This window comes from Rana temporaria, chromosome 8, assembly GCF_905171775.1.
Source record: "Rana temporaria chromosome 8, aRanTem1.1, whole genome shotgun sequence".
NCBI classification, from domain to species: Eukaryota; Metazoa; Chordata; class Amphibia; order Anura; family Ranidae; genus Rana; species Rana temporaria.
The window spans coordinates 117,622,380-117,681,460 of NC_053496.1; the positions used below are offsets into that span (position 1 = coordinate 117,622,380).

The 59,081-nt window shown below is 40.8% G+C and overlaps 1 protein-coding gene across 2 annotated transcripts; it reads left to right on the forward strand.

Moving 5' to 3' along the window:
• Positions 1–2,794: 2,794 nt before the first annotated feature.
• Positions 2,795–28,395, forward strand: LOC120908992 (outer dense fiber protein 1-like). Of its 2 annotated transcripts, XM_040320565.1 has the most exons (4): positions 2,795–3,004; positions 25,178–25,231; positions 26,068–26,136; positions 28,153–28,395. In XM_040320565.1, exons 1-4 carry the CDS (start codon positions 2,797–2,799, stop codon positions 28,251–28,253), a joined length of 432 nt encoding a protein of 143 aa, XP_040176499.1. In that variant the 5' UTR covers positions 2,795–2,796; the 3' UTR covers positions 28,254–28,395. The 2 variants fall into 2 exon arrangements, with proteins under 2 accessions (XP_040176499.1, XP_040176500.1); XM_040320566.1 differs by lacking the exons at positions 25,178–25,231; positions 26,068–26,136; positions 28,153–28,395 and adding exons at positions 4,146–4,205; positions 11,897–12,144 and having other exon boundaries at positions 2,851–3,019.
• The last annotated feature ends 30,686 nt before the right edge of the window (positions 28,396–59,081 follow it).

The window sequence follows — 59,081 nt, forward strand, 5'->3', positions numbered from 1 at the left end:
GATCAGTGCTATAAAAATGTACTTATTACTGTATAAATGTCACTGGCAGGGAAGGGGTTAACACTAGGGGTGAGGAAGGGGTTAATGTATGCCCTGCTAGGTTATTCTTACTGTGGGGGGAGGGGACTGACTGGGGGAGGTGACCGATGGTTATCCCTATATACAAGGGACACACCACCGGTCTCCTCTCCCTGACAGGATGTGGATCTCTGGCGGACATCACGGCCACCAGGCACGCACATCGGCACCTGAGTGACGCGGCGGGCATGCGCGCGCGCCCCCCAGTGGCTGGAGGCTGTATATAGATGGACTCCCGGCAAATAAGAGCCACATTGTGGCCGTAAAAAGTCGTCGAGCGGGTGGGAGATGGTTAATGTATAAACACTGACAAAATAGTGATAATAAATAAAGCAATAAGTCCAACCCTAAAGCCCAAGTATCAGTAGATACGTAAAATTAATAAATTCAGTGTGAGTTGAACGTCCACCAAGACAAATTTCCGTGCCTTCACACAACTACTCAGTGCTCACAGAACTCTCATCTCAGTCAGGTGAATAGTCAGTCTTATGGGCATATATATGTGCTGTTGGAATCTGACCTCCAAGCTTGTTTTTTCCTTTAAATGCAGCAAGTTTTTCTACAGCTGAATTGAAATGGACATTGCCTGTCATTGATGTGTACTGAACCCTATTTTAGGTCAAAGAATATTTCACCTATTTATCCATTTGCACTTTGTTTGTATCACTATTTGGTTGTGCATCTTACCTAATTTTAAACATTTCTATTTTTAGTATTCCAGGTACACTGTATTTGCAGCATCGTTATTTTAGTATTTTCAGTTTCTTGGTTCGTTTTCTTTTTAGGAAAACAGGAATCTCTTCATTTATCCCTTTTTTGCATTATCACATTTTTTTTGCATTATTGCATTTTATTTGCAGCTATTAGCACCATTGCATTGTTGCACACATTAGCACTTTGTTGCACAAAATTTGCACCTTTGCACTTTTTGCACATTGGGGGTAGTGCGGATTGTCCATGCCATACATCAATGATATTGAGGTCAGGAGACGTAAGATGGCCACTCCAAAACCTTCACTTTATTCTGCTGAAGCCAATGACAGGTCGACTTGGCCTTGTGTTTAGGATCATTGTCATGTTGGAATGTCAGAGTACTTCTCATGCGCAGCTTCCTGGACGATGAATGCAAATGTCACTTCAGTATTTTTTAATAACATACTGCATTGATCTTGCCATCAATTTTGACCAAATTTACTGTGCCTTTTTAGCTCACACATCCCCAAAACATCAGCGATCTGCCTCTGTATTTCACAGTAGGAATAGTGGGCCAGATTCACAGAATAGATACGACGGCGTATCTCCTGATACACCGTCGTATCTCTTGTCGTATCTATGCGGCTGATTCATAGAATCAGTTCCGCATAGATAGCCCTAAGATCTGACAGGTGTAATTGACTTACACCGTCGGATCTTAGGATGCAGTACCTCGGCCGCCGCTGGGTGGAGTTTGCGTTGTTTTCCAGCGTCGGGTATGCAAATTAGCAGTTAAGGCGATCCACGAAGGTTTTCGCGTTCGTTACGTCAGCGCAAGTCTTTTTTTCCCGTCGCAAAGTTAGGTGTGCTATTAACATGGTGTAAAATTACTCCACCATGTTAAAGTATGGCCATCGTTCCCGCGTCGATTTTTTTTTATTTTTTCGGCGTAAGTACGTTACGCACGTCGCGATTCACAAACACGTCGCGCCAGCGTAATTTCGCGCAAAGCACGTCGGGAAAATTGCGAACGGAGCATGCGCAGAACGTCCGGCGCGGGAGCGCGCCTAATTTAAATGGTACATGCCACAGGTAAGTGCTTTGTGGATCAGGCACTTACACTGAAAACTTGCGGCGGTGTAACGTAAACAGGTTACGTTGCGCAGCCGCAATTGTACCAGAACCTGGCCCAGTGTACCTTTCATCATAGGCCTTGTTGACTCTCCAAGTGTAGCGTTTATGGTTGTGGCCAAAAAGCTAAATTTTGGTCTCATCACTCCAAATGATTTTGTGCCAGAAGGTTTGAGGCTTGTCTCTGTGCTGTTTGGCATATTGTAAGTGGGATACTTTGTGACTTTTGCATAGTAATGGCTTTCTTCTGGCGACTCGACCATGCCCCCATCATTCTTCAAGTGCCTCCTTATTGTGCGTCTTGAAACAGTCATACCACATGCTTTCAGAGAGTCCTGTATTCCACCTGAAGTTATTTGTGGGTTTTTCTTTGCATTCCAAACAATTTTTCTGGAAGTTGTGGCTGCAAACTGTGGTTTGGTTTTAACAGATATTTTCTACTTCTTGATTAGAGTTTAAACACTGCTGCCTGCTTCTGAAAATGTGAATTGTTAGACTGTGCCTTGATGTGTCAAACTGAATATGCAATAAATAGTGAATGTGAATAGAGTAAACAAAGGACAACTAATGATGTACTTCTGAATAATTAACACACCTATACACAAACATGTGTACCTTTTGAGTAATATTGCACATGTCTTAATTTGAGCAACATGCTGCAATATAAAAATGACTACAGTTTTTCAATCTGCACTCTAATACGTAATCCCAATTAAAACTGTTCATCAGTATATGAAACAATTAAAAAGGAATTAAAAAAAACGATTAAAAAGTTAAAATCATAGAGTGTAGGTAAATAATTAGCAAAGTGTTAAATAAAGATTTAAGAAATTAGTAAATGATAAGATAGAGTTTAAACACCTTGTAAATCTGTTATGACCAGCCAGTGGAGGAATGTGTTCTAATTCCACCTCCACTTACAGTATATATAAAAAGGTACCATCATTCATTATTCAAACAACCGAAAAATCTCCTCTGAATTTTCCAAGAAGGAAACTAAACTTTTTAGCAGATATGTCTGGAATCAAAGGAAAATGTGTTGCCCAGAAGATCCAATGCCAAGATCCATGCAACCCTTGCCAAAACGTAGTAGTCTGCAAAGATCCATGCCAAGACAGTAAGTGTTGTATTTATAAACTACATTGTTTTTATACTGTATATAAATAATTGTAGAAATGTTGTATGGACTCCTTCCACTGTTAAATTATTTCTTTCTTATAGTTTCCTGCTATAGATGTTTGGGTAGACATGTGTGTCAGTTTTAAGTTATCGTATCAATAAATATAATTTAAGCTGGACTTGTATTCTTTTTAAAACTTGAATGTAGGTTAACTTTTATATTAAATACACAAATTAGCTTGCCCAAACAAACGATTTCTATTTCTTATTGATGCGGCTCCGGTCAGCGCTGTATAAACTGAATTTCACATCAGCTGCATACAGTATACAGCGTTGTGTTCCTGCAGCAGTACTGGGAATTTCCGTCTGATCGCCCCAAACAAGCTATTTAAAGTGAAACTAAACCTGGTGTTAAGTTTTAGGAAAAAACAGCCTTAGATTATACTTTGTACGTTCGGTTACATGACTTACAATATAACATGTAAAAAATTAGTTGGAAGAAGACCTAGATTGAAGAGATCTGATATGAAATAAACATATGACCTGATGAGCAAAATATCTGACTGAAGAACTATAAGGTCAGGTTTTCTGATTTCACCTACTGTGTGCACCTTCCTGTTCCTAAGAGCAAAACAGTTAGGCCTCGTACACACGGCCGAGGAACTCGACGTGCCAAACACATCGAGTTCCTCGGCCAGTTCAGCACTGAAGCCGCCGAGGAGCTCGGCGGGATGAGAGCTCCCATAGAACAACGAGGAAATAGAGAACATGTTCTCTATTTCCTCGTCGAGCTCCTCGTCGGCTTCCTCGGCCGAAAGTGTACACACGACCAGTTTCCTCGGCAGAATTCAGCCAGAAACTCGGTCGGAAGCTGAATTCTGCCGAGGAAACTGGTCGTGTGTACGGGGCCTTAGTCGCACAAGACAATCCTGTCATGGTGATGGTAATACAACTTAGAGAAACATGATGAACTCCAGTTGCAGTAAATTATTAAATCCAGGGAAAACATAAATTATGCAGATTTAAATGGGGTTTCAATATTTGGCTGGTAGTATTAAATGTTATTTGATTCATTTTATCAGTTGTCTGGTATTCTTCTTTAATATATGTTTTCATTTCTTCAGCATGTAAGCCTCACCATCCTCACCATCATCACCATGGCGCCGTCCATGTTCACCAACAAGGTAAGAGGAGCAATAGATTATTGTTTTGAGCATTTAATATAATGGATGAAAAATGTATACTTTAAAATAAACCAATCTTCCCATCACTGAGAAAGCTGATTCTTCACAGATCACAAACATTGCACATTTGTTTTTTTCTTTTACAGGTGGCTTATAAATGTGGTATAGTGAGGTACGGCGCTGAAATATGATCAAGTCTCCATAATAGAAGGGGACTTGAAGAAATTGAATAAGGTTAATACTGAAATTTAAACAATTAACACTTTAAAATAAATAATACAATTTGTGAATGACAGTGTATCTGTATTTTTTTAATACACAGCTTCATTTCATGATTATTTTCCAGTTATTCACAATTGGGAATTTGAACCTACTCACTCGTGATAGGTTTTGGATTCTGTGACTCTGACATTATTATTTTTGATCAGCGTTTTACTTAATTAATTTTAATATTTTGTATTCGCCTATATCAATCTTCAAATTTTTCCTTGTCAAAAGATCTTTATTGTGTAGTTGACATTTGTACAAGCATGTTATCAAACAAAATCGACCTTAGGCGAAAAGAAAGTCCTGCTTTTACAAGTGAATTAACTAATAAAGAGTGGTGTCTTTACTTAGCTCATTACATTTCTCTAGCATCAATGGCTTAACTATTAACTAAACAGGGATCAAGAGGGAACAAACAGTACAGTTTATAGTCCAAAAACGTTCTGGTTATTGTTAGCAATTGTTGCTAGTCTTTGTGGTTCGGTTCTATGCGTCTCATGGAACTTCCATCTTGACCAAAGCCTCAGGTCGATCAAAGAGGTATGGCTTATTATTTAGGTACTTAGTGCTATGAGAAAGACTACACAATAAGGTGAAACACATTCGAAAGTAATATAAGTAACAGAAAACAAATAAGTAAATAAAATAAAAGGGAGAAGGAGAACTGAAAGGGGGAGGAAGGAGAGGGAAGGGTGGGGTCAGGGAGTCTGCAGGACTAGATCGGGGACATTTCAGTAGAGCAGAAGTTTCTGACAGGATACCTGTGTAATGGCTGGGCTACCATGGCATCAAAACATCACCATTAAACGTTTTTTTCGTGACATATTCCAACCAGGGCTTCCATGTATCCTCAAACCTGGCGATCGTGTCCATCTCTATCGCAGTTATCTTGGCGTATATCATAGCTGTGTTCATTCTGTTGATAGTTTCGTTTAGATTCACATTTGGGGACTTCCAAGCTTTCGCAATGGTTTGTTTTGCTGCTGTTAAAAGCTGCCTTGTCAAAGTGAATCGAGCATGTGAAATACCGTCTGGCTTAAAATTGAGCAGGGCAATTTTGGGGTCCATGGGGATTGTTTTATTCGTGAGGACTTTGATTAATTTGAAAATTTCCAGCCAAAACTCGTGCACTTTTGGACACGACCACCAGGTATGGAAGTAAGTTCCTTTGTCTGAGCATTCTCTAAAGCATAAATCAGAATATGTCTGCGAGAATTTTGCCACCCTGTTCGGGACTAAGTACCATCTGGAGAGTACTTTGTAGTTTGTTTCTGCTGCTATTATATTAGTGGATACCGTTTTGGTATTGTTCCATATTTGATCCCATTCCGTTTGTGCCAGTTCAATGCCTAAATCATCTTCCCATTTACTCATGTAAGACAACTTCCCTGACCTCGGGTGCGTGAGTAGCTGGGAGTATAAGATAGAAATTACTTTTCTGGCATGAGGATTACCGTTACAAATAGTTTCAAAGGCGGACAATTGGTTTGACACTATTGTCGTATCGGCTGAGGGTTGAAAGAAGTTTTTTATCTGGAGGTATCGAAAAATTTCCTTCGGGGGTATGCCATGAGTTTTGTTTAAGGTTGGGAAAGGGGTCACTACTGTTGAATCGAAGAATTGATATTTTCGTATGCAGCCTCGATCCGTCCATTCCTTAAAGGAGTTAGGATAGACCCAGGCTGGGTAAAAAGCAGGGTTTTTAATAAAAGACAGCAGGGGGGCTGAAGGAGACATCAAGCGGTGTTTATTTTTAATTTTGTCCCACAGGGAGAGTGAATGTTTCATGATGGGATTAGTTATGTGCTTTCTTTGTTTAGGGGTGATCCACAATAGGTTCGAAATTGAAATTGGGTCGCATTCCATCGCCTCGATAGACACCCATAATGGTGCCTCTTGCTTAGCATGGTATTTGACTATTGTGGCCATTTGTGCTGCTCGGTAATAATTTACGAAGCTAGGATATCCTAGCCCTCCTGCTGACTTTGGCCGATGTAATATTTGTGGTTTGATCCTTGGCCTGGAGGTACCCCATACGAAGGATGAAACTCTCCTTTGTATTATCCTGAAGTAGTGGGCCGGTATGGATATAGGGAGCACTCTATAAAGGTATAGGAGCTTGGGTAGTAAGGTCATTTTCACAGCCGCAATTCTTCCAAACCAGGAAAGAGGGAGTAGGGCCCAGGATTTTAATAAAGTCGTCAAATGTTTCAGGAGGACTGGATAGTTATGCGCATAGAGATCTGAAATGTCTGCAGTCAAATGTATTCCCAGGTATGAAATGCTTCTAGTTGGCCACTCAAAAGGGAGGCCCACTTTTGCTGCCAACAGTTCCGTACTAGAAAGAGAAATGTTCAATGCCGAGCATTTCCTGGGGTTTATTGCCAAGCCTGATATGGACGCAAATTGGTGTAAGATTGGGAGTAAGTTTGGACCCGTTACTTGTGGAGAGGAGAGGAACAACAGTATATCGTCAGCATAGAGGCAAAGTTTGTGAGTAACGCCGCCCAACTCGATACCGAGTACTTTAGGATCCACTCTAATCTTTTGGGCTAAGGGTTCTATCAGGAGGGCGAATAATAATGGGGAAAGTGGGCAGCCTTGTCTGGTTCCCCTCTGTATATTAAAGGTTTCAGATTTGTAGCCCGCATATTTCACGTACGCTCTAGGGTTCTGGTATAATTGCAGGACCCAATTTGTAAAGTTGGGGCCAAAGCCCCATTTCTTCAGCGTAAATTCCATATATGACCATGAGACTGAGTCGAAGGCCTGCCTGACGTCTAGGGAAAGAAAGCAGGCTGGAATTTTCCTCTTTTTAGCTATATTTGCCAGTAAGCATGCCCTTCTGATATTGTCCCCTGCCTGCCTATTGGGCATGAAGCCCACTTGGTCACGGTGTATCAGGGTTCCTATGATTTTGTTCAATCTATTGGCTAAGATCTTACCTAGTAATTTTACGTCTGTGTTTATCATGGATATAGGGCGGTAATTGTCGCAACAGGTGGAATCGGAGTGCGGTTTGGGAATCATGCAGATAGTGGCCGTGAGAGACTCTTGTCTAAAGGACCTCCGATTTAGTAGATCATTAAAGGCTTCCACCATCATGGGAGAAAGTAGGTCTTTGTATGATCTATAATAACGGGCAGTGAACCTGTCCGGGCCCGGTCTTTTATTTAATTTTAGTTCAGCGACAGCCTGTAGGACGTCTTCTTGCGTGATCGGTTCATCCATTAGAGCACTTTGAGACGTGTTTAGTTGGGGCAAATGTAAATCAGAAAAGAAGTCTTCCGTGTCCTGTTTGCTAAATGTGTTAGTTTCTGCGTACAGTTTTTTAAGGTGAGAGCTGAATTTTTGTACTATTTTGACTGGGTTACTAGAGATTATACTGTTTGCCGTTTTAAGTTGGATAGGCTTATATGCTTTGTTAATGGAGTTGAGCGACTTCGCAAGAAGAGTTCCTGATTTATTTGCGTTTTTGTAAAAAAAGTGCTTGGTCCGGAGTATCGCCCTGTCCGCCGAGTCCGAGAGGAATAGGTCATATTCCATACGAGCTTTATCTAGTCGGGCTTTTGCTTTAGGTGAGTGATCGAATTGGAAGGCCTCAAAGGCCAAATCGTGTTCTTTTTCTAATTTATAGGAAAGTTGCTTTCGTTCTCTTTTAAAAGTCCCAGCGTGCTTCTGTATTTTCCCTCTTAGCACTGGCCTGTGGGCTTCCCAAAGAGTTAACGGGGAGACGTCAGGGGTCTTATTTAATGTTATATATTCACTTAACTCTTGCTCAACTATAGTCCTGTACATGGGGTGTTTGAGAATTTTGTCTGGTAGATACCATGTTGGGTCCTGTTTTTTGGGGATTATGGAGGCTAATGTAGTGAGAACCGCGTTATGATCCGACCATGGAATAGGCACGATGTCGGAATCCAACACCTCCGGCAGTATGCCTATCGTCAGGAGTATGTGGTCTATGCGGCTGGACGACTTATGGGGGCTCGAATAGTACGTGTACTTGCGTTTAGTGGGGTTCGTTTCCCTCCAGGAGTCCACTAAATTATATTTAGCCAGCAAGGTGGATAGGGTTCTTTTGACTTGTTTCGCGGGGGAGAATGGTGTTTTATCCAAAAAAGGGAGAAGGACATGATTAGTGTCCCCACAAATAATAAGGGATCCGAATTTATGCGAGTTTATCACTTGCAGCAGATGCGACATGAATGGCAAGGGATTTAAATTTGGGGCATAATACGATACAATTGTTACCGCCTTATCCAAGATGTGGCCAGTCAGGATGTTGTAACGACCTTCAGGGTCTATGATTTCAGACTTAATTGTGAATGGCGTTGATCTATGAAAGGCTATGAGGGTGCCCCTTTTTTTGGAACTAGCTGATGCGGTAAAGACCTGTGGATAGGAGGCATGAAAGAATTTAGGGGTCGTACTGGGAGTGAAGTGCGTCTCCTGTAAACATATGATATGTGCTTTCTTAGCTTGGAAGTGTCTAAACGCCTTAACCCGTTTCTGTGGTATGTTGAGGCCCTGTACATTTAAGGTTAATACATTCAAAGGAGCCATGATAGCCAAACCATCTCAATGTTCTTACCTTGGTGTCCTGTACATCGATCTCCCGATCTAATCCATGCAGACTGAGGATAAGGGGGGGGAGGGGGGGAGACCTAAAAACGAAAATTTCCAAAGAAAAAGACAGCACATTAAAATAAAATAAACATATGTGCATCAATACGTAGAACAAACTTGTAAGTCTGGTCCGTGAACGGGGGGGAGGTGCCCGGTCAGGGAGAATTGGGCCCACGTCAGACCCTCGCAAATAACTGCGGGGGTCAGAGGGGAGCCGTGTGTGGCGCATGTGGGTTCCGATCGAGGGAGACCCGCGTCCTAAAAATTTCCGGTAAGCATCCCTAATGGAAACCGTGAGTGCAACGTTATAGGAGATTCCGTGGAAAAGTAGGGGCTACTAGTCTATCTATGGAGGGTAATTTGCAAGTCAAGGTGATAAGGTGATAAAGGGGAGCATCAAGAAGTGTCTGTGTTTGAATAAAGGGTACTGGAGGAATCCTACATCAGAAACATTATGGTTGGGGCGATGGACTGATGCTATCGAACAGATGGCCTATTGTGAAGAATGGCCTAAGTGCCGGCATTCCCATTTACTGTTGGTATGCAAAGTGTTGTGGAAAAAGGATGATTGAGAATTGCTTTAGGTACATCTAGGGTACCAGGGTGGCTTGGCCACCCAGTAGGTGGGGTAGTGTGCCAATCACGCGGCAAAGGGATTAGGAGTTGCTGAGTGAATATGAGGCAAGATATATAGCCCCTGAGCCTGGAAAGTCTGGGGAGATTGATAATAAAGAGAAAAGGGAAAGCACTAACTCAATTAAAAATGATAATAAGGAGCTTCTGCTCTAATAAATTTGCTAACTTAGAAACTCATGAACTTCTACTTAAACTTGTAAACTCATTGAGTCATACAACCAAGGTTTGGGTGAAAGACTAGAAGTCTAAAGGTAGGTAAGACTGACTTGCTTGCAGAGCTCAGTCCATCGTGTCTTCTTGCTCCTGTGCTTGTTCCACAAATCTGCCTCTCTTATGTAATTGCTGGATGCCATTGTTGTGGTTCTGAAGCGGCGAGTTGTCCCGTGGCGAAGTGGAAGCTGATCTTCTGCGGGCTGCAGTTGCCGACGGAGGTCTGTCAATTATTTTGAAGTCCAGCAGGGCCTGTTGAAGCTGAGCTGGTGTTCTACACACAATTTTTGTGCCTTGACAGGTGAATCGCAGGGAGAAAGGGAAGCCCCATTGATATTTGATTTGGCGTTGCTGCAATTCGTATAGGAGGGGTCTCATTTCTCTCCTTTTGTTGATTGTCATTTGCGAAATGTCCGCAAAGATTTGATATTCATTCCCCTGAAAAGTTAGCTTGCTCTTCTCTCTGGTGGTCTGCAGAATCAGCTCCTTTGTTCGATAGAAATGAAATTTAGCTATGATGTCCCTAGGGGAACCATCAGCCTTCCTGGACGTTAGTGCTCGGTGAACTCTGTCCATTTCCAGCCTGTCAGCTGGTATCCCAGGTAATATTTCCTGACACAGTGCCAACATTGTACCATTTAGGTCAATGATAGATTCCGGTAGTCCCCTGAACCTCAAATTTGATCTCCTGGCTCTGTTTTCGAATTCCTCCAATCTATTTTGCAATATCAAGTTTTCCTCTTTTAAGGTGTCAATTTCAGATACACAGTCCTGAGTGTAAGCTTCTAAATCATCCATTTTAGTCTCAAGTACTTCTGTGCGGCCCCCAAGCTCCCTAATTTCTTTAGTCAGGCTATTTGTTATCTGATCTGAAGTGTTCTGGAGCGCCTTGTGCAGCATCTTTTCAAATTGCCTCAGGAGACTTGTGGGTACCGCTGTGCTGTGACATATTGCTGTGGGGTTTGTCACATTGTCATCCTCCTCACTATCTGAGACAGTAGTATTGAGAGAAGCCATTTGTTTTGCGCTTTTAATGCTGGCCTTTTTCTGCTTCACTGAGGTAAATCCCTCAGAGGGGGCTGGTGCCTTTCTCTCTGAGGTGATTTTGAGATGCTGAGGAGACTGGGGATGCTGCGCGCTGCTGCTGTGAAGAAATTTCCCCTTTCCTCTCGTTCCTTTCAGCACCATAGCGTATAAAAATGTTCTCTCACCCTTCCTGAAGCTTTGCCCAGTATTCTGGGTGATTATGCCCACGGTGTTCCTCCGTTATTTGCGGGTCAATCTCTGTCACAGAGCGGAGCTCTAGCTCAGCATTGCCTACCCGCTAGGCTCCGCCCACCAGCCTGCATCTTCAAATTTTTCAAACTACCTTTTCACTGATGGTTACTGTTTCACACTGTTATATGAATACGTTTTTGACTTTCAGATACACTGTCATTCACTAATTTTATTATTGTTTTTTGAAGTGTTAATTGTTTAAATTACAGTATTACCTTCATCACTTTCTTCAAGTCCCCTTCTATTATGGAGACTTGGTCATATTTCAGCGCCGTACCTCACTATACCACCATTTTTGGAGTTTGTATCAAACTTTTCGGTACAGGCAGCTTTATTATTTTTCAAATATTCCCCTTTTGTATCAAGTATTATTATTTTCTAGCGCAGCGTTGACCTTCTGTTTTTTTTATACAATTGGCTTATAAATGTACTCATGATTTTCCATGATAATGGGACAAATCTGCAAAGAATTAAGCATTGCTGATTAATATCAGTTGTTTGTGTCCAACAGAACATCAAAAGTGAAAAATATAAATGTTGTATTATGGTCAAGAGAACCATTACATGCTAATGCTGCTAAACTCATTCTGAGCATTTAAGCTTCAGTGGCCTCTGGTCATGAAGGGATTAGGATGTAATATATGACTAATGAAGGTTTTTTTTCTTGGCAGATCCATGCAATCCATGCAATCCATGCAACCCTTGTGTTGTCCCCTGTTGTCCTGATCCTTGTGATCCTTGCCACGGCCAAGGACATATCTGCTGTGAAAAATGAAGACATCATGTTTGTGTCTATAATCTGTTCTACTCATTTTCTTCTCTGCAAAATAAACCACACTCCTATCATTGTACAATGTTAAATCCTGAATCTTCTGTCTCTGGTTAATTAAATCTGCTCAATAAAAATCTTTGCAACTGATATGTTTTTGAATTTTGTCGCTTGGTATATATTTAGCAAATTGTTGGTCGTATCAAACATACTAACATACTATTAGAAGGTTTAAAACAATGTAGAAAAGAGATTATTTCACATTTATTTACAGATTAATGACAATGGCAATATTGGGGGAAATTTACGAAAACTGGAGCACACAGAATCTGGTGCAGTTTTGCATAGAAACCATTCAGCTTCTAACTTCATTGTGTTCAATTAATCTTTGATAGGAAAACCTAGAAGCCGATTCATTACTATGCACAGCTGCTCCGAATTCTGTGTGCACCAGATTTAGTAAATCTCCCCCATTGTTTTTTATACACAGCATCAACATTTTATAAATGACCTTATGGTATTATGGTGATGTTTGAATATGTTTTTAGGGCAGTAAAAGGTTTTCATTTGATATACCTTATCATATCCATCACCAAAAAAATGGCTTAAACATAATAAAATAACAAGCAATTTTTCCAAAATTTGCGTCTAATTTACTGTGCATTTAGTCATCCAAAAGTTAACAAGCCTGGTCATAACCCTGTCTGAGGCTAAAACACACAATTTAAAAAGAAACTTTGGCTTTATGATCAGTCTCCTCTCCCAGTCAGTCCCATCCCCCCACAGTTAGAACACGCACTAAGGGAACACATTCTAACCCCTAGATCGCCCCTTGGTGTCAACCCCTTCCCTGCCAGTGACATTTATACAGTAATCAGTGGCTTTTTTTTAGCTCTGATCGTTTTGGTCCCAAAAACATGTCAAAAGTGTTTGATCTGTCCACCTCAATGTCACAGTCTCGATAAAATTCATAGGTCGCCGCCATTACCAGTAAATAAGAAAAAAAACACAAATCTATCCCTATTTTGTAGACGCTATAACTTTTGTGCAAACCAATCAATATACTGTATGCTTATTGCAATTTTTTACCGAAAATATGTAGAAGATTTTATATTGGCCTAAACTGAGGAATACATTTGTTTCGTTTTTTTTTTTAATTTGGGGATATTTATTAGCAAAAAGTACAAAATATTGTGACATTGAGGTGGACAGATCAAACACTTTTGTCGCTCTTTTTTTGTTTATAGTGCCGAAAATAAAAACCGCCAAAATACCACCAAAAAATGCTCTATATGTGGGGGGAAAAGGACATAGATTTTTCTTTTGTACAGTGTCGCACGACCGCATAATTGTCAGTTAAAGTGATGCATTGCCGTACTGCAAAAAAATGGCCTGGTCAGGAAGGGGGCAAATTCTTCTGGGGCTGAAGTGATTAAAGGGGGTGGATTGGCATATCAGCTCATACTGGCCAGTGAGAACATCCATTCCTAATAGCACAATACTGCACCTGTCTGGATTCACTCAGGGCAGGTATTGCAGCCCAGGAAATGCCAATCCAATTTGTAGGTGATAGGAGTGTTGGGCTGAAATAAGTAAAAAATAAATACAACTGGTGCAAAACAACTGAGAGCCTGCAGAAAGTGTGAGTCATTATTTATTATAAGTTTTGGATACTCTTTAAGGTGACCTTTTTGTCCTTGGCATAACCTAAAGCATCATATAAATATATAAATTCCAATTTTATTTTTAAAAGCCAAAGCAATAGACAGATCCAGTCAGCAGGTTAAACAACATGCACCAAAAACATGGTCTACTGCCTCCCACTGGTATTCCTCACTGAGTAAATTTTTGCACAAGTTATTTCGGCACATACATCCACAGTCCTACTGTATATCATCTTTAGAGGATGTGTACAACAGACGATAGATCTCACATACTTCATGAACTATGGGATAACTACAAAGTGTAAAATCGTATTAATATCAGATACAACATTATATTGCCAACGGAAAGAAAGAGTGAAGAAAGGGATAAAAAAGTAAAGACAAAACATGAATGTTTTAGATGTTACCCTTCAGGTTTCCTTTTATACTATTTATTTCTATGCAAAAATAATTACTCATGTTCTATTGTATTTAGTATTATCATAAATTACAAGGAAACTTACAAAAAGCATTTTTTAAAGTTTCCTTACCCCTCAACCACTCTCTTGTGCTAATCTAAGTAACTTTCCCCCTCCTCAGCTAAATACATACTGAGTTCTGACATTGTGTCTTCTGGTATTCCAACACAACATTTACATATGACTGACTGCCCTCTTAATACTACCTGTGCATGTCGTCCATACGAGTCCCATTCAGTGGCAGCTGGTGAAGTTTTCGGATGGGGCACCAGACTCGCCCTTCCATTTTGACCCCTCCCACTTCTCATAAGTCCCACCCCTTAAATAATCCACCCACTCCATCCCCTGTATTCCACTTGCTTCCATTCATAGTGTCAGGAGTATACAGCTCTCAATCACAGGACAGAGTATACTGCCCCAGCATCACAGGACAGAGTATACAGCTGAGCCTCACAGATCAGAGTATACAGCTCAGCCTCACAGATCAGGGTATACAGCTTAGGAAATACAGCTCAGGAACACAGCTCAGGGTATACAGCTCAGGGTATACAGCTCAGCATCACAGATCAGGGTATACAGCTCAGCCTCACAGCTTAGGATATACAGCTCAACATCACAGATCAGGGTATATAGCTCAGCCACACAGGACAGAGTATACAGCCCCAGAATCACAGGACAGAGTATACAGCTCAGCATCACAGGAGAGAGTATATAGTTCAGCCTCACAGATCAGGGTATATAGGTCAGTATTACAGATCCGGGTATATAGCCCAGCATTACAGATAGGGTATATAGGTTCGCATTACAGATAGGGTATATAGATAGATAGATAGATAGATAGATAGATAGATAGATAGATAGATAGATAGATAGGTCTTATTAAATAGGAGGCGGCCCTTAAAATTATAGGCAATATATGGAAAGATAGAGAAGACTGATAAGAAATAATGATACAGCTGTCTATGCAGCTATAGAGGAGGTGGAAGATGTCTGCAGTCTGTAAGGAGTAGGTAAGCAGGGGATCGCCTGGGGCACTACAAACACCAACAGGGGTCACTGGGACTTGTAGTGCTCCAGCAGTTGATCAGGAAGTGCTAGCCCCACCTATCGTCCTCCAGACCCGCCAATCAGAAAAGAGAAACAGGATGAACTCATGAACGAATCGATATAGAGTGGGACTGGGAGTGTAAACAGGACGCATGGCCCACGCCCTGTTTACACTCCAAACACCTCACAATGAAGCTTTTCAGCTGCAATCACTTTTGCAGCAGTCAAGCTTCTAGTGGACAGCTCAGTGTCCGGTGACCAGACACTCTTATAGGACCACTTTTTTTTCCATGTCCAGCTTATGGGGCAGTGCTGAAGCGCCCCCTATTGACTGGCCGCCACTGGTCCCATTAACTTATATGGTGTACAGAGCAGTGGAGATCCTGTCACTAAATTTAAAATTGTATTTTTAAGCTGCAAAATAATGGATTCTTAAAGCAGAACTTACCAGTATCTGAGCGTCACAAACTGAAAACTCTATTTAACTAATTTGTAATCTTCAAAGCAAACTCACCTATCCATTCATGTCTCCCTAGCATTTCTAGCTGCGGCCATCTTAAGTAATGACAGATGATTCATGTAGAATTTACATGCAGACAGGAAGGTGTGCCCATGAAGACTCTAGCCTGGGTCAGAAATCAGGAAGCAACTGAATACAAATTTAATTAAAAATAATTGATCAAATGTTGATTGAGAGAGTTTAGTTCTGCTTTTTTGCAAGTTACAGGTCTTCCCTATTTACAGGATTGCTATAGGGGGCATCTGTAATATTTTATTTTTTTAAAGAAGATGTATTCGATTTTTTTTCAATTAACCTCCCTGGCGGTATGATTCTTTCAGAAAAAAGGTGCTGAAAGCGGTACCATTATTTGCAAGGAGATTTGGCGTTTTATACTGTAGGTCTGTAATTTTTAGAAATAACTCACTTAAATCTGACCAAACAAGATTCTAATAGGCATCCCGGGTATGACATTTTTTTAAAAACAAAATTATAAATTATAATATAATAAATAATTATAAATAATTATAACAAGTAATAATATAATTATAATAAAAATGATTCAATAATGTAATCAAATCAAAATCACTGAAATTTGCTCAGTTGCAGAATTTTATGACGAATTTCCCCACAAATCGCTATCGCACAATTCTGCAAGTGATTATAATTTATTATCGCTGTTTTTTAGCTGCTCTAAAACTATTTTTGACATAAAGGGACACTTTTGGTTGCTATGGACAATCTACAGTGTACAGGCAGAAAAAAAAAGTTTTTATTATATAAAAGTACATGTAGGGCACTGGGCAGACTACTAGGGACAAGGGGGGTGTGTATTTTTTACATACAGTACTGTAATCTATAAGATTACAGTATACTGTATGTAATGTGTTTGTTTACATTTTTGAATTTGGCGCCGTTCTCCGCTCCCGTGCGTCGTAACGTCGCAGGGAACGGAGATCGGCGTCACACAGAGGCACTGTGTGAATCGAGCGAGGTCCCGCTCGCTCGCACAGCGCGGTGGCATCACTGGATCCAGGGACAAGGTAAGTAAACACTCCCTGTGGATCCAGCGAGGCGAGCCCGATTTTGACTCGGGGTTACCGCTCGCAGCAGGAAAATCTAACCCCGAGTCAGACTCGGGAATACCGCCAGGCAGGTTAAGCAATACAAAGGCCAATCAACATGTGATTATAGTATACATAACATAGAATTAGAGGGATAAACATCTGCATGAAATTGTCTTTGAGAACAGGGGGTATGGGGGGGTGGGAGTGATCCCTAGTTGAGTTTACAAGACCTGAGCTATCAGGGAGCTTGGATATCCTGGCCTTAAAACAAGAACATAAGTATAGAAATACAGAGAGAATGTGTCCTAAAACAAAGCCGTAGCAAAGTCCAGCGTGGCCTCCTGAAACATTTTACATTTTCTAGACAACGACGCCAAAGCCTGGGAGATAATGGGTGGTAGCTGAAAAATCACCATGTCTGCAATCCCATAATGGTAGATGCAGAGGTTAGCCTTGAAATGAATGGGTATGGGTAAATGCGGTTATTCCTCATTCATAGGGTGATGTTGTGTAGAATTGTGTGCCCCCTTTAGTGAAAGGTAGGTCATTGAGGGCATGTCTGTTGTCTAATGATAAGACTTTGTCCATAAATGGGGCCCATTTGTTTTGAAAGCAGGTTGTTTTTGAGCCCTGGATAGGATAAGGTCTAGCGTCTCCATCCTAAAAAGGCTCGATAGGTCAGATTGTATATCCTTAATGGTGGGTGGGAGGGAAGATGTCCACTTTTTGAGGATCGATCACCTAGCAGCCATGTAGCACGTAGCACATAGAGAGCCAAGGTTAGTTGTATAATTTTAATCTGTAAGCTAGGCAGTTCTTGACTGGGGGCTTCTAGATATCCAAACATCAGAAGATAAATATTTTTATGGGGGTGAAGTCCGATGGTTTTCGCCACCAGGATTCCAAAATTGTAAGATAAGAGGGCAGGACCATAGTTTGTGTAGCAGGGATGGTTTGTGAGCCTTGCATAGAGGGCAATTACAACAATCTGGAAGTTCTTTTGAGGTTAGGTGAAGAATGTATGCCCGATGAAGGGTTTTGTATTGCTGTTCTCTCCAAAACAAATTTACTACAAATGCGCATGTGGTGTTGTATCCTGCCAGAATGAAGTTTAGAGCTTCCAGGGATTGTAAATGCTTGTTCCAAGACATAGAGGTGGTGGAGTGGATTGGTTTTGTAAAGAAGGAGTTTAAAGGTTTGTAAATGTCTGAGATTCTGTGACGTTGTCGATCTAGGAAGGTGTCCAGGTGAGAGGTTTTAAAGCGTAAGTCCCTGGGGGGGGCAAGTAGTTGCCACAAAGCTTGTTGCTTAGTGAATGTAGAGTAGGTGATGGGTGGGTATCATGAATAGTTGTAGAACTTGGGAGGAGGGGAGGGGTTTCTCTTAGGGGGTATCAAATAATTGAGCACATCTAAGCAGGCCATGTGAGGCCCATGTGGAGAAAGCCACGTGCTGCTGTGCATGTGGAAACCACAGGTGGCCACAGATAGGGAGATGGCAGGACATGTGAGGAGAAAGTCCCAGTCTCCCTCCAGGCCACAACTGTGTCCCAGATAAGGAGGTTAGGTTTTAGTGAAGAGGGTAACCCATTGGTTCGGTAGTGCAGCATTGCAGGTAGTCCACAGTCATCTGTGGTTCTAACACGTAATTGGAATATCTTGATGCCTGTGTTATCCAGTCTAATCTCACTCTCAGACAACAGGAAAGATTGTAAAGTTGAATAGTTTATTTATTGAAATTTGAGGTCTGTGCCCTTTCCATATAGAGGTGGTTAGAGCTTTATATAGTTTCTGTATGTCCTTGTGCTTTAAAGGGGTTGTAAAGGTAAACAAAAAAAATCCCTAAATAGCTTTCTTTACCTTAGTGCAGTCCTCCTTCACTTACCTCATCCTTCAATTTGGTTTTAATTGTCCTTATTTCTAATGAGAAATCCTCACTTCCTGTTATTCTGTCTGTAACTACACACAGTAATGCAAGGCTTTCTCCCTGGTGTGGAGAAAGCCTCTTGAGGGGGAAGGGGGCAAGCAGGATAGTCAGGATGCCCACCAATATTTAATATTGCTAGTTTCCCAAAGCTACCCTCTCCAAATGATTCCTTTATTATTAAAGTGGTTGTAAAGGTAAAATAAATTCCCTAAAAAGTTTTCTTTACCTTAGTGCAGTTCTCCTTCACTTACCTCTTCCTTCGATTCGCTTTTAAATGTCCTTAATGTCCTTATTTCTTATGAGAAATCCTCACTTCCTGTTCTTCTGTCTGTAGCTACACACAGTGATGCAAGGCTTTCTCCCTGGTGTGGAGAAAGCCTCTTAAGGGGGGAGGGGGCAAGCAGGAGGGTCAGGATGCTCTTTACTTTGCAGATAGAGAAAGGAGCTGTGTTAGTGGGCGTCCTGACCCTCCTGCTCGCCCCCTCCCCCCTCAAGAGGCTTTCTCCACACCAGGGAGAAAGCCTTGCATTACTGTGTGTAATTACAGACAGAAGAACAGGAAGTAAGGATTTCTCATAAGAAATAAGGACATTTAAAAGCCAAATCGAAGGATGAGGTAAGTGAAGGAGGACTACACTAAGGTTAAGGAAGCTTTTTAGGGAATTTTTTTTACCTTTGCAACCCTTTAATAATAAAGGAATCATTTGGAGAGGGTAGCTTTGGGAAACTAGCAATCTTAAATAAGTAGCACCTGCCAAACAACGATAGAGGGAGGCCTGATCAGCTCTCCAGCTCCACAGTAATGTTTTCTAGAGATGGAGAAAATTGAGTTGGTAGAGAGAGGAGGGTACTTTCCCTATTTTTGATGTGTAATGTGATTTATGGCAATCGGGAAAATTAAATCGGATGCCAAGAGGGGGGGTTTGCTTGGAAAAGGGGTAGCATTTGACTTTTATAGAAGTTAATTCTCAAATCTGAACAGGCCCAGAAAGTTGTAAAGATTTCTTGGATATGTAACATGTCTGCTCTGGGGTTTGAGGTGAAAATGAAGATGTCGTCTGTAAACAGAGTGGTACGTAGTTCTTGAGATTCAATTTTTTCCCCATGGAGCTTTGCGTGAAAGTGAAGGAAGCGAGATAGGGGCTCAATTGCCAAATTGAACAGCAAGGGAGAGAGGGGGCACCCTTGCCTTGTGCCTTTGTGTAGACGTATGTTATTGGAGATGAGGCCCACAGTGATCACATTTGCAGATGGGACAGAATACATAGTGTGTATGAAATGTAAAAATGGGCCTGTAAAACCAAATTGTGACAATACCAGTCTCAACCAATGGAAACTGACATTGTCAAATGCCTTTTCAGCATTGAGTGTGACTATGGCAATCTCCTCAGAGGGATTGGCTTTTGCCATTTCTAGGACTGCCAGGACTTTCCTAATGTTTGACGTAGTGGACCTCCCTTGAGTAAAGCCCTCTTGTGAGGGGTGGATAAGGAAAGGGATGATAGGGACTAATCTATCCGCTATTATCTTAGAGAGGAGTTCAGAGTCCAAAATAAGCAGGTAGATTGGACAGTAAGAGCTTGGGTCTGTGACGTCTTTTCCTTTCTTGGGGATTAGCTTAAGAAGAGCTTGGTGGCCTGAGGGTATGGTTCCCTTCTAGTATCTTCTGATATACCGACTGCAGAGTGGGGTCAATTGTGCCTATGGAGAGGTTGTAGAACTCTGATGTGTATTCGTTGGGGCCTGGAGCCTTGCCTGAGGTTAGCGATTTAATTGTGCTGGAAAGATCGGGGCATGAAGCTTAAACAAGAGTGTGTCATTCATAGTGGGGAGTGGGACTCTGTCTAGAAAGGATAATGTTGTAGCCTCATTAATGGGGTCAGGGCCATAGAGTGCTGCATAGAATTGTTCTAGGATGAGGTAATGTCTTTAAGAGAGGAGGTGAGATTCCCTGAGGGATCTTTAATAGCAGTTATATGTGTGGATGTGTGAAGACCTTTGCACAAACGGACCAGGAGTTTGCCTGATTTGTTGCCATATTTCTGGTAACTAAGATCAAGAAGTGATTGATGCATTCTTCCCTGTGTCTCTGCCCACTGGTCAAAGCGGTCTTTGGCAGTTCGCCATAAATCCCTATGAATAGGTGATTTATCTTGTGCTAGTTTTGCCTGAGCTTGGCATAAATCTTTGCTTGCTTCACCATATTCTCTGGAGACCTTTTTTGTAGAAAGTGGCATAGGAAATTATGCTTTCCTGCTGAACCACATTCCTGGTTTTCCAAAAGAGATTTGTAATATTGCAATGCTCGGAATTGGTAGCGGAGTAATCCGCCCATGTGTCATCGATGATCTGTTGCAGCTCTTTGTCGTGTGCCAGGTAAGATGGGAAACGCCAAATCCTGACGGATTCTTGTGTGACTATCCCTATTATGTTTACAGATATCGGTGCATTGTCTGAAATGATTATTTCATGTATATGTGAAATAAGGAAAAAAATTGCGTTAATCTAAATATATGTATAGTGAGCAGCTACACAACAACGTGACAAAAATTGGACAAGTGATATGGAAAATATGTAGCGCTAATAATAATGATGTCACCTGAAGTGACAAATGTGTGTAAAATCAAATATAAACGTAAAAGTGATCACAAAAACATGTAAAATAACAGCAATATGGAGAGTAGGCGTACCAAGCCTGATGTGTTTTGTCCAATGGGACTTCAACTGGGGCATCTCTTGAAGTCCCATTGGACGAAACGCATCAGTGACATCATTATTATTAGCGCTACATATTTTTCGTATATTTAATGCAAGGAGGAGAGAGTTTAGGAAGATATAGTCGATCCTGTTAAACGAGTTGTGAGGGGTGGAGAAGAAGGTGTACTCTTTTCCCTCGGGGTGTGTTTTTCTTCTCCAGAGGTCTACTAGTTGTAAACCATCTGCAAATTGTAATAGAGGTGTGAGAGCATGCAGGGTGTTCAGAATTAGTTGGCGAGGTTGACCTATCTTCCCGACTGTCAAGAACTGAATTGAATTCCCATGCTACTAACAGTGGAAGATGGAGGTGCGGAGCTAGGGACATAGACGTTGGCTATTAGGCGTTTTAAGTTTAACTGTGAGGATCAGGCCCTCAATATCTTCATGGACAGAAACCACTTCCCAGGAAAGGTTTTTCTGGATCAACAGGAGGACCCCTGCTTTACACGTCACTGCTGGTAACCCAATGTCACTGTCATGAAGATCCTGCCAGAAACAGGCGCCTCAGACTCTTCGGTTCCCGATTGCAGGTGCAACCGCGCATTTGCATGCGCACGCACCTCTGTTGGCATCAGGCGGGCTATTTAAGCCTGCCTGTCACATGCAGTCTTTGCTGTTTGCTCTACAGCGTTGTGTGCCTTTAGACCTGATCTGAGACTGTTACCTGAATTAAGACCCGGCTTACCTTTGACCATCCAGTTATCTGCCTGCATCTGACCTCGGCCCGTTTGTGACTACTCTTCGCTTGAACCCCTGTAAATTCGCTGCCCGCCTGATATCTAAACTGGCCTGTCTGACAAACTCCTGTATTGGTCCTATCTGTTCTGGTTCCGATCCAGTCTGCCAAGCTGTCCCAGTCTGCTAAACTGATCCAGTCTGCTGAGTTGCTCCTGATCCAGTCTGCTAAGCTGATCCAGTCTGCTAAGCTGATCCAGTCTGCTGAGCTGCTCCTGATCCAGTCTGCTAAGCTGATTCAGTCTGCTAAGCTGATTAAGTCTGCTGAGCTGCTTCCGATCCAGTCTGCTAAGCTGATCCAGTCTGCTAAGCTGTTCAGTCTGCTAAACTGATCCAGTCTGCTGAGCTGCTCCTGATCCAGTCTGCTAAGCTGTTCCAGTCTGCTAAGCTGATCCAGTCTGCTGAGCTACTCCTGTTCCAGTCTGCTAAGCTGATCCAGTTCCTGTATACCAGTTCCTGCAAGGAAGTTTCTGGTTGGCTGATCCACTTCCTCACCTCTGTTGATCCTGCCAGGCACCCGTGCCACTTCTTACTCCTGTGCCTACTGTTACCTTACCAGGGGGCCACGAGTGGGGCTCACAACCATCACGTACAGTACGTGACAGTCATGTACCTGGTAGGAGTCTGATATGACGGGTCGGCCTCTCTTGTATCTCCAGCCCAAGCCCCTTTGAGGGTGGAACAGATGGTGGCTAGGATAAGGAGGAACACAAGTGCCTGTAGGTGTTGCTTGCAGAGCTGGCAGGTGAAGATGTAGGTTCGGAGACACAGGCAGGACAACAGGCATTGAGCGAGAGTAATGCTTGGAAGACCAGCCGATGTTAAGGGGAACTCCAGGGGGGACATGTATCAATGCAAAAAAATAGTTTTAAAAACTGACGTTTTTTCGGGAGCAGTGATTTTAATAATGCTTAAAGTGAAAAAATAAAAGTGAAATATTCCTTTAAATTTCGTACCTGGGGGTCCCTGCACAAAATGAAATTTCTAAAGAAAAAAAGTCATTTAAAACTACTCAAGGCTGTAATGAATTGTCAGGGCCTGCTATGGAATTTGGGGGGACCCCTATGCATTTTATTTTTATTTTGGTTTGGTGTTCCCCTTAATATTCATATCAGACTCAAAGGGCCTGGTAATTGACATGGGGGGGGGGGGGTCTAAGCTGTTTATTTCAACTACTTTTATCTGTATTGCCGGGACCCAACAATTCATTATAGCCACGAGTAGTTTTAATGACTTTTTTTCCTTTAGAAATTTCATTTTGTGCAGAGACTGTTATAAGCACAGGAAAAATGTGCTACTTTACATTCATACTATAGACACTCCCAGGTATGAAATGTAACCACTTAAGACCCGGACCAAAATGCAGGCAAAGGACCAGGCCCCTTTTTGCGATACGGCACTGCGCCGCTTTAACTGACAATTGCGCGGTCGTGCGACGTGGCTCCCAAACAAAATTGGCACCCTTTTTTTATCACAAATAGAGCTTTATTTTGGTGGTATTTGATCACCTCTGCTGTTTTTATTTTTTGCGCTATAAACAAAAATAGAGTGACAATTTTGAAAAAAAATCTATATTTTTTACTTTTTGCTATAATAAATACCCCCCAAAAATATATATATAAAAAAAAAATTTCCTCAGTTTAGGCCGGTACGTATTCTTCTACCTATTTTTGGTAAAAAAAAATCGCAATAAGCGTTTATCCATTGGTTTGCACAAAATTTATAACGTTTACAAAATTGGGGATAGTTTTATTGCATTTTTATAAAGGTTTTACTACTAATGGTGGCGATCAGCGTTTTTTTTTCGTGACTGCGACATTATGGCGGACACATCGGACAATTTTGACACATTTTTTGGACCATTGTCATTTTCACAGCAAAAAGTGCTATAAAAATGCATTGTTTACTGTGAAAATGACAATTTCCGTTTGGGAGTTAACCACTAGGGGGCGCTGAAGGGATTAAGTGTGACCTCATATGTGTTTCTAACTGTAGGGGGCGGGGCTGGATGTGTGACATCATTGATCGCCTTTCCCTATATCAGGGAACAGACGATCAATGACAGTGCCACTGTGAAGAATGGGGAAGGTATGTTTACATACACCACTCCCCGTTCTTCAGCTCTGGGGACTGATCGCGGGACTCGTGTCACAGAGCTTCGGACCGGGTCGTAGGCATGCGTCGCTGGCGCGTGCCCATGACCCACGGCTGGGCATTTAACAATCATGTACAGGTACGTGATCATGCCCAGCCGTGCCATTCTGCCAACGTATATCGGTGTTAGGCGGTCCTTAAGTGGTTAAAGGAATATTTCACTTTTATTTTTTTACTTTAAGCATTATTAAAATCACTGCTCCCAAAAAAACTGCTTTTTTTAAAAAGTTTTTTTTGCATTGATACGTGTTCCCTGGGGCAGGACTTTTTATGACAATACCATGCATATAAGCCTTTAAAATAAGCACTTTTGATTTTTCATGTTAGTGTCCCATAGATTTTAACAGGGTTACGTGGCTTTCAAATTTTTCCCGAACTCAGCATATTGTTCGGTGTTCGCCAGAACCAAAGTTCGGCCCAAACTTATGCTCGTGCTGAACCGTTCGCCCATCTCTATGAGCAACATGCTGCAATATAAAAATGACTAAAATTTTTCAATCTGCACTCTAATACAAAATACCAATTAAAACTGTGAATCAGTACATACAACAATTAAAAAGGAATTAAAAAAAAACTATTAAAAAGTTTAAATCATAGAGTGTAGGAAAATAATTTACAAAGTGCTGAATAAAGATCTATGAAATTAGTAAATGATAAGATAGTGTTTAAACACCTTATAAATCTGATATGACCAGCCAGTGGAGGAATGTGTTCTAATTCCACCTCCACTTACAGTATATATAAAAAGGTGCCATCATACATTATTCAAACAACCAAAAAATCTTTTCTGAATCTTCAAAGAAGGAAACCAAACTAACAAAGCAAATATGTCTGGAATCAAAGGGAAATGTGTTGCCCAGAAGATCCAATGCCAAGATCCATGCAACCCTTGCCAAAACGTAGTAGTCTGCAAAGATCCATGCCAAGACCGTAAGTGTTGTGTTTATAAACTACATTGTTTTTATATATAAATATATATGTACAAAGGTTGTATGTAAAAGTCTATACAGTAATACATCTAGAAATGTTGTATGGACTCCATCCACTCTTAAATTATATATTTCTTATAGTTTCCTGCTAAAGATGTTTGGGTAGGCATGTGTGTCAGTTATAAGTTATTGTATCAATAACTTTAATAACATTTTAGCTGCTATTCTTTTTAAAACTTATATGTAGGTTTACTTTAATTTTAAATACACAAATTAGCTTGCCAAAACAAACGATTGCCATTACTAATTGATGCGGCTGCTGTCAGCGCTGTATAAACTGAATTTAGCATCAGCTGCTTACAGTATACAGCGGTGTGTTCCTGCAGCTGTCTGGGAACTTCCGTCTGTTGGCCCAAACAAGCTATTAAAAGTCAAAGTAAATCTAGTGTTAGGTTTGAGCAAAATGTTTTATCTCCAGGAAAAAACAGCCTTAGATTATACTTTGTACATTCAGTTACATGTTTTACAATATCATAACATGTAAAAAAGAGTCTACTATACGCCTCAACCCTGGGAAAGTAAGGTCAGGTTTTCTGATTTCCTTCCTGTTCAAGTGCAAAAAAGTTAGTCGCACAAGACAATCCTGTCATGGTGGTGATAATACCGCTGAGAGGAACATGATGAGCTCCAGTTACAGTAAATTATTAAATCCAGGGAAAACATAAATTATGCAGAATTAACTGGGGTTTTGATATTCAGCTGATAGCATTAAATATTATTTGATTCATTTAATCAATTGTCTGCTATTCTTCTTTAATATATATTTGTATTCTTCAGCATGTAAGCCTCATCATCCTCACCATCCTCACCATCATCACCATGGCGCCGTTCATGTTCACCAACAAGGTAAGAGGAGCAATAGATTATTGTTTTGAGCATTTAATATAATAGATTAATGTATACTTTAAAATAAGCCAATCTTCCCATCACTGAGAAAGCTGATTCTTCACAGATCACGGACATTGCACATTTGTTGTTTCTTTTACAGGTGGCTTATAAATGTACTTATGATTTTACATGATAATGGGACAAATCTGCACAGAATTAAGCATTGCTGATTATATCAGTTGTTGTTGTCCAACAGAATACCAAAAGGGAAAACTATAAATTTTCCCCCTTATTTGTGCTTAAAAAATGTATTTTTCCCTTCTAACACCAGCATTAATTACTCCCCATTCCACCTGTAGGTAAAAATGTAAAAGTCATACAAATTCTCCACAAGTATGTAGCAATACTGCAACCTTTTCCTACCAGTCTCAACACAGTGGGTAAAAATAGTGGAGTTTTATATCACCGTAGCTCTGGCACATTAATGCAACGTGGAGAGAAACATGATTGTAAACTGATTAACAATAAGATGGTTGGTGCTCCTTGCCAAGAAGACTGTAATATGAATTGTTTTGCAAACCTCTGTAAATGATATGCATTTACTAAACACATATATTTTGCTTATTCACTCTTCATCTACAGTCTGTAGATAAAGATCCTCAGCTATCCTTACCATGAAAATAATAATGTTAATATACGGTATATTGCAGTTGTGAACTAGGAGTGCACATCTCTGACCCCCTACTAATTCTGGAAATCATTACAGCCACAGGTTTCAGACTAAGTGCCTGTTTGCACACAGTTTGGCTCCCAAAGAGCAGATCATGGTGAATAGCTAGGAGATGTTTTGTCACCTCCTCACTGCCTGTTTAAACCCTAAAAATCCACACAAGCTGTGCGCATTGCACAGTAGCAGCACAGACCCTTTGAGGTATATATTTTTTTGCTACTGTAAAGCATTGCGGCTTTGGCAAGGGATCACCTGTCTTAACAACTTAAAGAGGAACTGCAATCTGCTCACATAATTTGTAATAAAAACATATTTGCCATTCTGAAGCTTCCCTCCAACCACTTTGCATATTATTTTATATATACTGTGATTCTGTATTAGCCAAAAATGCTGCAGAAATATCCCTCTACTAAGTCTGGCTGCAACCATCTTAACTGTGGGCAGCTGAAACTGCTGCCTGTTCACTTCCTGGATTTACACAGACACACAGGGGCACAGCTATGCAGCCCTGCAGCTCTGATTGGCCCTCCTATGACTTATCCCCCCTCCCTTCTTCGCAAACTCTCACAAGAGTTGGAAAGAGAGAGAGAGAGCTGTGCATGATGTCATAAGCCTGGGCTTTTTACCAGACAAGAAACAGGAAGTGGGCTCTATAAGGTATTTATTGGCAGAATTTTTTTTTACTATTAAAAGTTAAAACAACAAAGGCAGAAGATTTAATAGATGGAAAGTCAAAAAAATTACTGAAGGTCCGATTTGAGGGGGATTGATTAAGGGGCAGTAAAAATGCAAATGTAAACAAGACTTAAAATGATCAGAGACCTATTAGAAAGGTTTTTCCATCATTTGATCATTGTGACAGCCAATCATGGGGGTCATTGAAAGTTTCAAATTTCCTCATCCTGCATGGTACTATGCTTCTCTCTCTCTCTTTTTCTCTGGGCAGTCAAAATTAAGTGTTAGAGAGCATTACAGTTTGTAAAAATACAAAACAAAAACAAATATACATTTAAACCGTTTGATACTGCTACGGAAAATAACGAAATGTTATTCTTTTCAACATTTTTTTCCATTGTTGTCGATTTATAATAAATTCAGAGAAAATTATTTATTAAAACAGGTCATGTAATAAGTATTTAAACAATTTAAAAATGAATCAGGTAGGCAAGTTAGAGTTATTGTCCAGAGAAGCAACACGTACTAACGCTGCTAAACTCATTCTTAACATTTCAGCTTCAAAGGCCTCTGGTCATGAAGGAGTTAGGATGTAATTTGTGACTAATGAAGGTTTTTTTTCTTGACAGATCCATGCAATCCATGCAACCCTTGTGTTGTCCCCTGTTGTCCTGATCCGTGTGATCCTTGCCATGGCCATGGACATGGACATTTCTGCTGTGATAAATGAAGACATCATGTTTGTGTCTATAATCTGATCTACTTATTTATTTCTCTGCAAAATAAACCACACTCCTCTCATTGTACAATGTTAAATCCTGAATATTTTGTCTCTGGTTAATTAAATCATCTCAATAAAGCTTTGCAACTGATATGTTTTTGCATTTCATCACTTGTTATAAATTTAGCAAATTGTTGGTCATATCAAACATACTAACATATTATTAGAAGTTTTAAAACAATTTAGAAAGGAGATATTTTCACATTTATTTACATATTAATGACAATGGCAATATTGGGGGAAATTTCCTAAGACTGGAGCACACAGAATCTGGTGCAGTTTTGCATAGAAACCATTCAGCTTCTAACTTCACCTTGTTCATCTTTAATAGGGATGAGCTTTGTGTTCGACTCGAACGTATGTTCGTCTCGAACATCGTCTGTTCGTACGTTCGATTAATTTCGAACAAAACGGGTTGTTCGCGCCAAATTCTAGTGACGCGGGTCGGCCCATAATTCACTGCGGCGTTGTGGCGTTGCGCGCTGATGATTGGCCAAGCATGCACCATGACCCTGCATGCTTGGCCAATCACAAGGCGCAAAAAATGAAGAACCACAATTGGCCAAAGCCAGGGTGGCTTTGGCCAATTATGGCTCAGGGGGTTTAGTACACGCCCCACACTATATAAGGCCGCCTGTAAGGCGGCCGCGTGCAGTGTGTTCCAGCTTTGTTAAAGAAAAGAACAGTCAGACAGTTAGAGAGAGATAGATAGATAGAGACACAGTGTCTTTTCTACCTGATAGATAAATAGATAGATAGATAGATAGATAGATAGATAGATAGATAGATAGATAGATAGATAGATAGATAGATAGATAGAGCAGGAAGGCTAGTCAGTTTAGTTAAATTTACAGTGTGTAGAGGATATATATACATCCTAGAGTTGTACATATATTTATACACTGTATAGCTTAGCTAGATCAGCTATTTCTATTGTTAGGCAGTAGATTGTGCTAGATGCAGTGCTCTAACGTGTTGTATTGCCAGCATAGTGTTTAGTTTACACCTAAACATAGTACTGTCCTTACAGGATGTCTCCAATTTACAAGCCGACCTCAATGCTCTGTCTGATTGGGCGACTAAGTGGCAGATGAGGTTTAATGTAGATAAATGTAAAGTTATGCACTTGGGGGCTAAGAATATGCATGCATCATACATACTAGGGGGAGTACAACTGGGGGGGTCTGTAGTGGAGAAAGATCTGGGGGTTTTAGTTGATCATAAGCTCAATAATGGCATGCAATGCCAAGCTGCGGTTTCCAAAGCGAGCAAAGTCCTTTCTTGTATTAAGAGAGGTATGGACTCCAGAGACAGAGATATAATTTTGCCCCTGTACAAATCATTAGTAAGACCTCATCTGGAATATGCAGTTCAGTTTTGGGCACCAGTTCTCAAAAAGGATATAGGAGAACTGGAGAAAGTGCAGAGAAGAGCAACCAAATTGATAAGAGGCATGGAGGAGCTCAGCTATGAGGAAAGATTAGAGGAACTAGATTTATTCACTCTTGAGAAGAGGAGAATAAGGGGGGATATGATCAACATGTACAAATATATAAGAGGTCCATACAGTGAACTTGGTGTTGAGTTATTCACTTTACGGTCATCACTGAGGACAAGGGGGCACTCTTTACGTCTAGAGGAAAAGAGATTTCACCTCCAAATACGGAAAGGTTTTTTCACAGTAAGAGCTGTGAAAATGTGGAACAGACTCCCTCCAGAGGTGGTTCTGGCCAGATCAGTAGATTGCTTTAAGAAAGGTCTGGATTCTTTCCTAAATGTACAGAATATAACTGAGTACTAAGATTTGTAGGTAAAGTTGATCCAGGGTAAATCCGATTGCCTCTCGGGGGATCAGGAAGGAATTTTTTCCCCTGCTGTAGCAAATTGGATCATGCTCCGCTGGGGTTTTTTGCCTTCCTCTGGATCAACTGTGGGTATGAAGTTGGGTGTATAGGATTTTACTGTGTTTCTTTATTTTGTTTTTTGTGGTTGAACTGGATGGACTTGTGTCTTTTTTCAACCTGACTAACTATGTAACTATGTAACTATGTACTCAGTGTTAGTGGATGTGTCCTATTTAATTGCCCATAAACGCATTAGCTGTTACTGCACGTGGGCTATTTAATAGTGTATAAAGGGATATTGCGTGAGTGAGAACGTTGTTCGCAGTCGGTAGAAAACTTCGGAAAAACGATCGTGCAATACGACAATACGAAACTTGATTTCTGGACTTTATGATCAGTGGATGAGTTTGTGGGTTAGATATGGGAAGAAAGCTAAGGCTTGACTGACATTATTTTTTTTTGCTAAATTTTGACTTGCAGAAATAATGGAGGCCTTCAGAGAACAGGAGTTCTTCACAGAATTTGTTCAAAGGAGGCCCCGGATGGCAACCCCCCTTTTCTCTAGAATTTGTATTTCCCCAAAAAATAATTTATTGAGCCAAGATCTGGCATTGTAATGGCCCCCCCACCCCTAAAATAATCGACATGTTGTTGCCACACAGCACATGCACTTTGGGGGGCCAAGCCTGTATGGACAGTCTCACGGGCCACCACCACTGGAACATCAGTGGCCTCATCAGGCACAAGTGTCATGTAGTTTGTTGAGGGTCTCTTTAGGAAATTGTGCAATATGCAGGAGCAAAGTATGACATGGTTCTGATTCTACTTAAGAAACCTACAGTCCTTATCTTGTTTGCAACGCCTGTATACTGCTGTTAAAAGTATATAGGGCCAAAAGGTCTTGTCAGGGCCGATCCTCACTATAGGCTCACTATGAAAGCCGCTTAGGGCCCCCCAAAATACTAGAGGCCCCGTCTGGTGAGAAATCATTTTCTCCCCATCACCCCGCTTCTAAACTCACTGGCTGAGTCATTTCCGACAGCAGAACACCTCCTCCCCCCGCTTCTCAACTTTCTTTAATGTGACATGTCATTGTCCTCAGGGCCCCCCCCCGCTTCTCATTTTTAATGTGCCATGTAATTTTGCTTAGGGCCCCAGGGAGGTCAGGATCGGCACTGGGTCCTGTAATGACCTGGGGGGAGTGGTGGCGGGAAAACGCATGCTATTTTTATCTATGATTTTTATCCATATTGCAGGGACCAAACATTACATTAAATCCGCAGGCAGTATTAAATTACTTTTTTCTGAGAGTAATCTCATGTTGTGCAGGGACATTTCTAAACACGTGCCACTACTATAGACACCCAGCAGGTACCATATTTAAAGGATTTTTTTTTTAACTTTAAGCATCATTAAAATCGCTGCTCAAGAAAAAACTACAGTTTTTACAACTTTTTTTTCCATTGATACATGTTCCCTGGGGCAAGACCCAGGTTCTCAAAGATGTTTTCCATCAATAACTTGCATATTGGGCTTTAAAATGAGCACTTTTGAATTCGAACGTTCGAGTCCCATAGACTTCAATGGGGTTCTAAATGTTCGTGCGAACGGTCGGTCTGTTCGAACGTTCTGGTGCGAACCGAACCTGGGTATGTTCGGCTCATCCCTAATCTTTAACAAGAAAACCTAGAAGCCGATTAGTTACTATGCACAGCTGCTCCGAATTCTGTGTGCACCAGTTTTACTAAATCTTCCCCATTGTGTTTTATACAATGCATCAAAATTTTAAAAATGTCCTTATGGTATTATGGTGATATTGGGAATATATTTTCAGGGCAGTAAAAGTTTTTCATTTGATATACCTTATCATATCCATGACAAAAAAATGGCTTAAACATAAAATAATAAAAAGCTATTTTTCCCAAATTTGTGTCTAATTTACTGTACATTTAGTCATCCAAAAGTTAACAAGCCTGGTCATAACCCTATCCGAGGCTAAAACACACAATTTAAAAATAAACTTTTGCTTATGACAATAGTTTATTGTCATTATGAATGTATTCAGAGCAATAACTGCCCAATCACAAGGATATCTGGGAAAGTGGATTTACACTTAACCACTTAAGCCCCGGACCATTTTGTTGCTAAATGCCCAGGCCAGGTTTTGCAATTCGGCACTGCGTTGCTTTAACAGACAATTGCGCGGTCATGCGACGTGGCACCCAAACAAAATTGGCGTCCTTTTTTTCCCCACAAATAGAGCTTTCTTTTGGTGGTATTTGATCACCTCTGCGGTTTATATTTTTTGCGCTATAAAAAAAATATAGCGACAATTTTGAAAAAAAATCTATATTTTTTACTTTTTGCTATAATAAATATCCCCCAAAAACATATATACATTTTTTTTCCTCAGTTTAGGCCGATACGTATTCTTCTACCTATTTTTGTAAAAAAAATCGCAATAAGCATTTATCGATTGGTTTGCGCAAAATTTATAGCGTTTACAAAATAGGGGATAGTTTTATTGCATTTTTATTATTTTTTTTTTTAATTACTAATGGCGGCGATCATCAATTTTTTTCGTGACTACGACATTATGGCGGACACTTCGGACAATTTTGACACATTTTTGGGACCATTGTCATTTTCACAGCAAAAAATGCATTTAAATTGCATTGTTTATTGTGAAAATGACAGTTGCAGTTTGGGAGTTAACCACAGGGGGCGCTGTAGGAGTTGGGGTTCACCTAGTGTGTGTTTACAACTGATGGGGGGTGTGGCTGTAGGACTGACGTCATCGATCGAGTCTCCCTATAAAAGGGATCACTCGATCGATGCAGCCGCCACAGTGAAGCACGGGGAAGCCGTGTTTACATACGGCTCCCCCCGTTCTTCAGCTCCAGGGAGCGATCGCGACAGGGCGGCTATAAACAAATAGCCGCGCCATCATCTCGGATTGCTCCCCGCGGGTTACCGAGCGCCGCATGTACCGGGGGGGTCCCGATCGGACCCCCAACCCACGTGAAAGGCGGGGACGTACATGTAGGCCCATATGCCTGTACGTGCCATTCTGTGGACGTACATGTACATGCGGCAGGCGTTAACCAGTTAAAGACTGAGGCTGGGTTCACACTATTGTGAATTGGACGTGGGTTTCCCTGCATTGAATTTGCATGTCAGGAGATTGTGGCCAGCTCTCTATGGAGCCGGTTCACACATCTCCGAAGCGACTCCGGAGAAAATTACACAGTCCTGTGCATCGTCTGGTGGTGGGCACTTTATTTATTTGTGGACTCACTGTGGTACTAATTCTAGCCATTGCTTATGGATCAATATTCTGGTTTATAGAGCGTTTTTAAACTGATATACTTATAAGTTATTGGTGTATGCTCTGGAGGATGTTCATCTTTACATACAATCCTATTGTCATGCTTGTACATCGTGTTTATCCCACTCAAGCTGGTGCCTTTATTTTGTTTAATTTAATTTATATTATTTAGTATAATTTATTGTTTAGCGCGGTTTTTTCCTTACCTATCTTCTGGTACATTTCAGGTCCGAATTCAGACCAAACTTGGACTGAAATCGGACCTTTATGGTGAGCAGGTACGCACCGGAACCTAGCCTGACAGTAGAGAGCTCTTATCATTTTTTTAAAAACAGCATCTGTTCATGACAAGGTATGGCTTGTACATATGAAGTCAGAAATAAGCACTAAACAAAAAGAACCCCTTCAAACAAGGTCAAATATATGTAAATTACAGTTGAACTCACAAACATTAGTTTAAAAATTTGGAAAACAATCACAACATGATAAGACTGTGAGCCTTAAAGGGGAGACATTATTTGGCATGTATCTTCAGATGCTTCTTCCCTAATCATAAAATGATAAGCCTACTTTTCTTCATGCTTTAAATTCAGAAAGATGTTTTCAGCACTTCCCCACTATTGCACATTTCCATTCTCTGCATGAACAGCTTAGCTGCAGGTGCGCAGTTTCAAGCAGTGGTCTTCACAGGCAGCTGCAGCAGTCAATAAAACGAGGTGGACTGGCATATCAGCTCATACTGGCCAGTGAGAACATTTATTCCTAAGGGGGCAATGCTGCCCCTGCTTGGGAGTCTCTCATGGCAGCTTTGTAGCCCAGGAAATGCCAATCAAGTTTGTAACTGGTAGGAGCGTTGAGCTGAAATAAGTAAAAATAAAGACAACTGGTGCAAAACCACTAAGAGCCTGCAGAAAGTGTGAACCATTATTTCTTGGACTTTAATTTTAAGATAGAAAGAGAGTGGATACCCTGCGCTGCCAGGTGTGCGTAAATGGTAGCTGCTGACACGGCTTATTCAAAAAAGCAAAACAACCAAAAAAATACGTATGTGTAGCGCTAAAATTAATAAATGAATATCAAAATACCAAAAAATGTGTATAGTAAAAAATAAAACACATATAACATTAATAAATGTTAGACACAAATTGTGAAACATGTGAGATTCCTCTGTAGCGAGGGGTGACAACAGTGCCAACTGGCACGTGAACTGATACACCTAAGGTGGTATCAAACATAAAAACAAAGTCCAACAAAAACTCCTAAGTGTGATGATCCGAGGTATGTAGCAAAGTTCATCAACATCCACAAGTCATTCAAGTGAAAAGGTGAATAAATAGAAAAAGCGTGACTCCTTTAACGTGACAATCCCATCACCGGAAAAAGTGCAGGCTTACCGGAACTTGTTGACCACTGGTGGCATATGCCAAAAGAGGTTAGTCAAGGCTTTATATGACGGTTGTCAAACAGCAATCCTTGGCAGGAAGCGTAGGTCCAACTGGTGGGTAGGTCCTTATATGGAATAGGTCCCCAGGAGTAAGCCGGAAGCTATACTGATGTTGGTATCCCAAAACCAATTGGCTCAGTGTGTTAGTGGTGCATAGAGAAAAATAAAGAGAAGTGGCCACATAGCGTAACTCCGTATAAAAGAAAAAATACGTGTTTATTCACAGCTAACAAACTTACATTTGGCTGGAAGTAAAAGAGCTCTTGCATGTAAATGGGGCGACAGTGGAGTCCTCCCGACGCGTTTCGTGGTCAAAAGCACATCGTCTGGGGTGTTTTTGACCACGAAAACGCGTCGGGAGGACTCCACTGTCGCCCCATTTACATGCAAGAGCTCTTTTACTTCCAGCCAAATGTAAGTTTGTTAGCTGTGAATAAACACGTATTTTTTCTTTTATACGGAGTTACGCTATGTGGCCACTTCTCTTTATTTTTCTCTATGCACCACTAACACACTGAGCCAATTGGTTTTGGGATACCAACATCAGTATAGCTTCCGGCTTACTCCTGGGGACCTATTCCATATAAGGACCTACCCACCAGTTGGACCTACGCTTCCTGCCAAGGATTGCTGTTTGACAACCGTCATATAAAGCCTTGACTAACCTCTTTTGGCATATGCCACCAGTGGTCAACAAGTTCCGGTAAGCCTGCACTTTTTCCGGTGATGGGATTGTCACGTTAAAGGAGTCACGCTTTTTCTATTTATTCACCTTTTCACTTGAATGACTTGTGGATGTTGATGAACTTTGCTACATACCTCGGATCATCACACTTAGGAGTTTTTGTTGGACTTTGTTTTTATGTTTGATACCACCTTAGGTGTATCAGTTCACGTGCCAGTTGGCACTGTTGTCACCCCTCGCTACAGAGGAATCTCACATGTTTCACAATTTGTGTCTAACATTTATTAATGTTATATGTGTTTTATTTTTTACTATACACATTTTTTGGTATTTTGATATTCATTTATTAATTTTAGCGCTACACATACGTATTTTTTTAATTTTAAGATACTCTTTAAGATTACCTTTTTGTCCTTGGCATAACCTAAAGCAAAATAGAAATATATAAATTCCAATTTCATTTTTAAAAACCATAGCAATAGACAGATCCAGTCAGCGAGTTGAAATAACATGCACCAATAACATGGTCTACTGCCTCCCACTTTTATTCCTCACTGAGTATATGTTTGCACAAGTTATTTCTGCACATACAACCACAGTCCTACTGTATACCATCTACAGATGATGTGTACAACTGAAGAGAGACCTCACATACTTCAAGAACTATGGGATAACTACAAAGTGTAAAATATTATCCATATCAGATACGACATTATATTGCTAACAAAAAGCCTGAGTGAAGAAAGGGATAAAAAAGTAAAGACAAAACATGAATGTTTTAGGCATTACCCTTCAGGTTTCCCTTCTTAAAATGTATTTCTATGCTAAAATAATTACTCATGTTCTATTGTATTTAGTCTTATCATAAATTACAAGGAAACTTACAAAAAGCATTTTTTTTTAAGTTTCTTTACCCTCCAACCCCTCCCTCATGCTAATCTAAGTAACTATCTCCTTCCTCCGCTAAATACTTACTGATTTCTCACTTTAGGTCTTCTGGTATTCAACTACAATGTTTACATGTGACTGACTGTCCACTTAATAGAGAGCAGTGGAGATCCGGTCACAAAATTGTAACATTTTATTTTTATGCTGCAAGATAATTGATTCTTAAAGCAGAATTTACCAGTATCTGAGCATCACAAACTGAAAACGCTATTTAACTCATTTTTAATCTTCAAAGCAAAACTCCATTCATGTCTCCATGTTTAATTTTGTTGATAAATCACTTTGAAATACCCACCCCCCCCCCTAGCATATCTAGCTGCGGCCATCTTGAGTAATGGCAGATGATTCATGTAGCATTTACATGCAGACAGGAAGGTGTGCTTAGTTGAAACAAACCCTCTTCCCCTCCTCCAGATGAGAAAATGCCCATGAAGACTGTAGCCTAGGTCAGAAATCAGGAAGCAACTGAATAAATGTAAAAAGAAGAAAAATACCTTTTCATATTTACTAATGCTAGCAGCATAAGGATTAAAAATAATTGATCAAGTGTTGATTGAGAGAGTTTACTTACGCTTTTTTACAATTTACAGGATTGCCATAGGGGATATCTACCACTGTAAACAAATGTTTTTACTATCATTCAGCAGGTTACATAGTTACATAGGTTACATAGTTGGTAAGGCTGAATAAAGACACCAGTCCATCTAGTGCAACCTGTGGTGTGTCTGTGTGTCTGTGTGTTTATGCCAGTAGTAAATCCCATATCCCTGTATGTTGCGATCGTTAAGATGCCCATTTAATATATTTTTTTTAAGCTATTGATGCTCCCTGCTGATACCACTGCTTGTGGAAGGGAATTCCACATCCTTACTGCTCTGACAGTAAAGAACTCTCTACTCAGTTTAATGTTAAACCGCTTTGATTCTAAGTTCAATTAATTGCCAAGTGTCTTTTTTAAACTCCCTCCCGCTGAAAAGTTTTTTCCCTATGCTAAGGTTACCAGTAAGGCATTTGTATATCGCTATCATATCTCATCTCAAGCGTCTCTTCTCCAGAGAGAATACATTTAATGCTTGTAGTCTTTCCTCATAACTGAGATCCTCTAGTCTCTATATTAACTTTGTTGTCCTTCTTTGGACTCTCGTCCAGCACATCCTTCTGGAGGACTGGTGCCCAGAACTGAACAGGATACTAAAGATGTGGCTGGAAAAGGGTCTTGTAGAGTGGGAGAATTATCGTTTTATCTCTGGAGTGAATCACCTTTTTAATGCATGCTGATATTCTGCTGGTTTTGCTTGCAGCAGCTTAGCATTGCATGCCATTGCTGAGCCTGTTATCCACTAGGACCCCCAGATCTTTTTTTCATCCTGGATTCCTTCAGGGGTTCTCCCCCTAGCAAGTAACTTGCGATCATATTTTTAGCACCCAAATGTATTACTTATTCTTGTAAAGTTTCCACATCTTGCTATGAAGTTGTAGCTTTGTATCGTCAGAAAACACTGAGATTGAGCTATTTATACCAACCTCTATATCATTTATGAATAAGTTAAACATAATTGGTCCCAGGACAGATCCTTGGGGGACCCCACTCACCATACCAGACCATTCTGAGTACTCACTAATTAATACTACCCTTTGGACACTTTCTATAGTCCATGCTGACAGTTTGCAAAGTATGGGCCAGATTCAGAGAGAACTTACGCCGACCTATCTGTTGATACGCCGCGTAAGTTCTAGGATGCGCCGTCATATCTATGCGCCGTATTCACAGTACAATATACGCCTGAATTTTGGCTTCCTACGACCAACGTAAGTCTCCTACGCCGTCATATCTTGGGTGTATATTTACGCTGGCCGCTAGGGGCGCTTCCGTTGATTTACGCGTCGAATATGTAAATGACCTAGATACGCCAATTCACAAACGTACTTGCGCCCGTCGCAGTAAGCTACGCTGTTTACATAAGGCGTACGTCCGGCGTAAGTTTACCCCTCATAAAGCAGGGGTAAGTCATGTTAAGGTATGGGCGCGGGAACAGCGTCATATTTTACGTCGTTTACGTAAGTCGTATGTGAATGGGGCTGGGCGTAAGTTACGTTCACATCGTACACATTGAGCCATTGTATCTTAGGGAGTATATGCAACGTGATTCTGAGCATGCGCGCGCATGTCACGGTTAATTTCAATACATCACGCCCACTACCTGCCTACTTTGAATTAGACGGGCTTACGCCGGCCCATTTACGTTAAGCCGGCGCAAATATGGGAGCGAGTGCTTTGTGAATACTCAGCTTGTCTCTCAATGTTACGTCGGCATAGCGCATATGAGATGCGCTACGCTGGCACAAAGATGCGCCGATGTACCCGAATCTGGCCCTATATGTTTATGGGGAACTGTATCAAATACCTTTTAAAAATCCAGATACTGTGTACCATGTCCACATGCCTACCTTTATCTAGACAGCAGCTCACTTCCTCAAAGAATGTTAACAGATTAGTCTGGCAGGAATGATCCTTCATGAATCCATCCTTTTTACTACTGATACTATTTTCATCAGCAAATTCTTGGATATAGTCCCTTATCATCCACTCCATATTTTCTCTAATTAGCCAGCAAACTGTCCATAAAAATAGGAACAATGGTCTGGCATTCTGTCACATGTTATTAACAATACAGTCTAGGTTACTCATGGGTAATTAGTGGGTTATAAATTCCACATTTATTAACTGCAGCCAAAGGATTAATTCCAAAGTTCTGGAGCCTGCAAGAAGTTCCATCTATGGGAAATTGGTTAAGGAGGGTAAAATATACTTGTACTATGGAATAATTATATCATTCTAGTGAGGACTTGATGGATAACATTTTAACCACTTCAATACCAGGCATTTTCACCCCCTTCCTGCCCAGGCCAATTTTCAGCTTTCAGCACTGTCACTTGAATGAAAATTGCGCGGTCGTGCGACATGGCTCCCAAACAAAATTGACGTCCTTTTTTCACCACAAATAGAGCTTTCTTTTGGTGGTATTTGAACATCTCTGCGTTTATTTTTTGCGTTATAAACAAAAATAATTTTTACTTTTTGCTATAATAAATATCCGATTGTTTTTAAAAAAAAATTCAGTCTAGGCCGAAATGTATTCTTCTACATATTTTTGGTAAAAGAAAATCGCATTTTTTTTACTAGTAATGGTGGTTATATGCGATTTTTGTCAGGACTGCGATATTGCGGCAGACAGATCAGACACATTTGACACTATTTTGGGACCATTCACATTGATACAGCGAACAGTGCTATAAATATGCACTGATTACTGTATAAATGTGACTGGCAGGGAAGGGGTTAACACTACGGAGCGATCAAGGGGTTAAATGTGTGCCCTAGGAAGTGATTCTAACTGTAGGGGACTGACTGGAGAGCTGACCGATCGCTGTCCCTATGTACAAGGGACACACCATCGGTCTACCTCTACCTGACAGGACGTGGATCTCTGTGTTTATACACAGAGATTCACATCCCTGGCTCTGTAACTGCCGATCGCGGGTACCTGGCGGACATCGTGGCCACCAGGCATGAGCATCGGCACCTGAGTGACACGGCGGTCATGCGCATGCGCCCCATAGTGGCCGGGAAGTGTGAGGAAGTCATATGACGTCCACCCAGGATGGCAGAGCCACCTTGTGGATGAGATATGTCAATAGGCGGGATGGGAAGTGGTTAAAGTCCTGGGAGCGGTGGTTTGAGTTAAAAAAAAGGAAAAATATGCAGAATTAATAGGCAGAAAGAATGAGGGATAAGAGGCAAGGAAGTGTCCGAGGTACTGTCATTTAAAAAAAATTGATGTGTGATGTGACCCAGTGGGAGAGGTTTAACCTTCTGAGCGGTGTTCCCGAGTCTGACTCGGGGTGAGATTTTTTGGCCAAAATCTGTAACCACGAGTCAGACTCGGGCTTGCCTAGCAGCATCCATAGGCTTGGTTTACTTACCTTGTCCCTGGATCCAGCGATGCCACCGCGCTGTGTGAGCGAGCGGGACCTCGCTCGATTCACACAGTGCCTCTGTTTGCCGCCGATCTCCGTTCCCTGCGACGTTACGACGCACAGGAGCGGAGAACGGCGCCAAATTCAAAAAGGTAAACAAACACATTACATACAGTATACTGTAATCTTATAGATTACAGTACTGTATGTAAAAAATACACCCCCCCCTTGTCCCTAGTGGTCTGCCCAGTGCCCTACATGTACTTTTATATAATAAAAACGGTTCTTTCTGCCTGCAAACTGTAGATTGTCCATAGCAACCAAAAGTGTCCCACTCCCTTTATGTCAAAAATGGTTTTAGAGCAGCTAGAAAACCGCGATAATAAATTATAATCACTTGAAGTATTGTGCAACTGAGCAAATTTCAGTGATTTTGATTTGATTACATTATTGAATAATTTTTATTTTTATTATATTAGTATTTGTTATAATTATTTATAATTATTTATTATATTATAATTTATAATTTTGTTTTTAAAACAATTTCATACCTGGGATGCCTACTAGACTCTTGTTTGGTCAGATTTAAGTGAGTTATTCCTATTACAGGCCTACAGTATAAAACGCCAAATTTCCTTGCAAATAATGCTACTGCTTTCAGTACCTTTTTTCTGAAATAATCATACCGCCGGGGAGGTTAAATTGATTCCAAGGGAAGAAGTTTTTTTTTATCTTACTGCATTCTATGCATTAAGATTAAAAACCTTAAATGTGCAGCAGCCCCCTCAGCCCCCCAACACTTACAGGTAGCCCCATCTCTGTCCAGTGATGTGCACGAGTGTCTCGGCCGTCCGGAACTCTCCCTCCTTATTGGCTGAGATGCAAAGATGGATGGATGGGGCTGAACTGCTGCTCCATGTCTGAATGGACACAGAGCTGTGGCTCGGCTTGAGTGCCCCCATAGCAAGCTGGTATGTATTTGGAGGGACCCAGAGATTTTGGCATGGGGATCCCCTTAAAATACATACCAGACCCTGGCTTGTTTTCACTGTGGCTTTGCTTCTAGCACCAGTAAGATTCTACGCTCCACTTATGTGCCAGTATTCACCTCTAGTTCCTGTCTGAACATCCACAGCAACCCAGCAGTATCTAGTCTTCTAATTACCCACTGTGCCAGAACCTACCACAGGAAACCATGCCACTCATCAGATTTGGGCAAACAGTTCGAGCCAAGAAAAAGTTTGGCCTGAACACTACCTATTCACCCGTTCGTCAAACACCTGAATTACGAGGAATTTGGTGCAAATGTTCGCCCGCTGAGCACTGCACAATGCACTTTGCTCCACACAGTGCATTCTAGGGTCTTGATTGGCTGAAGCAATGCACCTGGTCGCTGATCAGGTGCAAGCCTTTGCCCATTTAAGGCACAAGAGCACTGTCAGAACACTGATTAGACAAAGTCATGATTACTTTGCCCAATCATGGCTCAGTGCTCATAGTCCCACCCCACACTATAAAAGGTTCCTTCACACTGGAACATTTTGCAGTGTGTTGTTGGAGATAGATAGAGCAGGGCTCAGTGATAGCTAGTTAGTGTTATTCCAATGAGTGTAGTGTGATTAAAGTGTGAGTATAATGTAGTGTGAGTATAGTGTATTGCAGTGTTTAACAGCATTACATTATATTTAGTGCTGTATACAGTGCTGTAGATAAAAAAAATGTATTTTGATTGCTGCGTTTTTGGGTCTGGTATGGATTTCAAGGGGAACCCCATGCTAAAATCTCTGGGTCCCACCGAACCATACCAGGAATTTTGAACCGGTATGGATATTAAAGCGGTGCTCCTGCCCCCCACCAAAAAATGGAAAGTGAGCAGCTACAAATACTGTAGCTGCTGACTTTTAATATTAGGACGCTTACCTATCCAGAGATCCCACAAATTCGGCACCCAAGCCGTGCGGCTTGAAAGCCGGCTCCCTACTGCGCATTTGCGAATTGAAGCTTCCCATTTTGGGTGGAGCTCTACTTTAACCTCCTTAGCGGTATCCCCGAGCGTGACTCTGGGTGGTTTTTCTATGCTATTATCGGTATCCCCGAGTCACGCTCGGGGTAGATGTGCAGAGCGTGCAGCGGCGCGGCTTACTTTTCGCAGCATCCACAGACAAAGTTACTTACCTTGTCCCTGGATCCTGCGATGCATCCCCGCTGTGTGAGCGAGCGGGACCTCACTCGATTCACAGTGTCCCCGTGTGCCGCCGATCTCCGTTCCCTGCGACGTTACGACGCACGGGGCAGAGAACGCCGCCAAATTTAAAAAAAGTAAACAAACACATTACATACAGTATACTGTAATCTTATAGATTACAGTACTGTATGTAAAAAATACACATCCCCCTTGTCCCTAGTGGTCTGCCCAGTACCCTACATGTTCTTTTATATAATAAAAACTGTTCTTTCTGCCTGCAAACTGTAGATTGTCCATAGCAACCAAAAGTGTCCCTTTATGTCAAAAATGGTTTTAGAGCAGCTAGAAAACAGCGATAATAAATTATAATCACTTGCAGCATTGTGCGATAGCGATTTGTGGGGAAATTTGTCATAAAAAAAAAAAGTAATGACAGCGACAATTCTGCAACTGAGCAAATTTCAGTGGTTTTGAGTTGATTACATTATTGAATAATTTTTATTTTAATTACATTATTATTTGTTAGAATTATTTATAATTCTTTATTATATTATAATTTATCATTTTGTTTTTAAAAAAATTCATACCCGGGATGCCTACTAGACTCTTATTTGGTCAGATTTAAATGAGTTATTCCTAAGAATTGCAGGCCTACAATATAAAACGCCAAATTTCCTTGCAAAATAATTGTACCGCTTTTGGTACGTAATTCCAGACAGAATCATACCGCCAGGGAGGTTAAGGGGAACCCCACGCTAAAATAAAAAAATCGATACCTGATCCAAAGGGTCTGGTATGGATAGGGGGGACCACCATGGGGACCACCAATTTTTTTCATTATATATGTCAATTGTGCTGCAGCAGGTTCTATACACTATACAGATGCGCCACTTTCCAGACAGTATATTTAAAGGAATTTTTCATTTTATTGTTTCAATTTAAGCATAGTTAAAATCACTGCTCCTTCAAAAACAATATTATTGGCCATAAAAATGGCGCCCATACCCTTTTTATGGCCAATAACTTGCATTCGGGTCCCATAAACTTTAATAGGGTTTGTGGTTCAGGGCCAAACTTTTGCGATGTTCGAGAGTTCTGACGCAAACCAAACTGGGTGGTGTTCGACCCAACTCTACTCCTCATTCTGCTACACCAACTCCAGGGTGTATGTGACAGATGTAGATCCATAGTCATTCATGGTGCCCAACTATTTTTCTCCACTGTCACAACGACATACTCGTCTCATACTTTATTCTGCGTGGGTTTCTAAGCATACGCACAAACATGTTTCTCATCGTAAACCAGCCTGACGAGAAACACAATGAGGAAATATAGACTCCCGGCGAGAAAAAAGAGAGCATGTTCTCTTTTTTTCTCGTCGAGATCAACGGCAGTTTTCTCGTCGAAAAACATACACATGACCGTTTTTCTCGGCAAAAATGCTCTGCCAGCATTTTTCTTGATGGATTTTGCAGAGGAAAACGGTCGTGTGTACAAGGCCTGATAAGATGTTCACTGGTCTAATTACTTGTTACAGGGCCAACTCAAAGGGCAGAGCTGAAAGTAATTCATTAGGGGACCCTTGGATTAACTTCAGTTACAAGTGGTCTGAAACTAATGCTTAAAGTGATTCTAAACCCTAAAAATATATATAGTGATGTAAATAGATCTTCCTAAATACATGTGTTAACTATACATGCTGGTAGTTTTAAATATAAATGTTTCCTTTAATGGAAAATACCTGGATAGCCTGCCATCTTAGTGAGTCCCACTTCCTGGTATCAACATACAGCATGCAGATTGTTGCCACCACAATACACATGCTCTCATTTAGATAAGTATTATGTATATTACATTGTACTACTGTATATTAATGATATTACTATAGTATATGTATACAATGCTAAATGTATTACTATACAGGGCTTACTTACTAGGTCATGTGACATCTCTTTATTACATGCCCTAACAGTCTGGCATGTGTTCCCCTCTCTAGCCTCATCTGTAATCAGCAGACTTTATCAGCCAAGTTTATACATTACATTTGTCGTGAAGATGAGATACAAAGGTTGCCACGGTTGGTCTGCTTCTGAAAATGCGGATTGTTAGACTGTGACTTGATGTGTCAAACTGAATATGCACTAAAGAATGAATGTAAATAGAGTAAACAAAGGACAACTAATGATGTACTTCTGAATAATCAAGACCCCTATACGCAAACATGTTTACATTTTAAGTAATATCACACATGTCACAAAGGGAAATGAGCAAAATGCTGCAATATAAAAATGATTAATGTTACAATTGTTCAATCTGCACTTTAGCCCATAATACCAATTAAACTATAAATCAGTATATAAAACAATTAAAAAGGAATTAAAAAGACAAAAAAAAACTATTAAAAAATGTAAATCATAGAGTGTAGGTTCTGTAAATAATTAGCAAGGTGCTGAATAAAGACCAAACATGATCAGGCAGTGGTGGAATGTGTTCTAATTCCATCTCCACTTACAGTATATATAAAAAGGTGCCATCATACATTATTCAAACAACCGGAAAATCTACTCTGAATCTTCCAAGGAGGAAACCAAACTTAAAAGCAGATAAGTCTGGAATCAAAGGGAAATGTGTTGCCCAGAAGATCCAATGCCAAGATCCATGCAACCCTTGCCAAAACGTAGTAGTCTGTAAAGATCCATGCCAAGACCGTAAGTGTTGTGTTTATAAACTACATAGACAGAATCATATCCTTGGGATGGTAATACCAATCAGAAGAACATGATCAACTTGTTGCAGTAGATTATTAAATCCAGGGAAAAAATGTATTATGCAGATTTAATTGTGGTTTCGATATTTGGCTGATAACATTAAATGTTATTTGATTCATTTTTGAAATTATGCATACAGACTGAGAATAATTCACTTTTAATATCTGACTGGAGTCTACTATAAGCCTCAACCCAGGGGAAAAACCTATTGCAGGCTCCTTCTTGTCCCTAAGGCCTCGTACACACGACCAGACATGTCTGATGAAAACGGTCCGCGGACCGTTTTCATCGGACATGTCTGCTGGGATCTTTTGGTCTGATGTGTGTACACACCATCAGACGAAATTCCCAGCGGACAGAATACGCGATGACGTGGTGGCGACGCGGCGGCGACGATGACGCAATGACGTGCGCGAACCAGGAAGTTCAATGCTTCCACGCATGCGTCGAATCACTTCGACGCATGCGTGGGATTTCGGGCCAGCGGACATGTCCGATGAGTTGTACTAACCATCGGACATGTACGACGGACAGGTTTCCACCCGACAAGTTTCTTAGCATGCTAAGAAACTTTTGTCCGCTGGAAACCTGTCCGCTAGGCCAGGAATCCGGTCCGCTAGGCCATACACGCGGTTGGACATGTCCGCGGACCAGTTTCAGCAGACATGTTCGGTCGTGTGTACGAGGCCTAAGAGGCAAAAAATTGTTACACAAGATAGAATCATGTCATGGTGGTGGTAATACCACTGAAATACATATGATGAACTCTAGGTGCAAAAGATTACTAAATATTGGGTTAAGAATAAATAAAGTAGACTTTACAATAGTGTGAGGCCTCGTACACACGACCGAGAAACTCAACAGAATCCATCAAGAAACTTGGTGGGAGAGCTTTTAATTTGTTGATTTTACCTGTTACCTGGTGTTTTTTAATATATGTTTGTATTTCTTCAGCATGTAAGCCTCACCATCATCACCATGGCACCGCCTATGTTTGCCAACAAGGTAAGAGGAGCAATAGATTAATGTTTTGAGTATTTAGAAAAATGGATGAAGAGTGTATACTTTAAAATAAGTCAATCTTCTCATCACTGAGAAAGGTGATTCTTCACAGATCACAAACATCGCATATTTTGTGTTGTTTCTTTTACAGGTGGTTTATAAATGTACTCTTGCACTACTGATTATATCAGTTGTTTTTGTCCAACAGAGGACCAAAAGTAACAGCTATATCCTTACAAATTCTTCACAAGTATGTAGCAATACTGCAACCTTTTCCTATCAGTCACAACACAGGGGGTAAAAATAGTGGCGTTTTAAATCCCCATAGCTTTGGTATATTAACCGCTTCAGCCACGGAAGATTTGACCTCCTTCCTGACCAGATGCTGTACCCAAACAAAATATGTGTTGTTGTTTTTTCCCACAAATAGAGCTTTCTTTTGGTGGTATTTGGTCAACGCTGCGGTTTTTATTTTTTGAGCTATAAACAAAAGAACAGTGACAATTTTGAAAAAAACACAATGGGGGTTATTTACGAAAGGCAACTCCACTTTGCACTACAAGTGCACTTGAAAGTGCAGTCGCTGTAGATCGCTGTAGATCTGAGCGGAAGATCTGAAATGAGGGGAAGCTCTGCTGATTTTATCATGCAATCATGTGCAAGCTAAAATTATGTTTCATATTTTCCTTGCATGTTCCCTTCAGATCTACAGCCACTGCACTTCCAAGTGCACTTTCAGTGGAGTGCAAAGTGGATATGCCTTTCGTAAATAAACCCCAATATCTTTTACTTTTTGCTATAATAAATATCCCACATTTAAAAGAAAAACTTTTCTCAGTTTAGGCCGATGTATTCTTCTACAAATTTTTGGTAAAAAAAATCACAATAAGCATATATTGATTGGTTTGCGCAAAAGTTATAGTGTTTATAAAATAGGGGATTAAATTATGGCATTTTGATTATTATTATTTTTTTTACTAGTAATGGCAGCGATCAGCAATTTTTATCTTGACTGCGATATTATGACGGACACATCGGACACTTTTTACACATTTTTGGGACCATTGACAATTTTACAGCGATCAGTGCTGTAAAAATGTCACTGGCAGGGAAGGGGTTGACACTAGTGGGCAATCAAGGGGTTAATTGTGTTCCCTCGGCATGTTCTAACTGAAGGGGGATGGGACTTACTAGGGGAAATGACAGATCGCTGTTCGTACCAAGTACTGTATGAACAGACGATTAGTAATTTCTCCCCTGAGAGAACCAGGATCTGGGTCATCGCGCCCATCGGGCACTCGCTTTGGCTCCGTGGCCGAGCAGCGGGCGCGTGCCTCCGGCGGGACGCATGTGCCCCTAGTGGCCACAGGGCGAAGCGACGTAACATCACGTTGTTTCGACCAGCCGAGCCATGCTGCCGCAGAAAAACTGTGGCGGCTGGTCAGCAAGTGGTTAATTCAACATAGAGTGAAACATGATTTCAAACTGATTAACAATAAGGTGGTTGTCACTCTTTGCCAAGAGGACTGTAATATGAATTGCTTTGCAAACCACTGTAAATTATATATATTTACTATTTACATATATTTTGCTTATGCAGTCTGTAGATAAAGATCCTCAGCTATCCTGACCATGAAAATGATAATGTTAATATACTGTATATTGCAGCTGTGAACTAGGAGTGCACATGTCTGCCCCCTGCTAATTCTGTGACTTTTCACAGGTCTCAGGCCCCGTACACACGACCGAGTTTCTCGGCAGAATTCAGCCAGAAACTAGGTTCAGAGCTGAATTCTGCCGAGAAACCCGGCCGTGTGTACACTTTCGGCCGAGGAAGCCGACGAGGACCTCGGCGAGGAGATAGAGAACATGTTCTCTATTTCCTCGTTGTTCAATGGCAGAAGTCGGTCCGCCGAGTTCCTCGGCGGCTTCCACACTGAACTCGACGAGGAACTCGATGTGTTTGGCACGTCGAGTTCCTCAGTCGTGTGTACGGGGCCTCAGACTAAGTGCTTGTTTGCACATAGTTTGGCTCCCAAAGAGCAGATTGTGGTGGATAGCGAGGAGATGTTTTGTCACCTCCTCATTGCCTGTTTTGACCCCTAAAAACCCACAGTCATTGCACAGTAGCAGCACAGCCTCTTTCAGGTATATACTTTTTTCTACTGTAAAGCATTGCGGCTTTGGCAAGGGATCACCTCCCTTAACAGCTTAAAGAGGAACTGCAGTCTGCTCACATAATTTGTAATAAAAACATCTTTGCCATTCTGAAGCTTCCCTCCAAACACTTTGCATATTATTTTATATACAGCGGGGATTAAAAGTTTGGGCACCCCAGGTAAAAATTTGTATTAATGTGCATAAAGAAGCCAAGGAAAGATAGAAAAATCTCCAAAAGGCATCAAATTACAGATTAGACATTCTTATAATATGTCAAAAAAAGTAAGATTTTATTTCCATCATTTACACTTTCAAAATTACAGAAAACAAAAAAATGGCGTCTGCAAAAGTTTGGGCACCCTGCAGAATTTATAGCATGCACTGCCCCCTTTGCATAGCTGAGACCTGCCAGTGTCATGGATTGTTGACTGAGTATCCCTGGCAGTGTCGAGCGTTATAGCCGCTCACCAGCATTTGTGTTGTTCCTCGAGAGACGTGCGTACCTCGCTCCTGTTCCCCTGTGTTTCAACAGATGGTTCCGACGCAAAGTTGTTTGGATACACACGAAGGGGGAGTGCACCGCACGTCGGAACCATCTGTTGAAACACAGGGGAACAGGAGCGAGGTACGCACGCCTCTCGAGGAACAACACAAACGCTGGTGAGCGGCTATAACGCTCGACACTGCCAGGGATACTCAGTGCCGGTCAGAGGCACTTTTCTTGTAAGTGCACTGTTTTTATTATTTTAATAAATAACTATTTGTACGTACTACACTATGATGAGCCCCTTGTTTTTGAGGCAATAAGAAAATCTTGCAAGAGGGAGAAGGAGGATATACCCAGTGGCTGTCAGAAAATAAACTATTTTGTGGCCTTTTACTATTCGGCGTCTGGTGAGTGTTCAGTTTAGCCGTTGGTGATGGTGGCACATGTTTGTCGGGTGGAAGAGACAGCTGCACCTTTAATAATTTATTTCGTATAAAAAGCACTACCAGCATTGAACCCCTCCCTCCTTCCCTCATTGGAATCCATCGTTCAATTGCGAAATTGTTTGCTGTTCCATTATTGAACTTTTTAAGTGCCGTTTGCACATTTATTAGCTATTCATGGGACTTTGATCATAATTTAATATATATTTTTCTGGTATTTATTCACATAAGGAGCACTATTAGCGGTAATATTTCCATCACATTGATTTTGTCCTTTGATGTTCTATGTTGATAATTAACCGCCGTTTACACTTTTAGTATTTTGTTTATTGCACATTCTATGTAGTTTTTACAACATTTATTTATTTATATATATATTTTTTGGTAAAGCGTGACAGCCTTACGCATGTTTATCCACATAGTATATCACTTATGTCGTTGTACTTGATATAGCACCTTATTTATGGTTGTTTGTGCACTAATGTAGTTTACGGCTTAATAGCACTTTATGAAATTGCACTTTTGGATAATTGGATCAGCGCAGTAACATTTTTTTCTATATGCATCTTTAACCCTCTGCTGAGGGTTCACACAGTATTGCAGCAGATCACTTATATATTTAAAATATAATTTCTTTGCGCCGGTGACACTCATGACACTTTAAATCAGCACCATGGGTTCTTCTGAGCAGTTGTCTGGAAAACTGAAACTGAAAATAGTTGACGCTCACAAAGCTGGAGAAGGCGATAAGAAGATAGCAAAGCGTTTTCAGATGTCAATATCCTCTGTTCGGAATGTAATTAAGAAATGGCAGTCATCAGGAACAGTGGAAGTTAAAGCAAGATCTGGAAGACCAAGAAAAATATCAGACAGAACAGCTCGCAGGATTGTGAGAAAAGCAATTCAAAACCCACGTTTGACTGCACGATCCATCCAGAAAGATCTGGCAGACACTGGAGTTGTGGTACACTATTCCACTATAAAGAGATACTTGTACAAATATGGTCTTCATGGAAGAGTCATCAGAAGAAAACCTTTTCTACGTCCTCACCACAAAAAATCAGCATTTGAACTTTGCAAATGAACATATAGACAAGCCTGATGCATTTTGGAAACAAGTTCTGTGGACCGATGAGGTTAAAATATAACTTTTTGGCCGGAATGAGCAAAAGTATGTTTGGAGAAGAAAGGGCACAGAATTTAATGAAAAGAACCTCTGTCCAACTGTTAAGCATGGGGGTGGATCAATCATGCTTTGGGGTTGTATTGCAGCCAGTGGCACAGGGAACATTTAACGAGTAGAAGGAAAAATGGATTCAATAAAATTTCAGCAAATTTTGGATGGCAACTTGATGCCATCTGTGAAAAAGCTGAAGTTAAAGAGAGGATGGCTTCTACAAATGGATAATGATCCTAAACACACCTCAAAATCCACGGGGGATTACATCAAGAGGAGTAAACTGAAGGTTTTGCCATGGCCTTCACTATCTCCTGACCTCAACATAATTGAAAATCTATGGATAGACCTTAAAAGAGCAGTGCGTGACAGACAGCCCAGAAATCTCAAAGAACTGAAAGACTTTTGTAAGGAAGAATGGGCAAAGATACCTCAAACAAGAATTGAAATACTCTTGGCTGGCTACAAAAAGAGTTTACAAGCTGTGATACTTGACAAAGGGGGCACTACAAGATATTAACTCTGCAGGGTGCCCAAACTTTTGCAGACGCCATTTTTTTGTTCATAATTTTGAAAGTGTAAAAAGGCCAGAAGATTTAATAGATGGAAAAGTCGAAAAAAATGACTGATGGTCTGCTTTAAGGGGCATTGATTAAAATGCAGCCAAGCCACATCTATTTACCACCTCCCAAATGCAAACCTAAACAAGGCTTAAAATGATCAGGAACCCATTAGAAATGTTTTTCCATCATATGATCATTACGACAGCAAATCATAGTGGTCACTGGAAGTTTAAAACTTCCTCATCCAGCATAAGGTACTGTGCTTCTCTCTCTCTCTCTCTCTCTCTCTCTCTCTCTCTCTCTCTCTCTCTCAAGCCTCGTACACACGGCCGAGGAACTCGACGTGCCAAACACATCGAGTTCCTCGGCCAGTTCAGCACTGAAGCCGCCGAGGAGCTCGGCGGGACGAGAGCTCCCATAGAACAACGAGGAAATAGAGAACATGTTCTCTATTTCCTCGTCGAGCTCCTCGTCGGCTTCCTCGGCTGAAAGTGTACACACGACCAGTTTCCTCGGCAGAATTCAGCCAGAAACTCGGTCGGAAGCTGAATTCTGCCGAGGAAACTGGTCGTGTGTACGGGGCCTCTCTCTCTCTATTTCTCTGGGCAGTCAACAAGAAGTGTTAGAGAGCTATACAGATTTGAAAAAAAAAAAAACAAAAACAAATATACATTTAAACCTGCTACGGAAAATAACTAAATGTTATTCTTTTCAAAAAAAAATTCCATTGTCGTCGATTTGTCATCTTATAATAAATTCAGAGCAAAGTATTTATTAAAACAGGTCATGTAATACTTTTTTAAACAATTTAAAAATGAGTCAGGTAGGCAAATTAGAGTTATTGTCAAGAGAACCAACACATACCAACGCTGCTAAACTAATTCTGAGCATTTAAGCGTCAGTGGCCTCTGGTCATGAAGGGGTTAGGATGTGATATATGACTAATGAAAGTTTTTTTTTTTTTCTTGGCAGATCCATGCAATCCATGCAACCCTTGTGTTGTCCCCTGTTGTCCTCATCCTTGCGATCCTTGCCACGACCATGGACATTTCTGCTTTGATAAATGAAGAAATCATGTTTGTGTCTATAATCTGATCTACTCATTTACTTCTCTGCAAAATAAACCACACTCCTCTCATTGTACAATGTTAAATCCTACATCTTTTGTCTCTAGTTAAATAACCCTGCTCAATAAAATCTTTGCAATTGATATGTTTTTGAATTTCATCACTTATATATAGTGATAGTGAATTGTTGGTCGTATCAAACATACTAACATACTATTAGGAATTTAGAAAGGAGATATTTTCACATTTATTTAAAGATTAATGACAATGGCAATATTGGGGGAAATTTACTAAAACTGGAGCACACAGTATCTGGTGCAGTTTTGCATAGAAACCATTCAGCTTCTGACTTCACCTTGTTCAATTAATCTTTGACAAGAAAACCTAGAAGTCAATTAGTTACTATGCACAGCTGCTCCGAATTCCGTGTGCACCAGTTTTAGTAAATCTTCCCCATTGTGTTTTATACACAGCATCAACATTTTATAAATGTCCTTATGGTATTATGGTGATGTCTGGATATATTTTTAGGGAAGTAAAGGGTTTTCATTTAATATACCTTATCATATCCATGACAAAAAATGGCTTAAACATGAAAAAATAAAAAGCCATTTTTACAAAATGTGTGTCTAATTTACTGTACATTTAGTTATCCAAAAGTTAACAAGCCTGGTCATCACCCTGTCCAAGGTTAAAACACACCATTTAAAAATAAACTTTAGTTTATTGTCATTATTAATGTATTCAGAGCAATAACTGCCCAATCACAAGGATATCTGGGAAAGTGGATTTACACCTAAAGACTGAGACTGGGTTCACACTATTGTGAATTTGATGCGAGTATCCCTGCATCCAATTCGCATGTCAGGAGATTGTGGGAAAATTGCACAGTCCTGTGCGTCTTCTGGTCCGTTTCAGGTCCGAATTCAGCCCAAAATTTGGACTGAATTCGGACATGAAAGTAAAAAGTTACAAACAGGACCACTGCTGTGAGCCGCTTCATACTGAAATGTGAATTTAGACTGACAGTAGAGAGCTCTTGCCATTTTTTTAATAACAGCATTCGTTCACGACAAGCTGTGACCATACAGAACCTAGATTTTTTTTACATACTGTACATATCAAGCCAATAAAGACAACTGGTGCAAAACAACAAAGAGCCTGCAGAAAGTGTCAATCATTATTTCTTGGACTTGAATTTTTACCACTTGCCGCCCGCCATATAGCAGAATGATGGCGGCAAAGTGGTTTAGTTATCCTGATCGGACGTCATATGAGGGGATCAGGATAACAGAGCCGGTGCACCTGCGGCTGTCCTCAGTAACTCTGATCATGGTATGAAGCCTCTGACAGAGGCTTTCTTGTAAGTGATCAGCTGTGACCAATCACAGCTGCCACTCAGTGTCCAACACCTGCAAACCTAAATGGATGCCGATCAGTGCCCACAACAGTGGCCCATCACTAATGCCTGTCAGTGGCTCCTCATCAGTGCTGCCTATCCAGTGCCGCCGATCACTGCCATCGGTACCGCCTACCAGTGCCACCAGTGCTGCCTATTAGTGCTGCCTATCAGTGGCCATCAGTTTTTTTTTTCTCTTAATTGTCTGGCTTTTTTTCATTTATAGCGCAAAAATTTTAAACCGCAGAGGTGATCAAATACCACCAAAAGAAAGCTCTATTTGTTGGAAGAAAATTATAGTTTTGGTACAGCGTTGCATGACCGCGCAATTGTCATTCAAAGTGTGACAGCGTTGAAAGCTAAAAATTGTCCTGGGCAGGAAGGGGGGAAAGTGCCTGGTAATGAAGTGGTTAAGATGCTCTTTAAGGTGACCTTTTTGTCCTAAAGCAACATAGAAATATATAAATTCCAATTTCATTTTTAAAAACAATAGCAATAGACAGATCCAGTCAGCAGGTTGAAACAACATGTGCCAATAACATGATCTACTGCCTCCCACTGGTATTCCTCACTGAGTATATGTTTGCACAAGTTATTTCTGCACATACATCCACAGTCCTACTGTATACCATCTACAGAGGATGTGTACAACAGAAGATAGATCTCACACACTTCATGAACGATGAGATAACTACAAAGTGTAAAATCTTATTCATATCAGATACGACATTATATTTACAATGAAAAGCCAGAGTGAAGAAAGGGATAAAAAGGTAAAGACAAAACATGAATGATTTAGACGTTACCCTTCAAGTTTCCCATTTTACTATTTATTTCTATGCAAAAATAATTAATCATGTTCTGTTATATTTAGTCTTATCATACATTACAAGGAAACTGAAAAAAAGCAATTTTTTTAAGTTTTCTTTCCCCCCAACCCCTCCCTCATGCTAATCTAAGTAACTATCTCCCTCCTCAGCTAAATATATACTGAGTTCTGACATTGTGTCTTCTGGTATTCCAACACAACATTTACATATGACTGTCTGTCCTCTTAATACTACCTGTGCATGTCCATGAGCGTCCCATTAACTTATATGGTGTAGAGAGCAGTGGAGATCCTGTCACTAAATTTAACATATTATTTTTAAGCTGCAAAATAATGTTTTCCTAAAGCAGAAATTACCAGTACAGGCATACCCCACATTTAAGTACACAATGGGGCTTATTTACTAGAGCTGGAAAGTGCAAAATCAGGCTCGCCTCTGCATTATATCTGAGCGTCATAAACTGAAAACGCTATTCAACTAATTTTTAATCTTTAAAGCAAACTCACCTATCTATTTATGTCTTCCATGTTTAATTTTGTTGAGAAATCACATTGAAACACCCCCCCCCCCCCCTAACATTTCTAGATGGAGCCATCTTGAGTAATGGCAGATGATTCATGTAGCATTTACATGTAGACAGGAAGGTGTGCTTGGTTGAAACAAACCCTCTTCCCCTCCTTCAGAGGAGAGAATGCCCATGAAGACTCTAGCCTAGGTCAGAAATCAGGAAGCAATGGAATAAATGTAAAAAAAAGTAAATACCTGCCTATCTATTTACTAATGCTAGTAGCATAAGGATTAAAAATAATTGATGAAATGTTGATTGAGAGAGTTTAGTTACGCTTTTTTACAATTTACAGCTCTTCCCTATTTACAGGACTACCACTGTAAAAAAAAAAAAGTAATATCATTCAGCAGGTGTTAGGTTACAAAGTTGGTAAGGCTGAATACAGACACCAGTCAAACTAGTGCAACCTGTGGTGTGTCTGTGTGTGTGCTTGTTTATGTCAGTATAAAATCCCATATCCCTGCATGTTGCGATCGTTAAGATGCCCATTTAATGGTTTTTTTTTTTTTTTTTTTTAAGCTATTGATGCTTTCTGTTGATACCACGGTTTGTGGAAGGGAATTTAACATCCTTACTGCTCTGACAGTAAATAACCCTCTACTCAGTTGCTTCGCTTCAAATTTCAATGAAATGCCAAGTGTCTTTTTTAAACTCCCTCCCACTGAAAAGTTTTTTCCCTATGCTAAGGTTGCCAGTAAGGCATTTGTAAATCGCTATCATATCTCATCTCAAGCCTCTCTTCTCCAGAGAGAATACGTTTAATGCTTGTAGTCTTTCCTCATAACTGAGGTCCTCTAGTCCCTTTCATTAGCTTTGTTGCCCTTCTCTGGACTCTCTCCAGTCCAAGAACATCCTTCTTGAGGACTGGTGCACAGACACCTAGATCTTTTTTCATCCTGGATTTCTTTAGTGGTTCTACCCCTAGCGAGTAACTTGCGATCATATTTTTAGCACCCAAAGGCATTACTTTACACTTCTCAACAATAAACCTTATTTGCCATGTAGTTGCCCAACCCATTATTTTAATTAGGTATTCTTGTAAGGTTTCCACATCTTGCTATGCAGTTGTTGCCCTGTCTAGCTTTGTATCATCAGCAAACACTGAGATTGAGCTATTTATACCAACCTCTATATCATTTATAAATACATTAAACAGAATTGGTCCCAGGACAGATCCTTGGGGGACCCTACTGACCACACCAGACCATTCTGAGTACTCACTATTTAACACCACCCTTTGGACCCTTTCTATGGTCCATGCCAACAGTTTGAAAAGTTTATGTTTATGGGGAATAATATCAAATACCTTTGCTAAATCCAGATACTGTATACCATGTCCACAGGACTACCTTTATCTAGACGACAGCTCACTTCCTCAAAGAATGTTAACAGATTGCTCTGGCAGGAATGATCCTTCATGAATCCATGCTGATTACTACTGATACTGTTTTCATCAGCAAATTCTTGGATATAGTACCTTAGCATCCCCTCTAATAGTTTACAAACTATTGATGTTAGACTGACTGGCTTACAGTTTTCAGATATACAGTATACTCTGGCCCTTTTTTAGCTATTTTCTCCAATAAGCCTGTACCAATCCAGTCAGCAAACTGTCCAAAAAATTGGGAACAATGGTCTGACTATCACCTGGCTTCTGGGTGCATTCTGTGACATGTAATTAACAATACAGTCTTGGTTACAAATGGGTAATTAGTGGGTTATAAATTCCACATTTATTAACTGCAGCCAAAGGATTGATTCCAAAGTTCTGGAGCATCCAAGAAGTTCCATGTATGGGAAATTGGTTAAGGAGTGTGGAATATACTTGTACTATGAAATAATTATATCATTCTAGTGAGGACTTGATGGATAACATTTTAAAGACTTGGGAGCAGTGATTTGAACAAAAAAAAAAAAAGAAATATATGCAGAGTTGATAGGCAGAAAAAAATGAGGGACAAGAGGCAAGGGAGTGTCCGAGGTACTGTAATTTAAAAAATTAGATGTATGATGTGACCCAAGTGATTCCAAAGGCAGAAGTTTTTTTATCTTAATGCATTCTATGCATTACGATTAAAAACCTTTAGTGTGCAGCAACCCCCTCAGCCCACCTAATACTTACCTAAGCCCCATCTCTGTCCAGCAATGTGCACTAGTGCCTTGGCCATCCGGGACTCTCCCTCCGGATTGGCTGAGATGCAGAGAGGGGGTGGGGCTGATTTGCGGCTCTATGTCTGAATGGACACAGATCCACAAATCCATAAAATCCAAACCCTGGCTTGTTTTCACTGCGGCTTTGCTTATAGCACCAGTAAGTTTCTGTGCTCCACTTATGTGCCAGTATTCACCTCTAGTTAGAGTTTAAGCATCCACAGCATCCCAGCAGTATGCGGTCTTCTAACTACCCACTGTGTCAGAACCTACCACAGGAACCCATGCCACTCCTCATTAGATTTGGGTGAACAGTTCGAGTCAAGAAAAAGTTCTGTCCAAACATCACCTGTTCACTCGTTCATCGAACACCTGAATTACGGGGCATTTGGTGTGATGTCCGTCCTCCTCAGTGCGCTTTGCGCCGCTGGTCAGGTGCAAGGTTTTTCCCAATCAAGGTACAAGAGCACTGTTAGAGCCCTGATTAGACAAAGTCATTATAACTTTTCCCAATTATGGCTCAGTGCTCATAGTCCCACCCCACACTAAAAAAGTTTCCTTTGCACTAGAACCTTTTTTAGTGTGTTGTTGGAGATAAATAGAGCAGGGCTTAGTGATAGATAGTTAGTGTTATTCTGATGCGTGTAGAGTATCAGTGTAATCTGACTATAGTGTGAGTATAGTGTAGTGCAGTGTTTAACAGCATTACATTATATTTAGTGCTGTATACAGTGCAGTAGACACATTTTTTCTTTTGGTCGTTGTGTTTTTGGGTCTGGTATGAATTTTAAGGGGAACCCCATGCTAAAGGGGAACCCCATGCCAAAATCCCCCAATCCATACCAGGCTCTTTGAACAGGCATGGATATTAAAGTGGAGCTCCAGCCCTCCAACCAAAAAATGTAAAGTAAGGATCTATAAATACTGTAGCTGTTTACTTTTAATTTTAGGACCCTTACCTGTCCAGGAATCTCACGATGTCAGCCCCGAAGCCGATTTTCTAAGGAACACTGGCAGTGAAGCCTTGCGGCTTCACAGCTGGCTTCATACTTTTCATGTGCAAAGTGCGCTATACTCTGTAAATAGCCATGCAGCGGGGAAAGGAGGAGGAAGCCGAACTTCCGGGGGCCCTCACAGCGGCGAGGTCTCCCGGAAGGTGGGATGGGTACCTGTCAAAACCAAAATTTCCCGCTCCCCCCGAAAGGTGCCAAATGTGGCAGTAAAAAATAAAGAAATGGGAATTACTTTTAGTAAGATTTATAGTACAGGCATACAATATTAAGCCACAAATCACAGAAAAAAACAACCAGGTCACATTGAGTTGTAACCAATCTTCTTAAAAACCCCAAAACAACCCCCCCCCCCCACAACACGGTCAACATTTGCCCATACAAAATGTGCACAGTCTTTGAGGAGAAGTAAGACCATAAAACCTTCAGCAAAATATAACTTTATAATGTATTCACTTCAGAATCACCCTCCAACCTCAGAAATGCAATCCTCCTGCTATGTATTTATAACAAGGACCACCTGCCAAGTTGCTAATCTGGGTCTAATCTGAAATCGTGTCTGTGGGTGCCATCCAGCCTCCCCATACCTTGTCAAATTTGGCCCCAACCCCCCTACTCAAATAGGTTGCCTTGTAAAAAGGGATTGCCTTGTTGACCAGGGACTTCCACAAAGCTAAATTTCGGGCAGTAGACCTCTTCCATGACATGATAATCAGTTTTTTTGGCATAGAACAGCAGGA

Excerpts from the sequence above, each read along its gene's own strand:
- LOC120908992 (XM_040320565.1), top strand. The coding sequence starts at position 2,797 with ATGTGTTCTAATTCCACCTCCACTTACAGTATATATAAAAAGGTACCA. Across the intron at positions 25,232-26,067 it reads CAAAGATCCATGCCAAGACC|CATGTAAGCCTCATCATCCT; the intron begins GTAAGTGTTGTG and ends TGTATTCTTCAG. Across the intron at positions 26,137-28,152 it reads CGTTCATGTTCACCAACAAG|ATCCATGCAATCCATGCAAC; the intron begins GTAAGAGGAGCA and ends TTTTCTTGACAG.